Genomic DNA, 72,089 nt, shown 5'->3' with positions numbered 1-72,089 from the left:
CTTCTAATGTGGCTCTGGCTAATTTTTCTTTTGTCTCCTGCAACGGCTTCCATTTGTTCTTTCATACAGTCTATGCTTCACTGCTGCTTTCCTGTTCTTCCCAAAGATGGTGAAGTGCCCATGGGCTCATAGATGGACTGTCTGTAAAGTCTGAGTTTCAGCTGGAACAGAGAGAGCCAGAGTGAAGGCTACAGCTTTGGGGTACACTGACAGAGGTCGTCTTTCTTTTTTTTCTTCCCTATGGTGTGTGTGTATATGTGTGTGTGTATGTGTGCGTGTGTGTGTGTGCAGTCAAACCCCAGGGTCACAGGTGTACAATCCCAGAATCTCCCACTAAGCTCTACCCCGGCCAAAACCCTACATGGTGAACAAAGGCAATACAGTGGGCTAACTATATGTCCAGAGAGTTGTCGGGTTAACTAGATAATTGTTTGAAAAGAGGACTATTTAGGCAGAGAAAAAAAAGAAGCAATAGTGACTAAAAACATGAAAGTGGTGGTCAAGCATGTTCACTACCACCTGAAATGAGGCTTCTTGAACTTTCTGAACCTATAGCTCACCTGAGGTTCTTCCTCATGTGGAGACCTCAGTTCTGGGTCTATGGGGAGCGGCCACCCAGAGAGGAAATGTCACTCTTGCAAAGCCCACTGGCATCCCTTCAATCTGCCCTCCAGAGAACAGGTTCAAATAGTCCCAAATAGGGTTATATGCAACAGAGAGGCAGAAACAACTCTTACATAAAAGTGGCATTCTGGTTCTTGTGTGCTTTCATAACTTCTGCAACGCTGAATTTACAGACTGCATTCTTTTTTATAAAAATATGTTATTTATTTATTTTTGTCAATGACAAAGAGAGAAAGGAACAGAAATCACTCTGGTACATGTGCTGCCAGGGATTGAACTCAGGACCTTATGGTTGAGAATCAGTGCTTTATCCACTATGCCACCTCCTGGACCACTAGTCTGCTCTCTTCATGAACCTCTCTTTTTCAGCATTTAGTCTCAACTTTGCAAGGAAAAAGACAATAAATAAAAAACATGCTGGAAATGTAATTCTGTTTGTGTGGGCTACTAATATTCTTATCTTTCTCTCTACAAAGACTATGTTTTATGGGAGTCCAAACTGATTGGGCTTTTCTGTGTTTTTGAATTTTTTCTGCTAGCTGAGGAGAAGTTTTTCAGTCAAGGTCTTTCTTCTTCAAATTCAAGGCCTTGCCCAAGCAAGCCAAGCAGAATGGCACATGAAAATCTGTGGCTGTCTATGTTCTTCCCTGCACTCATACAACATAGTAGAGTAAACCCTCCATTCATCCTCCAAACCCCTCCCCAATGCATTTATATAAGCTGTGAGGAGATCAGAAAGTAGCATCAGCTCCTAAACGTAATGCACCAAACATGCCTTTAGTCTGTTCCTAGAAACCTGTCCATGACCCAATCTTCATTCTCACATGAAATTTGGCACCAGTCAGGCAGAAATTCGAGGGACATCTACAGTGGCCTTGTCTGCTGCGCCCACTGCACCGCCTCTCAATCAAAGCATTGCACTACCTGGTTCTGGTTCTTGAAAAGTAATTCTTTCTCCTTAAGCTTTTGATAGCTCCATAGAATCTTGTCCTCTAATACTTTTTTTTTTTTCCCACACTGTAGTATACCGCACTGCTGGCCTTGGCACACTGCATGCACAGATCACATTGCTCCTAGAATGACACCATGGGTCTGTTCCTTCCTTTTGCTTTCTTACCTTCATACTTCTTCCTGTGGCCCCAAAGACTGGATTTCTCAAGAATGTGTTTGATCAAAGGATGTATGAACAGCCATCAGCAGGATGGGTTTGATAGGCTGAGCCCCTTGGTTTGCAGAAGCGGCTACAATTCTTCTTGTTGTGCAGTGTCCACATCAACTCAGAAACCTGTTCTCACAGCTGTCCCCTGGGAAAGGTGTCAGAGAGATAGCAGGATCGAGGGTCTTTTCTCAGCTTAGTGAGTGCTCAGAGTTTCTGTTTGACTAGGCCAGATTCATTGCACAGTAACAGCACTCTCCATGTTATAAAACACAGGTTCCCCCTCTCTCTGCCGTCAGAAGGTCTAGTGCTTCCAGTTTTAAGTGCCACCTGGGCATGTGAGCTTCTCTGGTGCTGGAGGGAAGCCAGTCAAGCTGTGGTGGAGTTGATGGCTAGCTAGAACTTGTCTTTTAAGTCTTGGGTTGTTACAAGATTGTTATCTAAGGCTCCTCTGGCTACTATATTTAAGGCCAGAGATATGTAAGGTTGTCGTGAGGTACACGTCAGAGACCACTCGAGGCCAGTTCAGTGACATTTGAGAGCCTTTTTGTTTTTGTAATATTTATTTAATTAATTAATGTATTCCCTTTTGTTGCCTTTGTTGTTTTTTATTCTTGGAGCTATTATTATTGCTATTATTGATGTTGTCATTACTGGGTAGGACAGAGAGAAATAGAGAGAGGAGGGGGAGAGGGGTAAGAAAGACACCTGCAGACCTGCTTCACTGCCTGTGAAGTGACTTCCCTGCATGTGGGGACCTGGGTGTTAGAACCGGGACTCTTCCACTGGTCCATGAGCTTTGTGCTATGTGCACTTAACCTGTGGTGCTACCACCCAACTCCCAGAAATTTGGGAGTCTTTATTAAGCCACTGGTGACTACACTCAACAGCTAAAAGTACTGCTCATAGTGCTGTCTGGAGCTCAGTGTAGCACAGCTATTTATAGGGGCAGGTGCAAAAGCAAGCTAGGTTACAGAAGCCCAACATGTGGTGTTTAGGGTGGTCTGTTGCTGCAGTCAGGACAACCCGTTACAGAAACAATTAACAATGAACAATTAATAATTTCAGAACACTAGTATCTACTTTTTTCTTGGCAAGTAAAGTGGTTGAATAGGTTGAGGTTAAGTCAAGATGGAGTCAGTTATGTTAAGGAAGTGGGAAGTGTGACCCTGTCACATTTCCCACTGGTTTTAGGAGATGATACCTAAAATCTTTGGCCTACCTTGAAGATTGTCTTTGCCTATTTGACTTTTGACTTGATATTTTCAGTAATTCTATATAATCTGGTTTTTAACTTGAATTCAGTTCTAGAAGTGGGTCAAAATGTTTGTCTGCTCACTGGACCTGAATAGGGCACAAGAATTCTCAGTTCAGAGCAACACCCCAGCCAGCCTGATAATTCTGAAGTAAGCCTGCTTGTCTTCTGGGAGTGAGTGTCTGGACTTGGTTTTGCAGAAGTCACAGACTACTGTCCAGTGTTTCAATGATGCTTTTTAACTTGAATTCAGTTCTAGGAATGGGCCAAAATATTGTTCACTGGATCTGAATAGGACATTAGGAGAATTCTCATTTCTGAGCAGCACCCCAGCCAGCCTGATAATTCTGAAATAAGCCTGTCTCCCAGGATTGAGTGTCTGGATTTGGTTATGCAAAAGTCACAGACTTACTATCTTTCCCGTTTTAGGCTAAATCTGACTGCTACTGGTCTCTTCTAAACTGAGGTCTGAAAAGGTACTCTTCTGCAGGGTGGGTGGGGATGACTTTGCGTTTTGGTTTCAGTTTGAACATCCTTTTTCTAGTTCTGTCACCAGATCCAGTACAGTGGTGTCAAAGTGTACTTGGCAGAGAACTTTGGAGGCTTGTGTTGTTAGACACTGATGGAACCTCTGGGGTATTGCACTCATCTAGGGAAGGAAGGAACACTGTTTGGATGACTCTTTGAAGCTTCTGTGTTTGCTATACCTGAACCCACAGTTTGAGGTTTTTGGAGACTAAGGAGAGAGGAGAGTTACACCTGGTCTATAGACCAGGACCTGGATAACTCATAGGCTCCCTGGAAGCAATGCTAGTGGAAGACTTCCTTGGTGGGTGCTCAGTGACTAAAGCCTTGAACTTACCATCCAATAAAAATTTTTCTCCTTACTCTTCCTTGATCTAGCTTTCTAGTCTTTTTTTCCAATGATGACACAAAATCCCCAGAGAGCCTGCATATTAGATGTCAGGCTCAGGAAAAAATTCCTTCTATCTCCTTCTAAGATGTGTCAGAGAAGGTGGACTCATTATGTTACATAAATGATCCCCATAGCACAAGACTTGATCCAGTATTTGGTTCATTAGAGGACTTTATGACACCGGTGTTTAAGAGACTCCATGTCACTCTGGGAAGTTCTCTCTGCACCTTTGAAAAGCACACAGTTTTATTGAGGTCCCCCTCAGCAGGAGGGTGGAGAGAGCAGGTTTTTTTTCATTATTAAAAAGTAGGCAGAAACAGACAAAGGCAATCTTTCTGGTTATTGCTATACATCTTCCTTATCTGTGGTGTGCGTAAAGAAAGGGGAGAACTAGTGTCTGGCATGCATCAGTCTAGAGACAGCTCAATTTACTCCCTAGTCATCAGTTAACCTTTAGCACTGCTGTCTGGGGCCCATTAGCTTAGCAATGTGGAGGGAAGGGAGGGGTAGCAACTATAGCCACTGTTTTAATTGCCAGGAGAGCAAGCACAAAGGAAATACAGTGTGAGGCTATGTCTCCATATCAAAGAGGTAAGGCACTTCTTCACCAGGCACATAAATTAAAATATCCACATGAGGTAAATCAGGAGAGTATGCACTCTGTGTTCTTCTATCTCCCATAATTATGGGAATAATAATTTTAGCTTAATAGCTATGTTTTATTCCTTTATATATATATATATATATATACATATATATGTATGTATATATCAAATTGTGCTGCTGAACATAGGTGTACACGCATATGCCCTTGAGGTTTAGGTGGGAAAATGTTTCACCAATGTTTTCCTCTAAGTATTTGATAGTTTCCAGTCTGACATCCAGGTCTTTGATCCATTTGGAGTGGATTTTTGTTTCTGGTGAGATAAGGTGGTTCAATTTCTTCTTCTGCATGTTACAACCCAGTTTTCCCAGCACCATTTATTGAAGAGAGTCTCCTTCTTCCATTCAATACTTTGGGCCCCCTTATCAAAGATTAGATGTCCATAGGTGTGGGGAGTTATGTATATTTTTAATATTCAAGTTATTTTATTCAGTTTTATGTCCAGGCTTTGGAAATCTGTTGTTGGGCACCTGGGTTCCTTCCAGGTTTTAGCTATTATGAATTGTGCTGCTATGAACTTAGATGTACACCCATCTTTTTGGTTGGGCATTATGGAATCCTTGGGGTATATCTCCAGGAGAGGAATTACTGGGCCATATGGAAAGTCTATGTCTATCCTTGTGAGAGTTCTCCAGACTGCTCTCCAGAGAGGCTGGACCAATTTACATTCCCACCAGCAGTGCAGAAGGGTTCCTCTGTCCCCACAGCCACCCCAACATTTGTTGCTGCTGTCCTTTTTGATGTATGCCATTCTCACAGGAGTGAGGTGGTGTCTTCATGTTGTTTTTAATTGCATTTCTCTGACAATCAGCGACCTGGAACAGTTTTTCATATGTTTGTTAGCCTTCTGCATCTCCTCTGAGGTGAATGTTTCATTCATATGCTCTGCCCATTTTTGAATGGGGTCATTTGCTTTTTTGGTACTAAGTTTGCTGAGTTCTTTGTATATTTTGGTGATTAGTCTCTTGTCTGATGTTTGGCATGTGAAGATCTCCTCCCATTCTGTGAGGGATCTCTTTGTTTGTGTGATAGTTTCTTTGGCTGTGCAGATGATTTTCAATTTGATGTAGTCCCATTGGTTTGTTTCTGCTTTAGTCTTCCTTGCAATTGGATTTGTTTCATCAAAGATGTCCTTGAGGTTTAGGTGGGAAAGTGTTTCACCAATGTTTTCCTCTAAGTATTTGATAGTTTCCTGTCTGACATCCAGGTCTTTGATCCATTTGTAGTTGAATTTTGTTTCTTGTGAAATAAGGTGTTTCAGTTTCATTCTTCTGCATGTTATAACCCAGTTTTCCCAGCACCACTTATTGAAGGGAGCCTCCTTCTTCCATTTAATACTTTAGACCCCCTTATCAAAGATTAGATAACCATAGGTGTGGGGGTTCAGATCTGGGTTTTCAATTCTGTTCCACTGCTCTGTGTGCCTATTTTTCTTCCAGTACCAGGCTCCTTTGATGATGATGGCCTTATAATATATTTTGATCTGGGAGTGTTATGCCTCCATTTCTATTTCATTTCCTCAAGATGGTTTTGGCAATTCTAGGTGTTTTCTGGTTCCAGATAAATGAATGTATTTTTGTTCTATTTTCTTAAAGAAGCTTGGTGGAACTTTAATGGGTTTCGCATTAAGTTTGTGTATGGCTCTGGGGAGAATATTCATTTTGATTATATTAATTCTTCCAATCCATGAGCATGGGATGTCTTTCCATTTCTTGGTATCAGTTTCTATTTCCTTAAAGAAATAGAGTGACTCATAGTTTTCAGTATACAAGTCTTTCACTTCTTTGGTCAGCTTTACTCCTAGGTATTTTGTTAATTTTGTTTCAACAGTGAATGGGAGTGATTTCTGGATGTCTTCTTCTTCAGGTTTAGTGTTTGCATAGAGAAATACCACAATTTTTTGTACACTGATTTTATAACCTGACACCTTGCTATATTGCCTAATAACTTCCAGTAGTTTTCTGATGGATTCTTTAGGTTTTTCTATGCATACTATCATATCGTCTGCAAATAGTGAGAGCTTGACTTCTTCCCTTCCTATCTGTGTTCCTTTAATTTCTTTCTCTACCCTGATTGCTATGGCAAGAACTTCCAATACTATGTTGAAGAGTAATGGTGACAGTGCACAGGCGTGTCTAGTCCCTGATATGAGGGGAAATACTTTCACCTTCTTTCCATTGAGTATAATGTTGGCTGTAGGTGTGCTATATATGGATTCCACTATCTTAAGGAATTTCCCATCTATTCCCATTTTTTGTAGAGTTTTGAGCATGAATGGGTGTTGGATTTTGTCAAAGGCTTTCTCTGCATCTATTGAGATAATCATGTGGTTTTTGGCTTTGCTTTTATTGATGTGGTGAATGAGATTGATAGACTTACTGATGTTGAACCAGCCTTGCATTCCTGGGATGAATCCCACTTGTTCATGATGAACAATTTTTTTGATGTGCTGCTGTATCCGGTTGGCCACGATCTTGTTTAATATTTTGGCATCTATGTTCATCAGAGATATTGGTCTGTAGTTTGCTTTTTTTGTTGTTTCCCTATCTGCTTTTAGTATCTGGGTGATGTTGGCTTCTTAGAAGGTGGAAGGGAGTATTCCTGTTTCTTCAATCTTATGGAAATATTAAAAACTATGGGTACTAACTGTTTCCTGAAAGTTTTGTAGAATTCGTTTGTGAAGCCATCTGGTACAGGACTTTTGTGGTTGGGAAGATTCTTAATAATGGTTTCAATTTATTTGTCTGTGATTAATGCATTTAGGTTTTGTAGTTCTTCTTGATTCAGTTATGGGAGGGCATATGTTTCTAGGAATGCTTCCATTTCTTCCAGATTCTCTAGCTTGGTGGCGTATAGTTCTTCATAGATGTTTCACATGATTTTCTGGATTTCTGTGGTGGCAGTTGTGATATCTCCTTTATAGTTTACAATTCTATTAATTTGTGTCTTCTCTGTTTTTTTTTTTTTTTGAAGAGTCTGGCTAGGGGGTTGTCAATTTTGTTTAATCTTTCAAAGAACCGACATTTGACTTCATTGATCTTTTGTATGGTTCTCTTATTTTCGATGTTTATTTATGCTCTAATTTTAGTGATTTCTGTACTTCTGGTTGCTTTAGGGTTCCTTTGTTACTCTTCCTCTAAGTCCTTGAGGTGTGCAGTATGGTCATTCATTTGAGCTTTTTACTGTTGTTTAATATGTGATTTTATGGCTGTAAGTTTCCCTCTCAATACTGCTTTAGCTGTGTCCCAAATATTTTGATAGGTTGTATCTTCATTTTCATTTGTTTCCAGGAACATTTGAATTTCCTGCTTGACTGACTCTCTGACCCAGTGGTTCTTAAGGAATATGTTGTTTAGTTTCCAAGTTCTTTGACTTTTAATAGTTTTCTGTTTGTTGTTAAATGTTAGTTTTACTCCACTGTGGTGTGAGAAGATACTTTGGATGATTTCAATGCTCTTGAATTTATTGATGCTATCTTTGTGGCCTAACATGTGCTCTATCCTTGAGTATGTGATATATGGATTTGAAAAGAATGTGTATTCCAGTTTTTTGGGGTGAAGGACTCTGAAAATGTCCAAGAGGTCTAGTATGTCAATCTCTTCATTTAATTATCTTCTATCTTCGTTGATTCTCTGCTTTGTTGATCTACGTTTGAGAGTCGGATATCAAAGTCTCCCACTATTATTGTATTACTATTGATGTATTTTTGAACTTCTTTCAGTAGGTGCTTGATGTATTTAGATGGTCCCTCATTGGGTACATAGATGTTAACAATTGTTAAGTCTTCTTGGCTGATTGATCCTCTAATAATTATGTAATGTCCTTGTCTATCTTTTATTACTTTATTTAATTTAAAATCTATTGTGTCTGAGATGAGAATTGTTGTTCCTGCCTTATTTTGTGGTCACTTACCCTGTATGATAGTTTTCCATCCTTTCACTTTAAGTCTGTGTTTATCTTGTAGTGTCAGATAGGATTCTTGCAAGCAGCATATGATTGGGTTATGTTTTCTGATCCATCTCCCCACTCTGTGCCTTTTGATGGGTGAGTTTAAGCCATTGACATTTATTGATATTATGTATTTATTGTATTGTAGTGCCATTGTTCAACAATTTTTGTTTGCTCTGATATATTGCAAGTATTATAGTGATGTTCTTGTTAGGTCTTTTAGAACCTCTTTCAGGACCAGTTGGTAATGGTTGCCTCCTTTAGCTGTTGTTTGTCTGAGAAGGTTTTGATGACTCCATCTAGTTTGAATGAAAGTCTAGCAGGATACATTATCCTTGGTTAAAACCCTTTTTCATTCAGGGCTCCATAGATATCTTGCCATTCTCTTCTGGCTTTTAGAGTCTAAGTGGAGAAGACTGCTGATAGTCTTATGGGTTTTCCCCTGTATGTGACTTTTTGTTTCTCTCTTGCAGCCTTTAGGATTTATTCTTTATCCTTACTTCTTCTCATTGTGACTATGATTTGTCTTGATGTCTTCAGGTCTGGGTTGATTCTTTTTGGAACTCTCTGGGCCTCTTGAATCTTGATGTTCTTTCTGTTGTTCAGGTCTGAGAAGTTTTCTTCTATAATTTTCTCTAGAATTTTTCCTTCCCCTTCCTGTCTTTCTTCCTCTGTCAGGCCAGTTATACAAATGTTATTTCTTTTATGATCATCCCATATGTCTCTGTTGTTGTTTTCAGTGTCTCTCAATCTCTTTTTGAGCTCTTTCACATCTTTATTAGTTCTCTCTAACTCATGCTGTGTCTGAGTAATTCTGTTTTCTGTTTATGTTAGTTTGCTTTCCCTTCCATCAACTTCTTTCCTCAGTTCAGCTATTTCAGCTTTCAGTTCTCTACTACTACTACTAGCGTTTGCCCTTCTTCCATAGCCAGTCAACAGCATCAGGTTGAGCCTGATGTAAAGTTTTGAGACCTCCTTTGAATCTGGAGAGGTGGCAGTCATTGACTATGTGGGTCATTGTCTGTAGCCACAGGGGCAGTTTGGGTCGTCTCTGGCTCCCCAGCGATGGAACCTAGTGGCGCACTGGCCATGGCCTTTTCGATAGCGATTGAGGAGAGCCCAGTCATAACGTGCTAGGTCAAAGCCAGGTTGACGCTTGCAGGGGTCTGTGATGAGGTGTTTGTTCTTTACCTAAGCTGAATACCAGCTCTGTTTACAAGAGACTGGAACAGAGAAGTTCAGTGTAGGCATAGGGGACCAGATTGGGTGACGAGACATCAAGCGTTGAACAGGGTGGGTGAAGATATCTGTGTATATTGGCAGGTCCGGTCGAGCGTAGATGTGGGAAATGAACTTAGATGATGCCGCATCCCGATGAATATCTGGTGGGGCGATGTTGCTAAGAACTGGCAGCCATAGAAATGGGGTGGAACGGATGGTTCCAGAAATTATCCTCATGGAGGAATATAATTTGGAATCGACCAAGTGCACATGGGGGCTATGGAACCATACTGGGGCACAGTATTCTGCAGTGGAATAGCATAATGCCAGAGATGATTATCGTAGTGTGGAAGCACTCATGCCCCATGAGGAGCTGGCCAGACTTGCAATGATGTTATTCCTCGTGCCCACCTTTGCTGCAGTTTTTATGAGATGTTTGTGAAATGACAGAGTGCGATCGAGAGTAACGCCAAGATAGACTGGCTGGGCTTCATGCCGGATTCTTGTATCGCCAAGCTGCACATTAAGCTCACGCGAGGCCGAGGCATGGTGTAGATGGAAAACAGATGATACTGCTTTTGCAGTGCTAGGGATTAGTCGCCATTTTTTACAGTAATCACATATCAGAGACATGTCTTTCGTGAGTGTTTCCTTGAGGATGTCGAACTTGGATGACTGAGTTGCACAGCAGATGTCATCGGCGTAGATGAACTTCCTTGAAGAAGTTTCTGGGAGGTCATTGATGTAAATATTAAATAGATACATGCAGAGAGAGTCCACCCTGTTTCAGATTTCTTCCCCAAAATAATTCCCAAATGTGTATCAGTGAATTCGCTAAGTTGAAGGAGGAAGGAAGAAAGGATGACAAGAATGAGAAAAAGAAGAAAAGAGAGAGAGAGAGAAAAAAAGTTAAGAAAAAGAACAGTAATATAAGAACAGTTAAAGGAGAGTCATATATTTATTCATTTATTATTATTTAATTAGTTATATGGCGGGGGAGGGAGAAAATGGGTAGGGGTGGTAAGAAGAGTCAAACAAGTTATTTTAGCAGTGAATAAGTCACCTAGTCCCTAGCAATGGAAAATACACTAAGAGTTAATTCTGGTCAACCTGAAGGAGTGGGGGAAAGGGATATGTGTTTATCTTGTATTGATCATAAAATAGAACAGATTAAAAAACCCTGTCCTGTCTTCAGCTTGTATGGCTCCAGATTTCCTCAGGCCCCCTGAGCAGAGGCAGCTAATTGGCTACTTAGAAAGAAAAAAGGCCGAAGGTTTCAGAAGGAATAAAATTAGAATGAATTACATCCCCTTGTGGTTCAGGAATCTTGGTAAAGAAAGAAGCTCAGCAGGGGAGCTTGCTAGGAGCAGATCTGTGGGCCCAAGGGACTGGTTATGGGGGGAGGGGGGAACGAGGTGCTCTTCGGGAATAATAATTAAAAAAAACAATTTTCCCTTTCTTTTTACTCTATTTTCTAACCCAAATTGAGTTATAGTCACCTCCTTGGTGTCAAAGCTAGGGCCTCTTATTGACTGTCCTACTAAAGGCAAAAAATCCTGCTGTTTCCAAGTAGATGTAGTCAGAGCTCAAGCCACTAGCAACTTCTGGAATCTCCCACTGTTTCAGTTTCATTAGCTGTGTTGGGCCTGTTCATATTATCTAGTTCCTCTTTATTTAATTATGGAAGTTCCTACATATCTATGAAATTATCCATTTCTTCAATGTTCTCTAGCTTGGTGGCTTATAGTTGTTCATAGAAGCCTCATTTCCATTAACAGCAGGAATAATCTTAAACATTATTATTATTATATTATTATTATAGGTATATATTATTTGAAAAGTTACCTCTGTTTGGGGCATCCCAGTCTTGCCTTATAAGTTTCCTGGGTCTGGGGTAGTCTAAATCTACCCTTGAAACTTCCCTTGGTCTGGAGTAGTCTAAATTTTCCCTTGAAATGACCATCTGTGTTCTGACTGTCTCTCTGTTCTGACCTTCTGTGTGAATAAATATTTTTCCCTGGAGCTAAGTTCTAATAGCCTTTGTTCTTAACCCATTCTTGGATGGGTCTAATTAGATCATAAACCAAGTTTTTTTAATGAAATCTTCTGGGAGTTGGTCGGTAGCACAGTGGGTTAAGCTCACATGGCACAAAGCACAAGGACCGGACTATGGATCCCAGTTTGAGCCCCAGCTCCCCACATGCAGGAGAGTAACTTCCCAGGCACTGAAGCAGGTCTTCAGGTGTCTATCTTTCTCTCCGCTTCTCTGTCTTCCCCTCCTCTCTTCATTTCTCTGTGTCGTATCCAACAACGATGACAAGACAAATAACTACAACAATAAAACAAGAGCAACAAAAGGGAATAAATAAATAAATAAATATGAAAAAAGAAGTCTTCTGCTGTAAAGTAAACATACACCATGCTGGCTCTCTTATGGTTAACCTTTGCATATATGAATGTTCACTGAATTTTAGGTAATGAAGGTTTACTTACTTCTACCCATATACCCTAACATTAGCTATTTAACTGCACAACTTCTACATTCATCATGTATGCCTATAAGTGGAAGCAAGGGTATGTGAGTGAGGGTACGCAATAGGGCCTCTTTATATTTAGATGGAGATCACAGTCTGTCACTCATGCTACATGCCACACATGATTCTGGTTTTTGGTCTAAGTACAGCTGATAGAGAAGCTGTAATGGTGACAAATAGCTCTTTTTCTGAAAGCCTCCCAGTAGGTACAGCAGCTTTTGCTCTTAGGCCATTTTTAGTCTTGTTACACTCACTGCTATAATTGTTGTCACAATGTACTTCCCCCAGAGATCTCCTTTTATTGTTCCCAGGTATTATTTGTGCATATCCAATATAACCAATAGGTCTTTAAATTATCAATGTAAGAAAAAATAGCTTCAGTTTAGTCTTAGGACTCCGTGCTTTGTGGTTAACTCTAGTCTGCTGGGGCTGTGTCATACAGCAGGCCTGACTTTGCCCCCATCATTGTCCTCAGGTAATACTTGTGTATTTTCAATATTGCCAATAAGTGTTTAAATTATCAATGTAAGCAAAAAAGTTTCAATTTAGGACTCCCTGCTTTGTGGTTAGCCCTAGCCTGCTGGCGCTGTGCCATACAGCAGGCCTGACATTTCATCTGTCACTCTCCTCTTTTAATTTCTCTCTGACCTATCCAAAACAACAACAGCAATGGCAACAATAACAACAAGAAAAAGGGCAACAAAATGGGAAAAGAATGGCTTCTAGGAGCAGTGGATTCCTAGTGCAGGTACAGAGCCCCAGAGATAACCCTGGAGGCAAAAAAAAATGATTAGAGACAGAGAACTTGAGAGGGGATTAGGACAATAGATAGGGAAAGAGTCAGAGAGACACCTGCAGCACTGTTTAACCACTTGTGAAGTGTTTCCCATGCAGGTTAGGCCAGTGGCTTATACCCTGGTCCATGTGCATTGTAGCTTGTGCACTCCACAAGGCTTTTCATGACCTAGACTCATCTTCAACCCTATCTCTACCTTTATATCTCTAAAAGAGAGGCAGAGTGAAAGAGACCACAGCACCAAATCTTCATTTAGTGCTATGGGGACTGGGCTCCAAGCTGGGTTCTGCACATGGCAAAGCAACACACTTTCCAAGTGAGATATTTCATTTCATTGGTGCCCCCCTATATATTATATGAAAAAGCTACTCCATTAGCATTAAAATAATATGCAAGACAATGCCATCTTTATAGATTTGCTTTTCGCTTTTAATGAGCAGAATCAGAAATGTATAAATTTTCATTTTTGTTCAGTAGCAACAATTAACAACAGATGGAAGCATGTCAGTTGTTGGTTAGATCAGAAATTGAATACAAAGAGCAATGAGCATTCCAGACTGATAATGAAAATGATCATATAAGCAAAACACTTGTGAAAACTCAGATGATCTTTCTTTTTTTATCTATAAACTTACCAGAATGTTTTCATTAGTGATTTAATATTGGTTTACAAAATTAGAAGGTAACTGGGGTTACCTTTCCCATCAGCATAACTCTGTATCCCTATTCCCTCTACTGGAAACTGCGATATTTCTCCAAAAACACAGATAGAGGTTGACTGTTCTTTCTATAATTCTCTATATTTATATATATTTGTGCCCCCCATTTATGCTCTCTTCCTTTCCAAGGCACACCTACTACTTCTGAATGGTTTTATTTTCCCTTGCCCAGTGGGTCCTGGTGGAATTGGAATTCAGAGTCCTCTGTTCATCTTTCCCTCTGGGAGGCAGACAATCTCTTAAATAATTTTCTGTCAAACTGTAAAATTGAATAGTACATATCTGAAGGGTAAAGAGAAGAATATTTTATGATAAAACCTTGGATCTGTGATAAGGGATGTTTGTTGGTATTCCTCTATCTCTCATGGCCATGTTCCAAAGTTGAGGGGACTCAGTGTGTAAATGGAAATTTGGAACATATGTTCTCAAAGAGCATTGGAAGGATATGTATAGAGGTATATTGCTCATTCTAAGCTATGCTTTTAACTCTAAAACTGATGGTGTTAGAGGCCAGGTGGTTGTGTATCTGTTAGTGCATATGTGTGACCATGCAAGAGAACCCAGGTTCAAGAACCGAATTCTCTACTTCAAGGGGGAAGCTTCACTAGTGGTGGAGCAGTGCTGCAGGTGTCTTAGTCTTTCTCTCTATCTCTGTCTCTCACCCCCTATCAAATAAATAGAAGGGAGAAGTGGCCACTGGCAATAGTGCATTCATCATGCAGGCATGGAGTTCTAGTGATAACACTGATGGCAAAAAAAAAAATTCTGACAGTTTTGTAAATTTTGGATCACTGATGGAACTGCAGGTGTTTTTCTCCCTTCTTCTCCCCCTTTATCCTTTGATTCTTTTTTAATTTTTAATTATAAAAAGGAAACATTGACAGAAACCATGGGATAAAAGGAGTACAGATGCACACAGTTCCCACCAACAGAACTCTGTGTCCCATCCCTTCCCCTGATAGCTTTCCTATTCTTTATCCCATAATGACCCAGCGTCATTATTTGGTGCAGAAGGTTGAAGGTCTGGCTTCTTTAATTGCTTCCCCACTGAACATGGGCATTGACAGGTCAATCCATACTCCCAACTGGTCTTTCTCTTTCCCTAGTGGGGTGGGGTTCTGGGGAAAGGAGGGCTCCAGTGTGTATTGGTGGGGTCGTCTGTCCAGGGAAGTCCGGTTGGCATGGTGGTAGCATCTGGAACCTGGTGCCTGAAAGAAGATCTAACATATAAAGCCAAATAAATTGTTAACTAATCATGAACCTAAAGGCTGGAATAGTACAGATGAATATTTGAGGGTCTTAGTTTTGTAGATAGTAGCCCTATTTTAGTTATATTTCAAAGGGTCTATGACTATACTCCTGGTTTTTTAATTTTTCTTTATTTATTTATTTGTTTTTTGTTTTTCTGAGCCTGACATCTGACATGCAGGTGGGCCCATGTTATTGTCTGGGGAGATGTAGTCATGGCTATAAAAAGGACCAGAAAGCTGGATGAGGGATGAAAGTACTCCCAAATATGAGAAACTTTATAAATATTATTAACTGTAAACCCCATCGATTTGATCTGATGTGGGTCTCATATTCGGATTAGGATCCTATGTGATCTCAGCATCCCTGTAGATCTAAGCTCACATCTGTGGTCATGAGTAGGAACATTCCAAGCTACCCCAGTTTCAGGAACCATCTTCCTCATGTGGAGCATGGAGTATGATGTCTAGTCTCCCTTCAGAGGATGGAACATTCTCTGCTGTTGCTGATCCACACTGAAAAAATGGTTGTCTAGAATGATCTCATGGATTTGTGCAGACACTGAGCACCTTGGTGACACTGAAGTAAAAAATAAAATGTACGACACAGTCTGAAGTGAAACATGTTCGGGTGGCAATCGTTGTGTTGATTAGATTGTGATCGGCAGATGCAATATTATTTGATATGGATTGGGAGAGGCATACGGGAGAGTGGGCCCTATCGAAGGGTTCCAGGACTGGGGGAAGTAGATGCTCATAGTGGAGATGTGAGGTTCCTGCTGTCTTAGGGTTCAAAAAGACAATGGATAGTTAATGTTATCATCACATTATTTGGTAATTGGGTTAACTTTGAAAAGTCCTTTTGTAAGGGTTTGCTGTACAGTACCCAGTATCTTGTATACAGCTGTGCTATTGGTTGCTTCTGATCTACTTGGTCTAGGCTTTTGAGAGAGTCTGCATATCAAATACACAGCCTATATATTAAAAAGATTCAGTCTGTGTTTTAAAAAACTTCAAGACATACAATTAATTTCCCCCTCTCATATTAACTAGTGATTTATATGACTACATTTTACTAGGAGTATACCTAAACACCATTCCCACCGTCAAAAGACTGTGCCCCATCCCTCCCACCCACTGCCACCCCCCACTGTCCCAGGAAGCTGAATGTATACCCCTCACCACAGGGTTTTTACTTTGGTGCCCTACTTACAATTTGGTCAGGTCCTGCTTTTAGTTTTCCTTTCAGATCTTCTTACTCAACTTCTGTTGATGAATGGGATCATCCCATACTCATCTTTATCTTTCTGACTTAGCTCACTTAACATAATTCCTTCTCGCTCTGTCCAAGATGGGTCAGAGAAGGTGGGTTCATTGTTCTTGATAGTTGCATAGTATTCCATTGTGTATATATATAACACAGCTTTCTCAGCCACTCATCTGTTGTTGGGCACCTGGGTTGCTTCCAGGTTTTAGCTATTATGAATTGTGCTGCTATGAACATAGGAATACACACCTTTTTTTGGTTGGGTGTTATGGTGTCTTTGGGGTATAACCCCAGGAGAGGAATTACTGGATCAAATGATAGGTCCATATCTAGCCTTGTGAGTGTTTTCCAGACTACTCTCCACAGAGGTTGGACCAATTTACATTCCCACCAGCAATGTAAAAGGGTTCCTCTGTCCCCACAACCTCTCCAGCATTTGTTGCTGCTGTCCTTTTTGATGTATGCCATTCTTACAGGCGTGAGGTGGTATCTCAGTGTTGTCTTAATTTGCATTTCTCTGACAATCAGTGACCTAGAGCAGTTTTTCATATGTTTGTTAACCTTTTGGATCTCCTCTGAGGTGAATGTTCTGTTCATATCCTCTGCCCATTTTTGGATGGGGTCATTTGCTTTTTTGGTGCTAAGTTTGCTGAGCTCTTTATATATTTTGGTGATTAGTTTCTTGTCTGATGTATGGCATGTGAAGATCTTCTCCCATTCTGTGAAGAGCTGAAAGGGAAACTAAAAGCAGGATCTGACTAAATTGAAAGTAGGGCACCAAAGTAAAAACCCTGTGGTGAGGAGTAGACATGCAGCTTCCTGGGCCAGTGAGGGGTGGGGGTGGGTGGGTGGGATAGGACACAGTCTTTTGGTGGTGGGAATGGTGTCTATGTACACTCCTAGTAAAGTGTAGTCACATAAATCACTAGTTAATTAATGAGAGGGGAAAATAATTGTATGTCTCGAAGTTTTAAAAACACAGACTGAGTCTTTTTAAGACAGGCTGTGTATTTGATATGCGGACTCTCTCAAAAGCCTCGACCAAGTGGTTCAGAGGCAACCAGTTGCACAGCTATTTACAAGATACTGGATACTATACAGCAAACCCTAACAAAAGGACTTTTCAAGGTTAACCCAATTACAAAAGAATGTGATGATAACCTTAACTATCCATTGTCTTTTGAACCCTAAGACAACAGGAACCTCACATCTCCACTATACAGCATGTATTGCTCCCAGTCCTAGAACCTTAGGATAGGGCCCACTTTCCCGCATGCCTCTCCCAATCCATATCAAATAATATTGCATCAGCCAATCGCAACCTAATCAAGGCAACAATTGCCACCTCAACATGCTTCAGCTCAGACTGTGTCAGAGACTTCACGTGTGGAATGACAACCCTTCATCTTCATTACTCAGGTGAGAACTTTCCTTTCATAGCTTTCTCTAATTCCATCCCAGGTGGATCTCTTTATGACAAAGTCCCAAAACCTACATATACACAAGGTTCTGTGAGAGAGAGCATATGTTGACACGTACCCATGAACAAGTGGAAATATATACCTGAAAGCAGAAGTACACTGGAGTTTGCAGTGACTACCCCCCCAACACTTCCTCTCCACTATTCCCACCTTTGGGTCCATGATTGCTCAACAATTTGTTTGACTTTGTATGTTAACTCTCTTCAGCCACCAGGTTCCAGATGCCATCAGGATGCCGGCCAGTCTTCCCTGGACTGAAGACCCCACCAATGTGTCCTGGAGCTCAGCTTCCCCAGAGACCCACCCTACTAGGGAAAGAGAGAGGCAGATTGGGAGTATGCACCGACCAGTGAATGTCCATGCTCAGTGGGGAAGCAATTACAGAAGCCAGACCTTCCACCTTCTGCAATCCACAATGACCCTGGGTCCATGCTCCCAGAGGGATAGAGAATGGGAAAGCTATTAGGGGAGGGGATGGGCTATGGAGATTGGGTGGTGGGAATTGTGTGGAGTTGTACCCCTCCTACCCTATGGTTTTGTTAATTTAACCTTTCTTACATAAAAAATAAATTTTAAAAAAGGATTGTTTCCCAGGACTGCTAATATGATTTATACATAAGTGCTTATAACTATACAGCATAGCACATGTTGTGTAATATTACAATTATAACAAGTACCTATGATGTCATTGCAGTTTTCCTAATAATCAAAATTATGATATGCTACCTTTACTGGGTGGTTAGATGTATAGATGAATTACTAGGAAGATTAGACATGGAAAATCATATTCACAGCTGGGGGGACAGCATAGTGGATCTGCAAAAGACTTTATTATTTATTTTTATTTTTTAACTTATATTTATACAAAGAAAACACTGACAAAAAACATACTAAGAGGGATACAACTTTGCACAGTTCTCACCACCAGAACTCCATATCCCATCCCCTCCCTTGAAAGCTTTCCTATTCTTTATCCCTCCGGGAGTATGGACCCAAAGTCATTATGTGGTACAGAAGGTTGAAGGTCTGGCTTCTGTAATTGCTTCCCTACCGAACATGGGCATTGATAGGTCAATCCATACTCCCAATTGGTCTTTCTCTTTCCCTAGTGGGATGGGGTTCTGGGGAAGCAGGGCTCCAGTGTGTATTGGTGGGGTCGTCTGTCCAGGAAGTCCGGTTGGCATAGTGGTAGCATCTGGAACCTGGTGCCTGAAAGAAGAGCTAACATATAAAGCCAAACAAATTGTTGACTAGTCATGAACCCAAAGGCTGAAATAGTGCAGATGAAGAGTTGGGGTGTTTCCATTTTGTATATAGTTAGTAGGTCTATTTTAGTTATATTCGAAAGTGTCCATGAGTGTACTCATGCTTTTTTTTTTTTTCCTGAGCCTGACATCTGATATGCGGGTACACCCAAGTTATTGTCTTGGGAGATGTTGTCATGGCTGGAAAAAAGGACCAGAAAGATGACCATTCTCTACCATTGTTGTTCCATGTTGAAGGCAATGTCTTATGGGGGCCTGAAAAGGGGTCTATTGTGTTGTTCGTGATAAAGATAACCGGTAACAATGGAGAGAGGGATTTATTTGAGGTCTAGGCCCATCATGTCTGTTTGGGAATATGAGAATTCCCAGACTAGGACCCAACTGATTGGGTGGCCTGATGACTAAAGAGTCATTGTTAATGTATGCCAGTCTCTTGCCCTTATTCGGTGCAAAAGACATTCATTTTTGTTTTCTCTGTTGTCTTTTTTTTTTTTTTTTGCATCCAGGTTTATTGCTGGGGCTCAATTCCTGCACTATGAATCCACTGCTCCTGGAGGCCATTTTTTCCCTTTTGTTGCCCTTGTTGTTTATCATTCTTTGTTGTTACTATTATTGTTGTTGTCATTGTTGGGTAGGACAGAGAGTACTGGAGAGAGATGGGGAAGACAGAGAGGGTTAGAGAAAGGTAGACACCTGCAGACCTGCTTCGCCACCTTTGAAGCAACTCCCCTGCAGGTGGAGAGCCTGGGGCTCGAACAGGGTTCCTTACCCGGGTCTTTGCACTTTGTGCCACATGCACTTAACCCGCTGCACTACTGTCCGGCCACCAGACTTTCATTTTTGAGGGTCTGAAGTCCCAGGTTTGGTTATGAGCACGACCATAAGCCAGAGCTGAGCAGTACTCTAATCTTTCTGTGTCTGTATTTTTCTCTCTTTTTTAAGAAATTATTTATTTGTTCCCTGTTGCCCTTGTTTTTTTTTGTTGTTGTTGTTGTTGTAGTTATTCTTCTTTTCGTCATTGTTGGATAGGACAGAGAGAAATGGAGAGAGGAGGGGAATACAGAGAGGGGGAAAGAAAGATAGACACCTGTAGACCTGCTTCAGTGTCTGAAGTGACTCCCCTGCAGGTGGGGAGCCTGGAGCTCAAACTGGGATGCTTATGCTGGTCCTTGCGCATTGTGTCACATGTGCTTAACCCCCTGCGCTCCTGTATTTTTCTCTCTTATTAAAATAAAATATTTTTAAAAGAAGTGATATTATGAACATTCCCCATTACCTAACATTACAAAACCTTTTCTTCATCATCTTAGTTCAGGAGAAAGCTAAAATCTCAGCTATGCAAGTACAGCTGTGACTATGGTATGCAATATATCGGCAACTTAAGTATATGGTACAAAACTTTTTTTGTGTGTGAGAGGGATAGGAGGGAGAGAGAGAGAACCAGCTATCACTTTGGTACATGTGCTGTCAGGGACCAAACTCAAGGCCTAATGCTTGAGAGGCCACCACTTTATCCATTATGCCACGTCCCAGAACTGGCACAGAACATTTTGACTAATAACAAGTTATGACTACTCACAAGGTAAATAATTAGTTAGAATTATAATTACAGGGGCTTTGCTGTGGTGCACCTGGTTGAGTCCACATGTTACAGTGTGCAAGGACATATATTCAAGCCCCTGCTTTCCACCTGAAGGGATAAAGTTCACAAGTGGTGAAGCTGTTCTACAGGTGTCTCCTCTTCTCTCCCTCTTCCCTCTCCACTTCTCTTAGTCTCTATTGAATAATGATAAATAAAGTTTTTTACAAGTATTTTAAACTATTGAGAATATAGTAAGGGCCAGTATGCTGTAGCCTTGGGTGATGTACACTTGATTTGTTCAATAGTTATTGATCCTTGTGAAAGTTGTGAAGAGATCAGAGCACTGCCTAGTTCTGGCATATGGTGGTCTTGGAGTGAAGCTGAACCTCAGGGGTTTCAGTCACACAAGCTTGGTATGCCTCTTGCAGGGCTACCTCCCTGGCCCTGGCTACTGTTTGGGTAAATAAATTTCATAGGTACACAAGCAGTGTCTGGCTGTCACTGCAGAGCTGAGTAGTGAAGCAAAGAGCCAAATAATAAATATTGAGTGGAAGGCATTGCTTTTGTTTGATCACATGCTATACTTTTTTTTTTCTTTTTGCCTCCAAGGTCATTGCTGGGACTTAATTCCTGCATTACAAATCCAAATCCATTGCTCTTGGTGGCCATCTTTGTTCCATTGTTGTTGCTCTTGTTATTGTTGTTGTTTTGGATAGGACAGAAAAATTGAGAGGGGGAGAGGAAGACACCTGCAGACCTCCTTTGCTGCTTGTGAAGCAACCCTCCCTGCAGGTGGGAGCCTGGGGCTTGAATTGGGATTCTTGAGCCGGTGCACTTTGCACTATGTGCACTTAACCCTGTGTGCCATCACCTCTCCTCACCCCCGTGTAGTTTTTTGATGAAAAGGCTTGTTAAATCTAATGGTATAAAGAGAAATGAGAACTTCTGTGTCAGAAACTTTTATCAGTTCTTGAGAACCCCCATGCGTTGAATTGTAACCCTTTTATTTTTTGAAAACAGTGACTTCTTAACTGACACTTATTAGGTTGATGAAAATGTTTACACTTGTGGGTGGACATATGATTGCAATACCAGCCATCTTCTGCTGGCTGTGGCTGGATCTAGAGGCATAGTTAGGATTATTAATCCCATAACAATGCAGTGCATAAAGGTAGGTTTCTGGTTCAGTTGTAGTGCAGTAGTACTCCCTCCCTCTCTCCTTCCCTGCTTGTCCCCCTTACCCTCTCAGTGCACCCCTGAGTACTACCTCAGAAGTATTTCTCCTCATTCGGGATGGCTATCATAGCACTGAAGCTTCCTTCAGTACTATGAGGGTCAGGCTCAAACTGGGGCCAAGTGCATGGCCACGTGAGCATACTATGAAAGTAAGTTATGTTTGCCTGTCCTAAAATATTTTTAAAACCTACAGGTATATTTTTTCTGCTCATGAAAGTTTGAGCTCATAGCTTTAAATTTACATGAGATATAAATATTTAAAGTTACAGTATAATCTCATTTTTGTTCTTTACACAGCTGATGTCCAAGTTTTTTAAAATATATATATTTATTTATGTTTCCCTGTTATTTCCATTGTTGTTTATTGTTGTTATTATTGCTGTGGGCGCGAGGAATAACATCATTGCAAGACTGGCCAGCTCCTCATGGGGCGCGAGCGCTTCCACACTATGATCATCATCTCTGGCATTATGCTATTCCACTGCAGAATACTGTGCCCCAGTATGGTTCCTTAGCCCCCATGTCCACTTGGTCGATTCCAAATTATATTCCTCCATGAGGATAATTTCTGGAACCATCCGTTCCACCCCGGTTCCATGGCTGCCAGTCCTTAGCAACATCGCCCCGCCAGATATTCATCGGGATGCGGCATCATCTAAGTTCATTTCCCACGTCTACGCTCAACCGGACCTGCCAATATACACGGATATCTTCGCCCACCCTGTCCAACGCTTGACGTCTCATCACCCAATCTGGTCCCCTATGCCTACACTGAACTTCTCTGTTCCAGTCTCTTGGAAACTGAGTTGGCAGTCAGCTGAGGTAAAGAACAAACACCTCATCACAGACCCCTGCAAGCGTCAACCCGGCTTTGACCTAGCACGTTATGATTGGGCCCTCCTTAATCGCTATTGAACAGGCCATGGCCGGTGCGCCGCTATGTTCCATCGCTGGGGGGCCAGAGATGACCCGAACTGCCCCTGCGGCTCCAGACAGACTATGACCCACATAGTCAACGACTGCCACCTCTCCAGATTCAAAGGAGGTCTCAAAACTTTACATCAGGCTCAACCTGATGCTCTTGACTGGCTACGGAAGGGCAAACGCTAGAAGAAGAAGATTATTGCTGTTGTCATTGTTGTTGGATAGGATAGAGAGAAATCAAGAGAGGAGGAGAAGACAGAAAGGGGGAGAGAAAGATAAACACCTACAGACCTGCCTCACCACTTGTGAAGCAACTCCGCTTCAGGTGGGGAGCCATGTGCTCTATAGGAGATCCTTATGCTGGTCCTTGGACATGTACTTAATCCGCTGCACTACCGCGTGACTCCCAAAGTCCAAACTTTTCAAGTTACTATATAAAAGTCAGTATCTAAAAGTAAGTATTTTTTACCTTTTTTTTTTTTTTTTGTCTGTGCTAGACAGACACTCTGGTGGCAATATTTGGTGGTATGGAAGAGCGCAGAGATGAAGTTCTCACTGCTGTAAGTTGAGAGCTGCAGGGCAATGACCTTCAGGTGTATGTATCTGGGCATGACCCTTGTGGGCCTCTTCCCTTAGAAGGAAGAATATGATTTGTCTCATGAAATCTGCCAGCTTCACTGACTTATGACATAGAGGTTTTTAATCTTACAGTTGAAGACCTGAAGGAAGTTCCTTGGTGTTTGAGCCATATTCATTTTTTTTTTTTTTTTTTACTAGAGAACTGCTCTACTCTGCCTTATGGTGGTACCAGGATTGAACCTGGGTTTTTAGAGCCTCAGGCATGAGAGTATCTTTGCATAACCATTATGTTGTTTACCCCAACCCTTGATCCATATTCTTTCATATTCTTTTTTAAATTTCTTTATTAGGAGATTAATGTTTTACATATCACAGAAAATACAATAGTTTGTACATGCATAACATTTCCCAGTTTTCCACATATCAATACAACCCCCACTAGGTCCTCTGTCATCCTTTTCCAGGACCTGCACTCTCCCTCCACCCCCAATCCAGAGTCTTTTAATTTGCTGTAATATACCAACTCCAGGTTCTACTTGTGTCTTCTCTTCTGATCTTGTTTTTCAACTTCTGTCTGAAATCCCATATTCATCCTTCTGTTTCTGATTTATTTCACTTAACATGATTTCTTCAAGCTCCATCCAAGATAAGCTGAAAATGGTGAAATCACTGTGTTTAATAGCTCAGTAGTATTCCATTGTGTATATAGACCACAACTTGCTCATTCACTCATCTGTTGTTGGACACCTGAGTTGCTTCCAGGTTTTGGCTACTACAAATTGTGCTGCTATGTAGATAGGTATACACAAATCTTTTTGGAAGGGTGTGTTGGGTTCCTTAGGATATATCCCCAGGAGAGGAATTGCAGGATCATAGGGCAGGCCCATTTCTAGCCTTCTGAGAGTTCTCCAGAATGCTCTCCCCAGAGGTTGGACCAATCTACGCTCCCAACAGCAGTGCAGGAAGGTTCCTTTGACCCCACAACCTATGCAGGATTGGTTGCTGCTACCTTTTCTGATGTATGACATTCTCACAGGAGTGAAGTGGTATCTGATGTTTGTCTTTATTTCCATTTCTCTGACAATCAAAGACTTGGAGGATTTTTTCACGTTTCGTGGCCTTTTGGGTCTCTTCTGTGGAGAATTTTCCGCCTATGTCTTCTCCCCGTTTTTGGATGGGGTCATTTGTTTTCTTGTTGTTGAGTTTGGCAAGCTCTTTATATATTTTGATTATTAAACTATTGTTATAGTGATTCAATTTCATTCTTCTGCATGTTTTACCCCATTTTTTCCAACACCATTTGTTGAAGAGACTCTGCTTTCTCTATTTAATAGTCTGGGCACCTTTGTCACAGATTAGATGTCCATATGTGGGGGCTTACTTCTGAGATCTCACTTCTATTCCACTGGTCAGTGTGTCTATTCATGTTCCAGTACCAAGCAGTTTTGATGACTTGACCCCATTATACAATTTTTAGATCTGAGAGTGTGATGCCTCCAGTTCTGTTCTTTCTGCTCAAGATTGTTTTGGCAATTCTGGGTGTTTTCTGGTTTCAGATAAACATTTGTAGCATTGGTTCTATTTTCCTAAAAAATGTGGTTGGGATCTTGATGGAGATATCATTAAATTTGTAGATGGCTCTGGGTCGGTTATTCATGTCAATGATATTAATTCTTCCTTGATAGTCTTTTTTAATGATATTTATTGGGTTTTCAGAAAAGTTATGATACATGTTTCATAGAAAAATACTCCATTATTTTTCCTACAACCAAAGCCATAATATAGGTTTGTGTGTTTAGGTACTGCACCTGGTATGTGAATGATTCCACCCTTCTGAACTGCTTTTTAAAAGTTATTATTAATCGTTAGTTACAAGATTATGAGATATACACTTTATAGTTCGATACCATCTCCACCCTTCCTCCTCCCAAAGATAATCACTGTAGTTTTCATAATTCTTAACAGTTTCCTTTCTTCTGTTTTGTTTGGATTCCCCCACCACCACTTTGGCAAATTCATGTAAATCAGATCTCTAAATTCCACAGCACAGATCTGTAGACACCGCAGCACCAGAGCTACTTTTTCCATAGTACCCACCATATATTGCTGGGATTCAGATTGGGGCATTGCCCTACGTGATGAACTCTCTCTTGATCCCACATAACATAATTTTAAATACTGAGTGTGTCCTACCTATCTACTGTAGCACTGCTCAACTATGGCTTATAGTCCTGGGGCCTTAGAGACTCAGGCATTAAATTTTATGCAGAACCATTTTACAGTCTCCCCTTCCCCTGGGTTAATTCCTCTTCACTGAAATAGGTACACTTCTTTATACTTGGGTGTTGTGAGTCATTTGATGTCACAGTACCTCCCAGAATGGGTGGCTTCAAGTTTGTTGGCAAGTGGCCTGACAGAGGTAGTCATGAGCAGAACTTCCCCCCCTTCAACTTAACTTCTTTCTTCTGCCGTTTCTCCTGGTATGGGGTTTTTCTCTCTCTCTCTTCCCTCCTTGGAGCTTCATGTGACCCAGGCATAATTCCAAGATGGATATAGTGTACCCACTCCACACTTACAATCGCTCAGTGAAGTGAGCACTTGATTTTATTAATACCAAATAATTGTTGTTTATAGCCTCTTGTAGTTTGTGTATTCATTATGTAAATAAACAAACAAATGTGGCTATTTCATTCTTCCTTATTTAGTTTTATTTTTTTAATTTTTATTTATAAAAAGGAAACACTGACAAAAACCATACAATAAGAGGGGTGCAACTTTGCACAGTTCCCACCACTTGAACTCTGTATCCCATCCCCTCCCTTGATAGCTTCCTATTATTTATCCCTCTGTGAGTATGGGCCCAGCATCATGGGGTGCAGAAGGTGAAAGGTCTGGCTTCTATAATTGCTTCCTTGCTGAAGATGGGCATTGGAAGGTGGATCCATACTCCCATGCTGTCTCTCTCCTTCCCTAGTGCGGCGGGGTTCTGGGGAAGTGGGGCTTCAGGACACATTGATGGGGTCATCTGTCCAGGAGGTCTCATTGACTAATCATGAACCTAAAGGTTGTAATAGTGCAGATGAAATGTTGGGGGGGTCTCCGTTTTGTAGATAGCTAGTAGGCCTATTTTAGTTATATTCCAAAGGGCCCATGACTATACTAGTTTTTTATTTTTATTTTTTTGATCCTGACATCTGATATGAAGGTGGATCTAAATTAATGTCTGGGGAGATGATGTCATGGCTTGAAAAAGACCAGAAAGCTGAAAATCAGGGAAGAGAATAGCTACCAAATATGGGAAAGGTTATAAATAATGTTGACAGTAAACCTCATCAATCTGATGTGATCCTGGTCCCATATTCAGCTTAGGAGCCTATGTGACCTCTGCATCTCTTTAGATCTGACCTCACATTCTGTGGTCATGAGTAGGAACGTTCCAAGCTACCCCAGTTTCAGGACCCATCTTCCTCAGGTGTGGCATAGAGTATGTTGTCCAGCCTCCCTTCAGAACATTCTCTACCATTGTTGATCCACATTGAGGACAAGGTCCTTTGGGGGCCCAAAGAGGGGTCTATTGTGTTGTTCCTCATAGAGATGACCATTAACAATGGAAAGAGGGTTATATTTGAGATCTAGGCCCATCATGTCTGTTTGGGAATCTCAGGACTCCCTGACTAGGGCCTCAGCTGACGGGATGGCCTGATAGTGACTAAAGAGTCATTATTAGAGTATAATAGTCTCTAGCCTTTTTTAAATATTTATTTATTTATTTTCCCTATTGTTGCCCTAGTTTTTCATTGTTGTTGTAGTTATTATTGTCGTCATCATTGCTGGATAGGACCGAGAGAAATGGAAAGAGGAGTGGAAGACAGAGAGGGGGAGAGAAAGATAGACACCTGCAGACCTGCTTCAGTGCCTGTGAAGCGACTCCCCTGGAGCCAGGGGCTCTCTAACCGGGATCCTTATGGCAGTCCTTGCTCTGTGTCTTGCCTTTATTCAGTTTTTGGAGTCCTTACTTTGATAAGGTTAGCTTTGGAGTGACTGAGGGAAGTATAATAGGAAGTAGGTGAGGAGGGTATCTAACTCTAACTAGACACTATTTCATTAGGAACTTTATGGTGTCTCTTTAGGTCTTTATACTAACTTGCTGCATATACTGACTCACTACAGACTATTGTGCCCTTTTGCTTTCAGGCATATAGTCTGCCCTAATTTATGAATACATGTGAATATAGGCCCTGTCTCATGAGACCAGAGCACTGCTCAGCTCTGGCTTATGGTGATGTTGAGAATTGAACCTGGGACCTTTGGTGCCTCAGGCCAGAAAGACTTTTTGCACAACTATTATGCCATCTCCCAAACCCAATACCTCTGTCTTTTACTGTAGTAACCTCTACATCCTTTCCATACTTAGAAAAAAGCTGTTCTTAATAGATGAGTCATGGGTGACTAAGTAAAGGGGTGAGTTGGATGCGTACACTGTACTTGAGTTCAGCCCACTACTCTCTGTTCTTCAGAAGTTCATGAGTGTTCATCTCAATTGAATCTCAGTTTAGGAGTTGGACAGTAACACTGTGGGTTAAGCACACATGGCACAAAATGCAAGGACTGGTGTAAAGATCCCAGTTTGAGCCCCCCCCCCCGCTCCCCACCTGCAGGGGGGGGTGCTTCACAAGTGATGAAGTGGGTCTGCAGGTGTCTATCTTTCTCTTCCTCTCTCTGTGTTCCCCTCCTCTCTTTCTCTCTGTCCTACCTAACAACAACAACATCAATAACAACAATAAGAAGAACTACAACACTAAAAGAAGGGCAACAAAAGGGAATAAATAAATAAATAAATATTTTAAAAGAGAATCTCTGTTTGCCTCACTTCAGGCAACTTCCATGGCACGAACTTAGTAGTGGAAATCAGGTGCCAGAGCACGGAAGATATCTACAACAGCAGGACTTCTTCGTGGAGCCCTATTAGTTTCTTCAGCCGGAGGAACAGAGCTGCAGGTTTCTCTCCACCTCTCTATTTCCTCCTCCCCTCTCAATGTCTGTCTATCCAATAATACTAACTAATTGCCGGATTAGCTTTGCGGGCGGGAGACAGAGATGACCAGGGACTCATGGCTCAGCTGAGAACACAGTTGAGTCTTTATTCAAGAGTGGGGATGCAGTTCAAAAAACTAATCTCTTCTAATCACAACACGATTCTGTCCTGCATCTCTCTTCTCTGGCGGAAGAGTCAGGAACAAAGGAAGTACATAGGATAGGGGACGTGGAGAAGGGAAGAGGGGGAACCAGGGAGGACTAAACTTAATATCCCAGAGGCAGGGGGGGAAGTGAGGGCCAAACCAATATCCAGGAGGCAGGGGGATGCCCAGCTAACAGTGGACACACAAACAGAACTCATCACAAGCAACACAAAGTGAAACCAATGTGATGATAAAAACAGAAGGTTTCACAAGCAGAATCTAGAAGCATACCAACAAATAATAATATTTAAATTTTTTTAAATGAGAGATACACACCTACAGACCTACTTCACCACTTGTGAAGTATTCTCCTGTGGGGGTTGGGGTGGGCACTCAGACCTTAGGAGGGAGTCCTTGTACTTTTTACTAGTATGCTTAACTGGGTGTGCCAATGTCTGTCTTTCTCCCTCTCTATCTCTTCCTCCCTTCAATTTCTATCTGCTATGTCAAATAAGTTAAAAGAAAAACAGGGAGGGAAGAAGGAAGGAATGTGAAAAAATAGCCTCCAGGAGTGGTGGCTTTGCCATGTAGACACCTAGCCCCAGTGATAACCCTGGTGGCAGTAAACATAAAATAAGAAGTGCAGATTTCTGCCTCCCTTAAGTTTTATCAAAACATTCAAGGACATAACTGGGTAACTGGAGCATACAGATGGACTCTGTAAAATAAACAGATTAATTGAAAAGGGTTTATCATATTCCATGGTGGCAAGGCAGTTTATCCAAAGCGTTCATTAACTGTGCACGTAAAGCACTCACAGAGGGGTTTTTTTTTTTTTGCTTTTAAATCTAATACATCTATAGAACAGTATATTAGATAATTTAGTGTGAATTTTAGAAAAAAATGTAAAAGTGAAAGTAAACTAGTGGTTTTTTTTTATTTAAGAAAGGATTAATCAACAAAACCATATGGTAGGAGGGGTACAACTCCACACAATTCCCACCATCCAATCTCCATATCCCATCCCCTTCCCTGACAGCTTTCCCATTCTCTATCCCTCTGGGAGCATAGACCCAGGGTCATTGTGGGTTGGAGAAGGTAGAAGGTCTGGGTTCTCTAATTGCTTCCCCGCTGAACATGGGCGTTAACTGGTCAGTCCACACTCCCAGTCTGCCTCTCTCTTTCCCTAGTAGGGTGTGTCTCTGGGGAAGCTGAGCCCCAGGACACATTGGTGGGGTCTTCAATCCAGGGAAGCCTGGCCAGCATCCTGATAGCATCCGGAACCTGGTGACTGAAAAGAGAGTTAACATATGAAGCCAAACAAATTGTTGAGCAATCATTGACCCAAAGGTTGGAATAGTGGAGAGGAAGTGTTAGGGTGTTACTCACTGCAAACTCTAGTGTGCTTCTGCTTTCAGCTAAAACTAGTGTGTTTTAACAAGAGTTATTTAAAAAATATTTATTGTAGAGAGAAGAGAGCACCAGAGTATGGTCACTCTGGCACACGCTGTTGCTGGAGGTCAACCTTGGGGACACTGTGCTTCTGAGCCCAGATTTTTATCTATTGTGCCACCTCCCAGGTTACAACAAATTACACTGGAAAAATATTTGATTTGGGGGCCATGCAGTGGTGCACCTTGGTTAAGTGCTCACATTACAGTGCTCAAGGCACCAGGTTCAGAGCCCCTCGTCCCAACCTGCAGGAGGAAAGTTTCACGAGTTATGACACAGGTTGCAGGTGTCTCTGTTTCATTCCCTCTTTTTTTTTCTTTTTTTGCCCCCAAGATTATTGCTGGGGCTCAGTGCCCACACTATAAATCCACTATTCCTGGAGGCTATTTTTTCCCCTTTGTTGCCCTTGTTGTTTATCATTGTCATTTTTATTATTATTGTTGCTGTCATTGTTGTTGGATTTGACAGAGAGAAATCAAGAAAGGAGGGGAAGAAAGGGGAGAAGAAAGGGGAGAAAAAGATGGACACCTGCAGATCTGCTTCACCGATTGTGAAGCAACTCCCCTGCAGATGGGTGTCGGGGGCTGCAAACCAGGATTATTATGTGCTTTGCACCATGTGCACTTAACTCACTGCACTACTACGAACACCCCTCTTTCCCTCTTTATCCCCACCTTCCCTTTCAATTTCTCTGTCTGAATACAATAATATATAAATAAAAGGTTGAAAAGGATTTATAAAATTATTTAATTGATTTCTTAATACAAGGTAATGGTGTGGTGGGGAGATCCAGAGCATCCTATTGTTTCTGAGTGACGTTTCAGTGTCTCAGCAGATTATGTTCAAAATACAAATAGTAGAGCTGTCTTCACAAACTCTTGAGTTCAGTTTAGCTACCACATTGCCATCATCATCATCATCATTTCCATGACCAAGAGCTTTCACTGACTTTACCCTGTTCTGGAAGTTCACCATATACTCTTAGGGTTGCAGCTTCCTCTCCACTGTGCATATGGCATCAGCTTTGTTACCCCAGTGGTCTGGAACACCAACCAGTGTAACATGTGAGGTGTTTCTCCAGATCCTCTGATATGACATCTCTTTATACCATCAAAATGCATTGCTTCTAATCATACACTTCTTAACAAGTAATTTCCTACGCACACTCTTGACTGTCCTCTGCAATCATCAGTTCTCTCTCTTACTTCTTTGCCTCTTTGTTTTTATTCTTGTGCATGGGATTGGCAGTCACCTCACAGTCTGCCTACATCCTTCCTGATTATGGCAGTGAAACCGCCAATGCTTTCAGAGATGACTACAAGTCTCTTCATCTTTTTTTCTTTTCTGAGACTTTAAATAAAATTTAAGTATTCATAATAATCTTAAGATGACTAACCAGTTGCCCAGATGAAGTGAATTTCCTGGAGTTACAAATGCAATGAGCTTTTGGGTGGGAAAAGATGAAAGTAGTGAAGTAGCAGGGCCCATATTGAAGAACCATGCATTCTCAGACAGAATTTGTAATTTTCTTTTCCTATAAACCACTTGAAGTCTCTGAACACCAAAGGGCCTAGAACTGAAGGTGATTTTGTCTGGCAGAGACAAAATTATGATTTCCAAAGTAAATACCCCATACAATGTATTGCTTTTTTGTTATCAAATTCTGTTGCTAATCTGACTTCTTATCCTCAAGTGTGGATACTGAATCAGCTTAAATGAATCTATGTCACTGTCTCTTGGTAGATGGGTTACCCTGTTTCATGAACTGTCAGTTCTAAAATGACAAAGGGAAAACCAACTTTTTTTTCTTGTTTATAAAATGACAACGGGAAAATCAATTTTTTTCTTGTAGTTATTTTTGTTGTTATTGATGTTGTCATTGTTACATAGGACAGAGAGAAATGAATAGAGGTGGGGAAGACAGACAGGGAGAGAAAGACATCTGCAGACCTGCTTCACTGACTGTGAAGCCACTCCCCTGCAGGTGGGGAACCTGGGGCTTGAATCTGGATCCTAACAGGGTCCATGTGCTTAGCGCCACATGTGTTTAACCCTCTGCGCTACTGCCCGACTCCTGCTACTTTGTTTTTATATTTAATAATGAGTTTTGCAAACATTTCTTTATTTTTATTGTTGTTGTTATTGATGCCGTTGTTGTTGGATAGGACAGAGAGAAATGGAGAGAGGAGGAGAAGATAGAGAGGGGAAGAGAAAGATAAACACCTGCAGATCTGCTTCACCGCTTGTGAAACGACTGCCCTGCTGGTCGGGAGCCAGGGGCTCGAACCGGGATCCTAACACTGGTCCTTGAGCTTTGCGCCAGTGCGCTTAAGCCACTGCACTACCACCCGACCCCCGTAACATTACTTTTTTCTCCTTTTTTTAAATTTATTTATTCCCTTTTGTTGCCCTTGTTGTTTTATTGTTGTAGTTATTATTGTTGTTGCCGTCGTTGTTGGATAGGACAGAGAGAAATGGAGAGAGGAGGGGAAGACAGAGAGGAGGAGAGAAAGATAGACACCTGCAGACCTGCTTCACCACCTGTGAAGCGACTCCCCTGCAGGTGGGGAGCCAGGGTTCGAACCGGGATCCTTACGCCGGTCCTTGTGCTTTGCGCCACCTGCGCTTAACCCGCTGCGCTACAGCCCGACTCCCTCTCCTTTGTTTTTTTAAGTCTTGTGAAATGCCATTGTGGCCTGGTAACCTGGCATGATGGAAGATGATATAGATAACATTAAACCCAATGAATCTAAATAAATTAAATAATAATTAAATACAGTGTGACTATCCTGCGTGATTTGTTTATAGTCGGTATGACATTTGATACATGAGGTTTTATGGATTTCTGAAAAAAGGTAGCAAAATTTACATATGAAATTACAAAATTATGATTATTGTTTTCTGCACATCTTTTGTTGTTTCATGTAAGAACTTACTCAGTGCTTTGCGTGTTTCTCTTATTTTTTTTCCACCTTAGATGCTATTCTACCTTTGTGACTTCACTCACCATCTGTACTGCTATTATGAATGAATTGATAGCTGCCAGTGGTGGCAGTTTGGTGTATATTTTCCATAACATCTGTTACTAAGATTTAATATTGGAGGCTAGGGTATTAATTCATCTGTGTAGCATTACCAGAAAAACTTGAAAGAATCAGTATATAAGGCAAAGACAAAAATAGCAGTCATCTGAAATTCTTAAAACATTTGATATTAGGATGAAAGTATTGAAAGAGTTTTCTATAGCTTTGGCTATACTGTTAAAGCAGAAGAAACAATTAGCTGGTGCAAGTTGTAAAGTCATTGCCAAATGATTTGCATAATACCTTAATTTTCAAAGTTCAAGTAGCATCTGTGTATATCCTGCTTTTTCCTAAGATGCATACACACCGATGGTGAAGTTTGGTTTATAAATTAAGCACAATAAGAGATTAATAGCAATAACAAAGGGATAGTTGCAATATTATTGTAATAAAAGCTGTGTTTCTCTGCCACCAAATAGCATGTAATTTCTTATCAGAATTGGCCATGGGGTAACAAATTACTGGAAAGGAAAAGTTCAGATGAGATTTCAAGTCCATTTACAATGGTTCTCACACCCATTTACAAATCAGAAGTAAAAAACACAATAGAATGATAATATACTCATTTTCAAGAGGTGACTTTTCTAAAGTTAGAAAGGTGTCTTTGGACAACTTGACTATTCAGTGGCCTTATTTTGATAATTTGATGTTTTTAAAAATAGGTTTATACAGATGCTTGCATTGGGCAATTGGGTTGGCAGACTCTATGTTTGGGATTTAGAAGCTGAAGATCCTCACAAAACTAAGTAAGTATTTAGAAATTCATAATTTCTACCCTTTTCTCTAAAATGTTTTATCACTTTAGAGATTCTTATATCATTCCAGAGTTATTTTGATGCACCTATTTAGTTTTTACCAAAGCACTGCTCAGCTCTGGCTTATGGTGGTGCTATGGTTTGAACACTGGGGCCTGGAGCCTCAGGCATGAAAATCTTTCAGATAACCACTATGCTGTCTCCCCAGCCCTACTTTTTTGTTTTTTTAATTGCTTTTCAGGAGTATAGTGAAGGAAACTTAGTTCTCTATGTAAGTTACACAGTACATCTTAAATTTAAAATATGCTCATTTTGCACAGAAGTCTTTGTGTGAAGTCTGTTTTGTTTTGAATGCCTTCTACATGAGGTGGAAACTGTCTCATTCACAGTTTTAAGTGAGTTAGATGTAAATGAATGAAACACGATAGCATTCTGCATGAATAGTATAACCTGTTGTCATGTTTTCTCCTTAGATGTACAACATTGTCTCATCATAAATGTGGTGCTGCTATCTGTCAAACCAGCATTAGCAGAGACAGCAACATTCTCATAGCCATTTTTTGTGTCAATGGCAGTATTTGGCGATGGGACCAACTTCAAAAAAATACCTTTTCCTAATCAAAATTAGGGTTTGTTTTCTGAGTACAGGAGAACTAATGTATCTTGCTATTAAGGGCACTTAGAGCCATTAAAGTTGTCTGTCAGCATTCAATCAAGGTGAGCTGAATGTAGTGATGTTTACACTGTTCACATTCTTTGTACTGTCTCCTGCTCAGACTCTACTGCTTTTAATAAAATTTTATTTTTGTAAAATTGTGTTGCTTCATTGTGATGAAAAGAATGGTTGAAAGCAATAAATGTATGCCTTACCTTTTTGTAATGATCTTTATTTTTGTAGTTCTTTTTCCTGGAAAAGAAATGCAATGTAGTAAAGTATAAGCTCCATATAGGACATAAATTGTGATTCTGCCAGGCCAAATAAAGGTTGGATTATTTACTTCTAAACAAAACAAAACAAAAATGAGATTCTGCTGCTGCCATGTGTTGACCTTGGATAAATATCTTAGAGTTTGTTCCAGTTTCCTTATGTATGGAACAGGGATAATAAGCTTCATAGGGTTATTGTACCAATCCAGTCAGTTAACACATGTAAAGTACCTGGAATGCAGCCTACACTAAACCATAAATACATTTTTAAGTTTATTAAAAATTTTAGTTTTAAAATATTGTCAGCATGGCTGCACTACTCTGACCTGGCTTTCAAATAGACTCATCACCAAAGCTTCCTCCAATGCAGAGGGAGCTGGGCTTGAACCTAGGTTGCAGGCATGTCAGAGCATCCCAGTATTAATCTATTTTATTTATTTACTTATTTATTTTAACCAGAGAACTGATCAGCTCTGACTTTTGGTAGTATGGGTGATTGAACCTGGGACTTTGGAGCCTGAGGCATCACCATTATTATCTTTGCATAACCATTATGCTATCTCCCCCCACCCACACCACACTATTAAAGTGAGATATTTTAATGGCCTGCAAATTATATATATATATATGTATATATAATTTTATTAGTGTTCCCTGAGGAGTAAACTCTGGCTGTGAGCATACTGAGCAAACTCCCAAGCCCATTTTTTCTTTCCATTTATCTAGAGAGACACGTAGCACCATGCCACCATTCATGGAGCTCTCCCCCCACTCCTCCCATTCTCTTGTGCTCTCTGGTACTCCTGTTTCATACCTGGTTTGAACCAAGGTATGAAACCCAGGTGTTGAAGCCAGGTTTGAAAGGTCAGGTGATTACAAAATACAAAGACTGATTTTTTGACAAGTTTGTTTTAGGTTTATGGCCCTTATTTATATAACAACGACCATGATAATACATCCTCTTGCACATTTATTTTTTCCTTCTTGAAAATTGTGATTAGTAGTGGTTTACAAAATTGAATGCACCCTCCCACCTCCCAAAGAAAATCACTATAGGTGACTGTCACTCACCTATAGTGGCAGAGCTTTGCACATGCCCTGGAAGTACTGGTCCTCAGGGCGGGTCGCTAGTTGTGAGGGAGATCAGAGGTCATACGCTGGGTGGCATAACCTTTTAAAAAAAGGCCATTGTGCACCTGAGAGGTGATGTTGGACTCTCATGCAAGAAGTTTTGAGTTCAAACCTTGGCATCTCATGCCAGAGTGATGCTCTGGTTCTCTCTCTGTCTCCGTCTCCTCCTCCATAACCTCTGTCTTACTAATGAAAAAATAATTTTGGTTTTCAGAAAAAGTACAGAAATGGAGTTCATTTCCATTTAACATCCTCCAAGAATAATGCTTCTTTTAAAGTAATGATATGAAATCATGAGTATATGTTATGTGTGAGCATGTGTATTCATAGCCTCTGGTATACTGTCAGGATCTGTTGAACAATTTATACATTTTCTTTCCTTTATTTTTTAAGGTAAGATACCAGTATTTTAGTAACTTTTATGCAAGGAGACTCAGTAATACAGTGTCTGCTTTTTTTTCTTTCTTTTGCTTTATTTTAGTTTTCTTATATTTTATAGGACAGAGAAAAATTCTGAGGGGGGAAGAAAGACACCTGCTAATATTACTGCCATACTACTCCTGAAGCTTCCCCCCTCCTCCACCCCCTGCAGTTGGGGGCTGAGATCTTGAACCTGGGTCCTTGTGCATGGTCATGTGTAATCCAAGTGTGCCACCACCCTGTTCTTGATGTGTACATTTTTTAAAAGATTTTTAAAAACATTTATTCATTTTCCCTTTTTGTTGCCCTTGTTGTTTTTATTGTTGTAGTTATTATTGTTGTTGTTATTGGTGTCATCGTTTGGATAGAACAGAGAGAAATAGAGAGAGGAGTGGGAGACAGAGAGAGGGAGAGAAGTTAGACACCTGCAGACCTGCTTCACTGCTTGTGAAGCGACTCCCCTGCAGGTGGGGTGCCGGGGGCTTGAACCTGGATCCTTATACCAGTCCTTGTGCTGTGCGCCATGTACACTTAACCCGCTGCACTACCCCTGACTACCAATGTGTACATTTCTTAACCTGCACTGAAAGTGTTAGTTGTCATGGGCCAAGAAGCTCTGTTGATAGATATGCAGTTGGTAGCAGGTTCTGAATCTATTGTGACTTTCAGTTTGACTGAGAAGATTATTTGTAACACTTGGATTCTGAAAAGGAATTTTATGATGATTTTCTTTTCCAGTTAACAGTAGTTAAACTCTGGTAAAGCTCATTGTCTATGATACTCTCACAGCTCAAAGTTTGATGAAATTGCATTTTTATTTTTACATCTGCACTCACTTCTTTACTATTTCATATCTTTATTTGTTGGATAGAGACAGAAATTGAGAGGGAAGGGGGAGTTAGAGAAGAGAGGAAAGGAACATCTTCAGCACTAACATCTGCAGCAGTAGCGTCAGCAGCACTGCTTCATCACTCATGATGCTTCCCTCCCTGCAGCAGCTAGGGATCAGAGGCCTGAACCCAGGTCCTTCTGCACTGTTATATGCACTCTACTGGTGTGTCACCACCTAGTTCCTGAATTACATTTTCAGACTGAAAATAGACTGGAATAGTCAGACTGGAATAGTCTGGGAATGATGATTCAAAACTAGGATGAGGGCCCGGCGCTAGCACACCGGGTTAAGCGCACATAGTGTGAAGCACAAGGACCTGCACAATGATCCCAGTTCAGTTCCCTGCAGGGGGGGGGGGGTCATTTTGCAAGCCGTGAACCAGGTCTGCAGATGTCTGTTTTTCTCTCCTCCTCTCTAACTTCCCCTCCTCTCAATTTTTCTCTGTTCTGTCTAACAGCAGTCATAACAAGAATAACAGCAGCAACAATGGACAAAAGATGGCCACCAGGAGCAGTCAATTTGTAGTGTCAGCACTGAGCCCCAGCTATAACCCTGGAGGCAAAAATAAAAACAAGCAAACAGAAACTGGGAAGGTGTCTGCTTTGCTCTATGATCCTCTCAGATTCAAAATCTGAGAGAAAAGAGGAAAACAGCTAGAATTCTATGCACTACTACACAGGGGCCTAACAGCCCCCAGACTCTAGCAGAGCTAAGGGAGCAGAAAGTTGGTCTTTGTTCCCACAGAGCATGGTGGTATTGATTCCAAAAGTTTTTGTTGAAAGAGGATAGGGGAATAGTACCACTGTTATCCTATGGTTTTATCAGTGTTTGCTTTTATAAATAAAAAAATTCAAAAAAAAAACACAAAGCTGTCTGTCTTTCTGCTAACTGCAGAAAGATACAGGTTTTCAAAAAATATTTTAAATGGAAAAAATATTAGTTTGGAAGAGAAAAGGATAATCTATTCAACTTATTCTTCTCAAGGTATCCCCCCAAAAAATAAGTTGATAACCATTGTATAAAGGAGAGAAGAGACCTCAAAGACAGGGTGACTGCACACAGAGGGAGGGAAAATGGGGGAAAAAAAGACTACAACTTGCTCCTAGGGACAGGAGAAAATTAAAAAAGGCTGGAATTCATCAGTGTTTCATTAGTCATATCCTTCATCTTCCTCTCTTTCCTCCCCCTCATTATCATCTTCTCCTTCATCCTCATCTCCTTCTTCATATCTTCTTTTTTAAAAAAAATATTATCTATTTATTGATTGGATATAGACAGTCAGAAATCAAGAGGGAAGGGAGGGATAGAGAGGGTGAGAGACAGAGAGACAGCTGCAGTACTACTTCACCACTTGTGAAGCTTTCCCCCCTGCAGGTGGGGACTGGGGGCTCGAACCCACTTCCTTGCGCATTGTAACATGTGAGCTCAACCATGTACACCACCACCAGGCCCCCACTTCTTCATATCTTCTAATCCTTCTTCCTCCTCATCATCATCATCTTCCCCCTCACCTTATTCATCATCCATATCAGGAACCAAGTAGTATTGTAGTGGATTTGGCCAGATACCATCTTTAATGACCTCTCCTAACTCACCTGCGACTGCACCAAAATGGTTAGTAAACCAGGTGAAGAAGCTCTCTGGTTCCTCATGCTGTCTCTTTCTGTTGGTTTGATTTTGTGTTTGACTTGAACATTTGATCAAATCCTTTCCATATTTCCATTTGATTTCAGTGGATCCTTCAAAAAGAAGGATCACCACTCTCATTCAGATAAAATTCTTTGGAGAGAACTTTATTTTCAAAGTAAGGGTATTTAACAAAATAAAAGTCTATTCTGTTACCTGATTTACTATCTTCAAATTCTGTCACTTCAACTCTTGTCAAGTAATGCAGTGCCTCTTCATCCTCTTCTCCAAGCAGTGTAGACACTTGTGGGTGGTTGACAAATGTTAACCCTAAATTTGGGATATTGACCATCAATTCCAATCTCTTCTGAAAAAATGGCTGGCAAAGTTTGTTATATTTCTGTTCTACCTTCAAAATCATCACTTCCCAGAAAGCAGCTTGATAAAAAAGCAACAGGAAGCAATGGAATATATCCATGAAGTACAGAATGAAACAGACTTAACAAACAAGCCAGGAGGTTTCTAGAATTTTCTATCTCACCTTAACTCTAATCCCTGAGATTCTCAACTGAGACTCTTTGCTGACTCTCTACTATTTAAAAGAGTCAAAGTTCAGGTGTCTGCTGGGTAAGGAGGATGGCCTAGGTAGGTAAAAGTAATGCATCAAGTGAGCTGAATGTACCATGTTCCATTATATATATCCTGAGTTGTAGTTTTAAACTGAGCTATGCGGCTTAATAGAAAATAGTAGGGTCCTCAATTCTGTGGCTCATGTGACTTTGTTTAAAGTATATGGAGAAATCCAAGTTTTTTTTTTTTTTTAAGTGCTAGAGATACCTAGAAGTTGTCAGACAACTTTTTGAGGACTGGTCCTTCGATTTAGAGATTTTCTTTGTTATCTTAAGTTGCTATTTATGCAATCTTCTTTCATTCTCTCCTATCCCCCCTATTTCTCTCTCCCTCTCCCTCTCTTGCTATCTCTCCCCCTCTCTGCCAAAGACTGAATCTGACACCTCAAAGCATCAGACACAAAAAAGAATTTTTCATAACCACTTATGCTATTTCTCTGGTCCATTTTGCATTATATTAAGCACTTAGCACTGTTGGTATAGAGTAAGAATGTGTTATACGTTCCTATCTTATTTTTCTCTCTTCAGTATATCTATATGACCTCTAAAGCCTCAAAGGAAACGATTGAAAGTAAACCAACTCTCTCTCTTAATTCTGCAGTCAACTTTCTACCTAGACCTCCAGGTTAAAAACCCATCCCAGCCTCTGGAAATATTGCATTACTTATCACATTGAGCTTAATAAGTCTGTCTTTACAAAAACAAGAACCTAAAGGTAACATGCTGGTCTTTGGGGGCGGTGCACACTATACTAAATGTACTTTTAGTTGTATCTTGATTCAGGAATATTAGATATTTCCATTCATGCCTTCACATAGTGTTCCAGTGTTTGTGCTCCGTAGTGAGGACAGCAGAGATGTCCAGGGCTCACAGTCTCTCAGCAGGAAGCTAGGGCTGCATGGTCATCAGCAGTTCCAAATACACTAGAAATTTCACTTACATTGTTTAGTAACTTTTCTTTAAATGTTAATTCCACAGGCAGTGTGTGTGTGTGTGTGTGTACTGACTGCATTTTCTATGCCTGAGACAGTGCTGTCCATAATGCTCAAAAGTCAAGTTGTAAGCAAGCATGCTGGGATTGAAGTCCAGGCTTATCAGACACATAGATCCCTAACCTCTGCAATGCAGATCCCAGAAAAGAACCACTGAGCCAACTTCCATTGACTGTATTTGCCTCTAAGATGATCATTACTCTAGATGTGTAATTGTGTAGTGGTTATTTTCTTATAGCATATTACATCCACATAGTTCATCAAAGAACACCAAAACAGAACTTCAGACCTCTGAGACTACAACTTGTAGGGATCATGAGAAAGCAGGACAGGTACTGGTCTCCCCAGACAAGCAAATGATGGGGTGTCTGCCACTGAACACAAATAGTGCTGGGAGAAAAAGGGTTCTGAGTTGATGTAGACCCTGCACTTCAATCAGAATTGTGGCCACTCCTGTAACCGGAAGTCTCAGCCTATCAAACACACTGTGCTGATCGTTGTTCATACATCTTTTTATCAAACACAGTCCTGGAGTAATCCAGTCTTGGGAGAGCACAGGAAGAATTCTGAAGGTAAGAAAGAAAAAGGTAAGAGCAGACCCTTGGTGTCATTGTAGGAGCTGTGCTATGGGTGCATGCATCGTGCCAAGGCCAACAGCCTGCTGTACTGCTGAGAGGAAACATAAAAAAAAGGATCCAGAGACCAAGAGATTCTATGGAGATACCAGATAATGAAGACAAGGATGCTGTGTTCAAGAACCAGGTAGTGTTATGCTTTGATTGAGAGGTGGTGCAGTGGGGGCAGCAGACAAGACAAGGTCACTGCAGATATCCTGCGCATGTCTGCCTGGCAATGTGCCAAATCATGCATTTCATGTAAGAATGAAGTTTGAGTCATGACCTGGTTTCCAGGAACATACTAAAGGCATGTTTGGTGCACTACATTTTGGAGCTGATGCTACTTTCTGATCTCCTCACAGCTTATATAAATGCACTGGGGAGGGGTTTGGAGCATGAAGGAGGGTTTACTCTACTCTGTTGCATGAGTGCAGGGAAGAACATAGACAGTCACACATTTTCAGGTGCCATTCTGCTTGGCTTGCTTGAGCCAGACCTTAGGTTTGAAAAAGAAAGGCCTTGACTGAAATAACTCTTCTCAGCTAGGAAAAAAACAACAACAGAAAAGCCCATAATTTGGACTCCTATGAAACGTAGCCTTTGTAGAGAGAAATATTAGTAGTCCACAAAAAGAACTACATTTCCAGCATGTGTTTTATTTACTTATTTTTTATTTATTTTATTTTTCCCTGTAATGTTGGCCTACAATCAGAAAAAAAAAAAAAAAACAGTTCATGAAGAATGCAGCTAATAACCTTGGAGTCACAGATGCTATGAAGGCACACAGGAACCAGAAATGCCACTTTTTCTGTAAGAGTTGTTTCTGCCTCTCTCTTGCATACAACCCTGTCTGGGAATGTTTGAACCCATCCTCTGGAGGGCAGATTGAAGGGATGCCAGTGGGCTTTACAAGAGTGACACTTCCTCTCTGGGTGGGAGCTCATTCCATAGAATCTTGGGCCCCTGCCCACACCCCCAGAACTGAGGTCTCCACCTGAGTAAGACCCTCAGGTGAGCTATAGGTGCAGAAGGTTCAAGAAACCTCATTTCAGATGGTAGTGAACATGTCTGACCATCATTTTCATGTTTTTTATCACTATGGCTTCTTTTTTTATTTGCCTAAATCATCCTATTTTCAAACCATTATCTAATTAAACTGACAATTCTGGACATAATAGATAGTCCAGAGTATTGCCTTTGTTCAACATGCAGGGCTTTGGGCCAGGGGTAGAGCTTAGTGGAAGACTCTGTGGTTGCATGCCTGTGGCCCTGGGGTTTGATTACACACACACACACACACACACCATAGGGGAGAAAAAAAAAGAACTGTTGCCTCTGGTAAGTTTTGCTCAGAGTCACATTTGAGCAGGTGAGCTCAACATGTGGCTGCTTCATTCACACATTTAAACATTATTATTTTTTCTTTTAGATAGAGAATGCAGCCAGAGCACTGAGGCTTCCTTCAGTGTGGAGGGGCCGGGCCTGAAACCCAATTCTCCAATGACAAAGCAGCCACTGTATAAGCCAGCTATTTTACTAGCCCATCAGTTGTTTTCTTGCTCAACTCAAAGAAATGAACTGCCCCTCTTTCATCTTGGAATTCATACATCTTTGAAGACCAATCACCAATGCTGCTGTCATCTCTGCAAAAAAAAGAGATGCCAATTGTGAACTGGCCAAGAAAGAGCAACAAAGCCAGGAAGTCTTGGAGCAACTAGAACTGCTGCAACTCAAACAAGAGTGAGTTTTGGTGGATTTGCAGGGAGACTCCAGTGGGAAAGGTTCGGGCAGCACAGCTAGTGCTTCAGCACATCTCAGCCAGCCAACTGGGGTCTCCACGCAGCCCTTCATCGCCACCATGCTTAGTGTCAGGACAGCCTTGGTGGCCAGGAACAGTTGTCAGTCAGCATCATGTCCTTTGGCTTTGTGATCAGTGGTGTTAGTAGAGGAAGAAGGGGCCAGTCTGAAGCAGGTACCCCTCCCAGTGTAGTGTCATCATCAGTCTGTTGGGGGCCCAGAACCCAGGGTCAGGAGTGTGGGGTCCCAAACTGGAAACAGGGGCCAGGCCATCATGAAAAGCCTTCCCTATACTCATACCTGCCTTTCTTCTGCAGCTCACCCTGGGATGAATACATCTCTCATTTTCATTTCCTGAGGAAAGAGAGTATTTAGTTGCTCTTGGCCTGAGGCTGAGCATTTGGGTCAGGGAGCAGGTTAGGAGAACAGTGAAAGAAACTGCTGTGAGAAAGACTCCCCCAAATGGAGGTAGTTCCTTCCTCCATAAAGCTAGTCTCTCTCTCTCTTCCTCCCTTGCTCCCTGTTTCCTTCCCTCCCTTCATTCCTTCCATATTTATTACTATATTATGTGGGGCTTGGTGTCCTGATGCTCCACTATTTTGAGCAGTCCTTTCTTTGATAGAATGTATGAACTAGAGGGAAACAGAGAGCAGGAGAGGCACCTACAAAACTGTTCTACTACTTGTCAAACATCTCCATTGCGCGTGAGGACCTTGAACTCAGGTCTTTGCAAATGGCAGAATGTGTACTCTTCTAGATGAGACACCACCAGGCCCCAAGTCCTGTCATCATCAAGTGCAATGGAAGCTGCCCACTATCACCAGTGCTATTCAACATAGTGTTGGAAGTTCTTGTCATGGCAATCAGGCAGGAATAAGGAATTAAAGGCAAACATATTTGTTGTATGCTTCACATTGGTTTTGGTCTCCCCTACCCTGCCTCTGGAAGATTGTGGTTTAGCCCCTGCTAGTTTCTCGCCTCCCCTTCTCCCCGCCCCCAACCCTAAGTACTTCCTGAGTTCCTGTCTCAGCCTCCAGAGAAGGTGCAGGACAGATCTGTGTGGTGATTAGTTTAAGAGTCTCTCTCTGCCACTGGAGGAGAAAGACAAGGGAGCACATGTTTGCCCGCTCGTGAGAAAAGATTAAACTGCGTTCTCAGCTCAGCTGTGTGTCTCTGGTCGTCTCTGTTACCCACCCGTGAAGCTAGCCCGGTTAACACAACACATATTGGAAGAGAAGCAGTCAAACTCTCCCTATTTGCATAGGACATGAGAGTCTACATAGAAAAATCTAACCAGGGAGATGGGCACTAGTGAAGTGGGTTAAGCTCATGTGGCGCAAAGCACAAGCACTGGCATATAGATACTGATTCAAGCCCGTGGCTCCACACCTGCAGGGGAGACTCTTCACAGGTGGTGAAGCAAGTCTGAAGGTGTCTATCTTTCTCCCCCCCTTTTGTCTTCCTCTCCTCTCTCCATTTCTCTCTGTCCTATCCAACAACAATGCCATCAATAACAACAACAATAATAACTACAACAATAAAACAACAAAGGCTACAAAGGGGAATAAATAAATATTAACAAAAATACTAAAAAAAAAAATAAAACCTAGGTAATCCAAAAAGAAGCTTTCAGAAGTCTTCAGGCAATACAGCAAGGTGTCAGGCTACCAAATTAACATTCAAAAGTCAGTGGCATTCCTCTTTGCAAACACTAAGTTAGAAGAAGTTGAAATCCAGAAGTCAACTTCTTTTACTATAGCAATAAAAACAAAAAATATCTAGGAATACACTTAACCAAAGAAGTAAAAGACTTGTATACTGAAAATTAGGAGTCACTACTCAAGGATAATGAAAAAGACACACAAAGATGTGGAAAGATATCTCATGTTCATGGGTTGGAAGAATTAGCATCATCAAAATGAATATACTACCCAGAGCCATACATAAATTTAATGCTCTCCCCATCAAGATCTCAACCACACTTTTGGGATTGATGTTACCCTGCATGCAGGGTGGATCTTAAGGTAAAAGAAGATACATCAATAGGATGGGTGGGGATATTTTAGGCAAAACTATCATTATGTGAATAGGCCATATTGTCAGCAATGCAGGATGGAGCAGGAGGGCTGGCTTAATGCCTGACAATGGGCTGCTTTAAAAATATTTAATTCAAAAGACTTAAGAGAAAAAAAATTCATCTAGGAAAAAAAAACTACAGAATAGTGTTGAATGGATAGATTGTATTTTGTATTTCTAAACTTACTGGATAGATACGGAAATTGAGAGAAGGGGGAGACAGAGTGAGACACACATTGACTCACACATGCACCACTGGCTCACTGCTAGGGAAACTTCCCCCTCACAGGTGGAGATGGGGCTTGAACCTGGGTCTTGTGTGCTCATTGCATACACTACTGCACTGAAATTTTAAAGAGGTTAAAAATATTCTTAAAAAAAGGTTAGACATACCACGTAATGCTTGATAAGATATTTCTTCCATATCTGTTTGCAAAATAAGAAAAGACAAGGATGTCCATTTAGTCTTCCTTAGTCATTATGGAATGAAGTGACTTGTAACTACATGTAGAAGGCCTCAGGGAGCCAGGCACACTTGTTTGAGTACACACATTACAGTGTGCAAGGAGCCAGGTTCAAGTCCCTGGTCCCTGCCTACAGTGGGAAGCTTCATGAGTGGTGGAGCAGAGCTGCAGGTGTCTCTCTATTCCCCTCTCAATTTGTACCTGTTCATTAGTAAATAAATAAATAAATAAATAAATAGTAATATATGTAAATATATTTAGAGAGACAGAGAGAGAGAGAAGGATGGTACATATGATAGCAATACCAGCCTTCCTCTGCTGGCTGTGGCTGGATCTAGAGACATAATTAGTATGATTATACCATAATGCCAGGATTTTGTGGGGAGGCCTCTCTCAGGCACAGATTTCCTGGCATGTCCACCCTGTTGCGCACCAGGAGCGGGTGCTTAGGAAAATGTGAATTGAGGCAGCCTGGGTAGGGCCTTACGGGATTCTCAGTGTCCGTTGCTAGTGACATGACATAAAATGACCCAGAGACTGTGTTTAGGAATGATCCGTTTATTGAACAGCAAAGCAGGGGTTTAAGGGATCATAGGAGGAAGTAACATGTATATTCCATATATGGTAGGAAGTCAAGCGGCCTGGAGGGGGTCAGGACTTCTCTAGTGAGTGATCTAAGGAACGAGGGAATTGTTAGAGGTTGAGAAAGGTCAGGGTTTGATTAGTGACTATTGAGCAAGGGTTTATTTGGTTGGAGGAATGAGGAAATGGGGTTATCAATAACCAGAAGACAGAGACGGGTCCTGAGGGCAGAGAGAAGATGGATCAGGTATGATCAAAGGAAAGGAGTGGTTGGGAGAGGGCCTGAAGTTACTGTTTGACAGAGAGCAGAACAATGATGTATGGGTCATATACGATCAAAGAGATGAACTTCCAGTAACCCCAGAGCTAACCATCTGGTTTGGAAACGAGGAAGTGGGCTGTGTGTCAGGGGCTGCAGGGTCTTTGTGAAGCTGGGATACTGATGGGGGGGGGGGGGCAGATCCTGTTGGTTGTTTCCCTCCTTGCTTGGTCTCTAGTGGAGAGAGAGAGGCTAACAGGATGGTCGTGCCATCCAGGCACCCATCTTTCAATGGGAGGTCCCACACCAAGCTCAACCACAATCTCACAATTTCCCTACACCATAACAATGCAGTGCATAAAGTAGGTTTCTGGTTCTGTTGTAGTGCACTTTCATTCCCTCCCTCTCTTCTCTCCCCCTTCCTCCCCCTCACCCCTGTAATGCATCTCTGTGAAAGAAAGCTTCTTGTGCTGAATTTAAAGCTAGTGGAATAATGTCTGTAAAATTTCTCATTTGACTTTGTTTAAACAGCTTATTTCTACCTTCAGAAAGGTCCTTAGTAAAAATTTTCACTTTTGAATAATAAAAATTAAAGTGGAAATGCAAAGATTTTTATTTGTGAAGCACTTTCCCTCCTATCTTGCCTTATTTTTTTTAAGATTTTATTTATTTATTTATGAGAAAGATACAAGAGAGAGAGAAATAACCAGACGTCACTCTGGTACATGTGCTGCCAGGGACTGAAATCAGGACCTCATGCTTGAGAGTCAAGTGCCTTAGCCACTGTGCCACCTCCTGGACCACTCTTGCCTTATTCTGAAAGCGTAAATCACTAGTAACAGAAGAGTGATTCCATATTACAAGATACTCACATGAACTACACTGCCTTGAAGCTTTGCTAAGAATTTTTTTTAATTTTTTAAATTTTTATTTTTTTAAGAAAGGATAAATTAACAAAGCCATAGGGTAGAAGGGGTACAACTCCACACAATTCCCACCACCCAATATCCATATCCCACCCCTTCCCCTGATAGCTTTCCCATTCTCTATCCCTCTGGGAGCATGGACCCAGGGTCATTGTGGGTTGCAGAAGGTGGAAGGTCTGGCTTCTGTAATTGCTTCCCAGCTGAACATGGGCGTTCACTGGTTGGTCCATACTCCCAGTCTGCCTCTCTCTTTCCCTATTAGGGTGGGTTTCTGGGGAACCGGAGCTCCAGGACACATTGGTGGGGTCTTCAGTCCAGGGAAGCCTGGCTGGCATCCTGTTGGGATCTGGAACCTGGTGTCTGAAAAGAGTGTTAACGTACAAAGCCAAACAAATTGTTGAGCTATCATGGACACAAAGGTTGGAATAGTGGAGAGGAAGTGTTAGGGGGGTACTCACTGTAAACTCTAGTGTACTTCTGCTTTCAGGTATATATTTTACACTAGTTTATGGATACATTTGAACATATGTTCTCTCTCACAGATACTGGTGTCTATCTAGGTTTTGGGACTTGCTAAGAACTTTTGCCAATCTAAAGGTTTCATCCTGGGGCACATTGGAGTCTCTTTTCAATCTTTGTTTGTGCCTTGGCTAATCTAACCCGAACTGGAGTGGCTATAGGTAAGTCTTGTGAGTTTTTTTCCATCTAAGAATAGGGGTAACTTCAAGTCATAATCAAGACTAAGAAGTATTGTTCAAAGTGAAACTATTTTCCTAATTTCTTTCTTTTATTTTTTAATTTTTTTTTATTTTTACACCAGAGCACTGCTCAGCTCTGGCTTATGGTGTGTGAGGGCTTGAACCTGGGACTTCAGAGCCTCAGGCATGACAGTCTCTTCACGTAACCATTATGCTATCTACCTCACCCTTATTTCCCCATTCTCTTAAGACTAAGGGAAAACTTATTGATGTCTAAATGTGAAACTGGATATGTTTAATTTATTCTAGCACTATGTTGGTCATGGAAATGCTATTAATGAGCTGAAACTCCACCCAAGGGATCCAAATCTTCTCCTGTCAGTAAGTAAAGGTAAGAAAAGTAAAAGTACGTGTAGTCCTATTTATTTGGGTATGGTTTATTTATTTATTTTCTTTTTTTTATGAGAGCAAGAAGACTAGAGGACTGTAGCTTCTGTCCACAATTTTAAAATTTCTGTTGACTATAGAGGTGGTGTAGTGGGTAATGTCTTGGAGTCTTAAGTCTGAGGTTCTTCCTTCAATCCTAGTATTACCTGTGCCAGAGTGATGCTCTCTGGTTCTTCCTCTCTCTCTCTTTTATTTTAAATATTTTAATATTTATTTATTCCCTTTTGTTGTCCTTGTTTTATGTTGTAGTTATTGTTGTTATTGCTGCTGCTGTGGTTGGATAGGACAGACATTAATAGGAGAGAGATAAGGAAGACAGAGAGGGGGAGAGAAATATAGACACCTGCAGACTTGCTTCACCTCTTGTGAAGCGACTCCCCTGCAGGTGGAGAGACGGGAGCTCAAACAGGGATCCTTTTGTCAGTCCTTGGGCTTTGCACCACTTGCTTAACCTGCTGCACTACTGACCAACTCCCGCTCTCTCTCTTTTCCCTCCTATCATAAATAAGTAAGTACCTTTTTAAAATAAAGAAGAAACAAAGTTTTAAAATATTTTTTATTGGGTACAGGCAGGGAGACACCTGCAGCCCTGCTTCATTACTTGTAAAGCAAACAAACAAACACCTCATCACAGACCCCTGAAAGTGTCAACCCGGCTTTTTTTTTTTTTTTGATTGGGCCCTCCTCAATCGCTATCCAAAGGCCATGGCCGGTGCGCCACTATGTCCCATCGCTGGGGAGCCAAAGACGACCCGAACTGCCCCTGCGGCTACAGACAGACTATGACCCACATAGTCAATGACTGCCACCTCTCCAGATTCAAAGGAGGTCTCGAAACTTTACATCAGGCTCAACCTGACGCTGTTGACTGGCTACGGAAGAAGGACAAACGCTAGAAGAAGAACTTGTAAAGCTCTCCCTTTGCAGGTAGGGACCAGGGCCTTGGACCTGAGTCCTTTCTCACTATAGTGTGTGTGCCTAAGCAGCTGTGTCACTACCTGGGCCTGAATTTTTTTTTTTCTGTTCTATTTTTCCTTGTTTATATGCAGGGCCTCACATATGGTCGGCATGTGTTCTTCCATTGACTCTTAGACCCTGTGATTTCCTTTTTTTTTTCTTCTTTCTTTTTTGTCATCAAGATTGCTGCTGGTGGTTCTCACTGACAATGTGCCCCACCTTTTTCTTTTCTTTTTTTTATTAAGATGTAGTTATTTACACATGGGTAGTTGAGAAGAGAGAACTAGAGCATCATTCTGGCACATAACCTGATGCTCTTGAACCCAACACTTTTGGCACTGTGCCACCTTCTGGGCCATGGCTTTTTCTTAAAATCTATTTAATTCAATTAATTTTTTTATTTTTTGTGGGGCTGGGAGACAACTTACCTTGTAGACAGCAGTGTACATTACCATGCTTGAGGATCAGAATTTAAACCCCTGACCAGCACATGGGAACATCTGTTTGGGGGAGACTTCACAAGGGTCAAGAAATGCTGTGGTGTCTCTTCCCCTCTCCTCCCTAACCCATCCTCTTCTCTCTCTCTCTCTCTACATATATATATCTGTCCGTCTCTCTTTACCAGAAAACAGCTCAGCTCTTGTTTATGTTGGTGTGGGGGAATGAACCTGGGACTTGGAAGCATCAGGCATAAGGGATTCATTGCATAACCATTATACTGTTTGCCCCTCACTCCCCATCTCCCAGTCTCTAAAGAATAATATAATAATTCTCTGGGAGCTGTGTTATCTGAACATTGTGGAGAGACCAGACCATAAAAGTGATGGCAAGGAATTAAAATACTTCCTGTATTTTCTCATGAGAAAGAATACATAAGAGCAGAGCAGAGATTTGTCATGTATGATGCCAGGAATTGAGTCTAGGGTGTCAGGCAGGCACCTGGTATTTTGGGTTTAATATAGGAATCTTATACATCTGCATGATCCCCTTCCTTTCAACCTTCTCCCCAAGATTTTACTGTTCTGTCAAGGTTACACATTATTATGAGCAGATCCAGGTTCACACCCATAGCTTCTACCCACACTAGGGAAGTTCCCCCTGCAACTCCCCCCTGAGCAGTATTCAGCTCAGGCTTGTGGTGCTGGGAATTAAACCTGAGATTTTGGTACCTCAGGAATGAACGTCTTTTTGCATAACCATTATGCCTTCTCCTCTCTTGATTTCTTTGTGCTGTCAAATTAAAATTTTCAACAATCTTTAAAAGTTTCACTTATCTATTTAATTTTTTATGATATACCAGAGCATTGTCCAGCTGTGACCTAAAGAAATCCCAGGAATTGAACCATCAGCCTCTGGGATTTCAGGTGTATGGACTAGTGATCTAATGAACTGAGCTACCCCCTTTACTTTGTTATCATGCCTGTGGTTAGTATCCGGTGGCAAATATCAGTATAAACTTAAACCCATGAGTACCACCTCAGAAGATTTCTCCTCATTAGGGAAAGCCACTATAGCACTGAAGCTTCCTTCAGTACTATGGGGGTCAGGCTCAAACTGGGGACAAGTGCATAGCCAAGTAAACATACTATGAAAGTAAGTTATTTCTGCCTGTCCTAAAATGTTTTTAAGACCTAGAGGTATATTTTTTTCTGTTCTTGAAAGTTTGAGCTCATACCTGTAAATTTACATGAGTTACAAATGTTTAAAGTTGCAGTACAATCCTATTTTTGTTCTTTATACAGCTAATGTCCAAGCTTTTTAAAACATATTTATTTTCCCTTATTGTTTATTGTTATTATTATTATTGTTGTCATTGTTGTTGGATAGAACAGAGATCAATCAAGAGAGGAGGTGTCAGGCCTTAAAGCCAGTCCTCCTTGCTCTGCTCCCTGCTCCCTTGTTGAAACTATGGTCTATTTACATAATCATTGTGTTGCCTGAAAGATCCCCACCAATTTATACCCGCAGGGTATTGCTAATTCAGTTAAAACCATTGCAGCAGTTGCTAAGGATGCTTCCATCTTCCCAGCATACTTTTTACTCTCCCCACCTCCTTTCCTAGCAATTTCCATTTCAGGCTTGCCACTTCTGTTTTGTACCCTATAAAGCTTGCTGCTCTTCTGGTTTCACTCTCTTTCTCTTCCAAGTTCTGATCAGGAGATGGGCTGGAGTGCATAGTGGGAGGTGGCTATTTTGCTAGCTCCATGTGGCCTAAACTCACTGTGCTCACTCCTGATTCTGGGATAACCAGATCAATAAGGAATTGTATGACCACACTGCCACGAGTTCCTCGTCTCTTTCTTTGGTGAAGCTAGCCCAGCAAGGAGGGGAAGGCAGAAAAGTGGAGAGAAAGATATACACCTGCATACCCGCTTCACCACTTATGAAGCGACTCCCCTGCAGGTGGTGGTTGGGGGCTGTGTACCATCTGATCTTTATGTGCTTTGCGCCATGTGCACTTAACCCACTGCACTACTGCACGACCCCCTCTTCTCCTTTTTAGCCCCACCTCCCCTTTCAATTTCTCTGCACTCATTAATAAATAAATATAAGGTTGAAAAAGATTTATAAATTTATTTAATTGATTTCTTAATACAAGGTAGTGGTGGGGTGGGGAAATCCAGAGCATCCTATTGTTTCTGAGTGACATTTCAGTGTCTCAGCAGATTATAGTCAGAATACAAATAGTAGAGCTGTATTCACAAACTCTTGAGTTCAGTTTAGCTACCACGTTGTCTTCATCATCATCATTTCCATGACCATGGAGCTTTCACTGCCTTTACCCTGTTCTGGAAGTTCACCATATACTCTTAGGCTTGCGCCTCATCTCCACTATGCACATGACATCAGCTTTGTTACCCCAGTGGTCTCAAACACCAGCCAGTGTGACATGTGAGGTGTTTCTCCAGATCCTCTGATGTGACATTTCTTTACACCATCAAAATGCATTGCTTCTAATCATACATTTCCTATGTACACTGCTTACTGTCCTCTGCAAACATCATTTCTCACTCTTACTTCTTTGCCTCTTTGCTTTTATTCTTGTGCATGGTACTGGCAGTTAACTCACTCTCTGCCTACGTCCTTAATGATTATGGCAGTGAAACGGCCACTACTTTCAGAGATGACTACAAGTCTCTTCATATTTTTTCTTTGCTGAGACTTTAAATAAAGTTGTCAGTATTCATAATAATCTTAAGATAACTAAACAGTTGCCCAGTAAAGTGAATTTCCTGGAGTTACAAATGCAATGAGCTTTTGGGTGGGGAAAGATGAAATAGTGAAGTAGCAGGGCACATATTGAAGAACCATGCATTCTCAGACACAATTTGTAATTTTGTTTCTCTTATAAACCACTTGAAGTCTTTGGACACCAAGGGGCCTAGAACTGAAGGTGATTTTGTCTGACAGAGGCAAAATTGTGATTTACAAAATAAATACCCCATACAATGTAATGCTTTTGTATTATCAAATTCTGTTGCTAATCAGACTACTTATCCTCAAGTGTGGATACTGAAAAATTTCTTTATTGGGGACATACAATCAGCATAAATGAATGTATGTCCCCAATAAAGAAATTTTTTAAAAAGTAAATAACCATGGAGGCAAAAAAATAAAGAAAAGTTACTTACTGACTGTGTATAATTGATCATTCTTTTCATGCAGTGTTTAGTGATTTGTAAAGATGGTACAGTGTTCTTGACACTACACAAAACACAAACCGAGCATATGCTCACCAAGTAGAGTAATGGAGTAAGTCATGGAGCATTACAATGGAAGGACTTAAAATGATTCACTCCCATTTGTAATTGTGTTTATGAAACCTAAAACACCTTTTTTTCTTTTTCTTTTCTTTTACTTCTCCTCCTCCCCCTTCTCCTCCTCCTCCTCCTCCTTCTTCTTCTTCTTTCCTTCTTCCCATTAAGCTTATTGCTGGTGCTTGCTGCCTCCACAGAAAATCTATCACTCCTACCCACCATATTTTCCTTTTTTGATAAAAGATGAGACAAATAGAGAAGGAGGAGAGACACCTGCAACACTAATCCACCACTTGTGAATCTCCCCCCTACAGTTGGGGGCTAACGGCTTGAACCCCAATCTTCAAGCATGTAGTCTTTCTGTTCTATTTTTTTTAATTTCTTTATTGGGGAATTAATGTTTTACATTTGACAGTAAATACAATAGTTTGTACATACATAACATTTCCCAGTTTTCCATATAACAGTAGAACCCCACAAGGTCCTCTGTCATACTTTTTGAGCCTGTACTCTACAACTGCCCACCCCACCCCCGAGTCTTTTACTTTGGTGCAATACACCAACTCCAGTCTACAACTTGCTCATTCACTCATCTGTTCTTGGACACCTGGGTTGCTTCCATGTTTTGGCTATTAAAAATTGTGCTGCCAATAACATATGTGTACACAGATCTTTTTGGGTGGGTGTGTTGGGTTCCTTAGGATACATCCCCAGGAGAGGAACTTCAGGATCATAGGATAGGTTCATTTCTAGCCTTCTGAGAGTTCTGCATACTGTTCTCCACAGAGGTTGGACCATTCACATTCCCACTAGAAGTGCAGGAGGGTTCCTTTGACCCCACAACCTCTGTAGCATTTGTTGCTGCTACCTTTTCTGATGTATGACATTCTTATAGGAGAGAAGTGGTATCTCTTTGTTGTATTCATTTGCATTTCTCTGACAATCAAAGACTTGGAGCACTTTTTAATGTGTTTCTTGGCCTTTCGGACCTCTTCTGTGGTGAATATTCTGTCCCTGTTCACTCCCCATTTTTGAATGGGGTTATATGTTTTCTTGTGATTGAGTTTGGTAAGCTCTTTATATATTCTGGTTATTAAACTCTTCTCTAATGTTTGTCATGTAAAGAGGGCTGTCTTTCTTTGGCTATTGGTTCCTTCTTCCTCTAGCGTTTGCCCTTCTTCCATAGCTAGTTAAATGGCTTTGAAAGTGACTGGGATCCATGTGGATTCAGTCGGCTAGGAAAGTTCGTCAGTTTCCCCAATGAATGGGTACTCACGGGGTGCAGCACGGGAAGGTCTATCCAATGCACCTCATTGGTTCCTTTTGCTGTGCAGAAGCTTTTAAATCTGAAGAAGTCTGATAGGTTTTTACTTGCCTTAGTTTTCTTTTTAATTGGATTAGTTTCATTGAAGATGTCTTTAAAATCTATGCAGAAAAGAGTTCTGCCAATAGTTTCTTCTAAGTTGTGCTAGTTACTTGTCTAACATCCAAGTCCAAGTCCTTGGTCCACATGGAATTTACTTTTGTATTTGGTGAAATATAGCATTTCAGTTTCATTCTTCTGCATGTTTCAACCCATTTTTTCCAACTCCATTTATTGAAAAGACTCATTTTTTCCCCACTTAGTAGTCTGGGCACCTTTGTCAAAGGTTAGATGTCCATGATGTGGGGCCTTACTTCTGGGCTCTCAGTATACTATTCCACTGGTCTGTGTGTCTATTCATGTTCCAGTACCAAGCAGTTTTTATGACAATGGCTCTATAATACAATTTAGATCTAGGACTGTGATGCCTCCAGTTCTGTTCTTTCTTTTTTGTTTCTATTTCTTTATTGGGGAATTAATGTTTTACATTCAACAGTAAATACAATAGTTTGTACGTGCATAACATTCGCCAGTTTCCCATATAACAATACAATCCCCACTAGGCCCTCTATCATCCTTCATGGACTTGTATTGATCTTGATGGGGATAGAATTATTTTTTCTATGGCTCTGGGGGTAGTATATTCATTTTGATGATGCTAATTCTTCCAACCAATGAACATGGAATGTCTTTACACTTCTTTGTGTTTTTTCTATTTCCTTGAGTAGTGACCCATAATTTCCATTATACAAGTCTTTCACTTCTTTGGTTTGGTTTTTTTCTAGATGTTTTCTTGTTCTTTGTTGTTGTTGTTGTTGCTATAGTAAAATGAATTGATTTCTGGATTTCCTCTTCTTCTAATTTAGCGTTTGCATAGAGGAATGCCACTGACTTTTGTATGTTAATGTTGTACCCTGAAGCCTTAGTGCATTGCCTGATTATTTCCTAAAGCTTATTGCTAGATTCCTTAGGTTTTTTTGTTTATATTGTCATGCCATCTGCAAATAGGGAGACTTAGACTTCTTCTCTTCCAACCTGTCTCCCTTGAATTCCTTGATCCTGCCTGATTGCTATGTCAAGAACTTCCAACCCTATGTTGAATAATAATGGTGATAGTGGGCAGCCCTGTCTAGTACCTGATCTGAGGGGAAATGCTTCCAGTTTTTCACCATTGAGTATTATGTTGGCTGTAGGTTTGCTATATATAGACTATAGTATCTTGAGGAATTTCCCATCTATTCCCATTTTTGTACTGTTTTGATCATAAAGGGATGTTGTATTTTGTCAAAGGCTTTCTCTGCATCTATTGATATGACCATGTGGTTTTTGGTATTGCTTTTGTTGATGTGTTGGCTCACATTGATTGACTTATGTATATTAAACCAACCTTGCATGCCTGGGATAAACCCCACTTGGTCATGATGAACAATCTTTTTAATATACTGCTGTATCAGCTTGGCTAGAATTTTGTTCAATATTTTAGCATCTATGTTCATAAGAGATATTGGTCTGTGGTTACTTTTTTGGTTGTGTCCCTGTCTGCTTTTCGTATCAGAGTTATGTTGCCTTCATAGAAGCTGGCAGGCAGTATTCTAGTGTCTTCAATCTTCTGGAAGACGTTTAAAAGTAGAGGTATTAGTTCTTCTTTGAAGGTTTTGTAGAATTCATTTGCAAAACCATCTGGTCCAGAACTTTAATTTTTGGGAATACTTTTGATAACTGTTTCAATTTCATTAGCTGTGATAGACCTGTTCATGTTATCCACTTCCTCTTTACTTAGTTTTGGAAGTTGGTAGGTATCTAGGAAATCATCCATTTCTTCTAGGTTCTCTAGCTTGGTAGCATATAGTTGTTCATAGAAGCCTTTCCTGATATGTTGAATTTCTGCTGTGTCTCTTTTTTAGTGTCCAATTTATTTTGTCTTCTCCTTTTTTTGTTCTGTAAGTCTGGCTAACGGACTGTCAATTTTGTTAACTCTTTCGAAGAACCGACATTTACTTTCATTGATTTTCATTGATCTTTTGTATGGTTTTCTTATTCTCAATGTTATTTATTTCTGCCTAACGTTAGTGACTTCTGTCCTTCTGGTTGCTTTAGGGTTCCTTTGTTCTTTTTCTTCTAGGTCTTTAATATGTTCAATCAGGCTGTTTATTTGTGCTTTGTCTTGTTTCCTAATGTGTGGTTCTATAGCTATGAACTTCCCTCTAAGTACTGCCTTAGCTGTGTCCCAAATATTTGGATAGCTTGTGTCTTCATTTTCATTGAAGTCTCGAAGCACTTTGATTTCTTCCTTTATTTCCTCTTTGACACAGAAGTTGTTAAGAAGTGTACTTTTGACCTTCCACATTTTGGGACTGTTAATCTTTTGTTGATTTTTAAGTGTTAATTTAATTCCACTGGGGTCTGAGAAGATTCTGGGGATGATTTCAATGCTTTTTAATTGGCTGGTGCTTTCTTTGTGGCATAACATATGGTCTATCCTTGAGAATGACCCATGTGGATTTGAGTAAAATGGGTATTCTAGTTTCTTGGGATCAATGATTCTGAAAATGTCCAATAGTTCTAGTTTATCTATCTCTTCATTTAGCTTCCTTATGTCTTTATTGATTTTATACCTGGATAATCTGTAGTTGAGACAGTGTGATATTGAAGTCCCCTACTATGACTGTATTGCTGTTCATATATTGCTATAGCTCTTTCAGTAGATGTTTGATGTATTTAGATGGCTTCTCATTGGGTGCATAGATGTTAATAATTGTTTAGTCCTCTTGATTGACTGATTGACTGATCCTCTGAGCATTAACTAGTGTCCATTCCTATCTTTTTTAATCATATCTATTTTGAAGTATATCGTGTCAGATATGAGAATAGCTGTTCCTGCCCTTTTTTTGTGGGTCAATGACTTGTATGTTAGTTTTCCATCGTTTCACATTGAGTCTGTGTCTTGTTGAGTTAGGAGGGTTTCCTGTCGACAGCATTTTGTTGGGTTGTGTTTTCTGATCCATCTTCACACCCTGTGTCTTTCAATAGGTGAATTCAGTTCATTGAACTTTATTGGCATTTCTCAAAGATTGATGATATTTTAATGCCATTCTTGTAGAGTTTTAGAGTGTTCTGAAAAATGACCTATTTATGGTGGTCTGAATGTTTCTGGAACTTATTTCAGGGCAGGCTTGTTGATAGTTGATTCCTTCAACTGTTGCTCGTCTGAGAATGTTTTGATGCCTCCATCTAGTCTGAATGACAGTCTAGCAGGATATAGTATTCTTGGTTGAAAGCCTTTCTCATTGAGCACTCGATAGATATTTTGCCATTCTCTTCTGGCTTGTAGTGTTTCTGTGGAGAAGTCTGCTGCTAATCTTATGGGTTTTCCTCTGTAGGTGATTCTTTGTTTTTCTCTTGCAGCCTTCAGGATCCTTTCTTTATCCTTCTTCCTTTCCATTCTAAATAAGATGTCTCTTGGTGTCTTTAAGTCTGGATTAATTCTGTTTGGGATCCTCTGGGCTTCTTGAATCTTTATGTCTTTGATGTTGTCTAGACTAGAGAAGTTTTCTGCTATTATGGCCTGAGAAATGCTTTCTTCCTCTCCCTCTCTTTCTTCTTCTGGTTAGCTAATAATGTGTACTTTGTTTCTTTTGAAGTCATCCCATAGGACTCTGTTGTTGTTTTCAGCATCTCTTAATCTCTTTTTGAGAGCTCTTATTTTTTTTTTTTTTTGGAGTTGTCTCTAATTCATTCTCGATCTTGCTAATTCTGTCTTCAGCCACATTTGTTCTTTTCACTATGCCCTCTACTTTTTTCTGGAGTTCATCTATTTTGTTACCCTGTTCTGATACTTTTTTAGCTTGTTCAGCTAGTTGTGTTCTTAGCTCAGCTACTTCAGCTTTTGGCTCTCTGATAACCTTGAGATAGTTAGTGTTTTCTTCCAGAGTCTCATTTGTTGTTCCTGTATTTCAGATTACAATTCTTTCAAACTCTTTACTCACTCCTGTGATTATTTCCTTGGCTAATGTTTGGATGTTGAACTCATTATTTTGTACTTCACACTTTGGGGGGATTTTAGCTGGACTCTTGTCCTGGTTTGTTTCTCCATTATTTCTTCTTGTTGGTTTAACCATTTTATATATTATCTTATGAGTTCCCTCTGTCAATACTTTTCAAATTACTGATCACTATTTCCTGGATTGACTTGTGTCTACGTAAGGTAATTAAAGGGTTCACAGTGGTGAAAGTTAACTGTTGTTTCAGTAGTTTTTAATCCCTGAGTTGGAGCTCAGTGGTTTAAAAGACTATTTATTTTTCTTCCCTGTTGCCTATGGGAGCCTGAGGGCTTTTAAACTACAAATAGGCTTCTTAGCTTATTCACTGACTCCTGACCAAAGATAAAGCAGGGTGTGGCAGAGATACTCCAGTGATTATGCAAAGAGACTTTCACAGCCCGACAGCTTTGCCACCGAGGTATAGGTTTCCTGGTTAGATATCTGTTTCCTGGTGTCCCTCCCTGCCCCTGCTCCAGATTCTGAGTGCAGTAGCAATGAAGACTCAGAGATGCACTTGGCAAGTCTCCGGGAAGTCCTCTCCTACCTTCAGCTCTCCCTTTGTTGGTGGAACAGACTGGAGGTGGTGTTTCAACTGATCAACTGAGGGACTGTTACTAGCCACTTAGTCTTTCCCTAGGCACCTCTCTGCCACCAGCCACACGTGTTTGTACTCCCCAGTCATTTTGTGGGTTCCTATAGTCATTCTTGTCCTGTCTGGTTTCTGTCCCATGTGGTCCCCTTTAATACTCCTAGTTGATCTGGGAGAGGAGAGGAGAGGGGAGGAGAGGAGAGGAGAGGAGAGGAGAGGAGAGGAGAGGAGAGGAGAGAAATAGATCTGCTGCAGCTCCCCTATTATTCATCCCTCTGGGAATCTGGACCCTGCATCATTATGTCGTGCAAAAGGTTGAAGGTCTGGCTTCTGTAATTGCTTCCCCCCAAACATGGGCATTGACAGGTCAGTCCATACTCCTAGCCCGTCTTTCTTTTTCCCTAGTGGGATGGGGTTCTGGGGAAACAGGGCTCCAGTTTGTATTGGTGGGTCATCTGTCCAGGGAAGTTAGGTTGGCATCGTGGTAGCATTTGGAACCTGGTGACTGAAAGAAGAGCTAACATATAAAGCCAAATAAATTGTTGACTAATCATGAACCTAATGGGTGGAATAGTGCAGATGAAGACTCGAGGGTCTTAGTTTAGTAGATAGTAGCCCTATTTTAGTTATATTCCAAAGGGTCTATGACTATACTCCTGTTTTTTTATTTTTATTTATTTATTTATTTATTTATTGTTTTTCTGAGCCTGACATCTGACATGCAGGTGGGCCCAAGATGTTGTCTGGGGAGATGTTGTCATGGCTACAAAAAGGAGCAGAAAGCTGGATGTGGGAGTAAAGTACTCCCAAATATGGGAAACTGAATAAATATTGTTGACTGTAAACCCCATCGATTTGATCTGATATGGGGCCTATATTTGAATTAGGATCCTGTGTGACCTCTTCATCCCTGTAGATCTGAGCTCACATTCTGTGGTCATGAGTAGGAACGTTCCAAGTTACCCCAGTTTCAGGACCCGTCTTCCTCATGTGGAGCATAGAGGATGTTGTCTAGTCTCCCTTCAGAGGATGGAAGATTCTCTGCCATTGTTGATCCGCATTGAAAAAATTGGTTGTCTAGAAAGCTCTCATGGATTTGTGCAGGCACTGAGCACCAGTGATACCTTAGTGACAATGAATTAAGAATAAAAAGTACATGAAATACCAACCAAAACTTTTTTCTTCACAATTTTAAATGCCCTTTATTTTTCTTTTCATATATAATGTTTTATTTATTTTTTATTCTTTATTTTCACTTTCATTGCCCTTGTTTTTACATTGTTGTAGTGATTTTGTTGTGGATGTCATCAGTGTTCAATAGGACAGAGAGAAATGGAGAGGAGGGAAAGCAGAGAGGGGGAGAAAAAGGTAGGCACCTGCAGACCTGCTTCACTGCCTGTGAAGAGACTACTCCCCTGCAGGTGGGGAGCAGGGAGCTCTAACCAGGATCCTTACTTGGTTCTTCTCTTTGCTTAACCTGCTGCACTACCATCATACTTCCCATGATGACCTTTTTCATGCAGATCCACAGAGGAAGAGAGAGGTTTGGGAGTCAAGAAATCTCCTCAGGGAGGCACACAGGAAGCCGGGTTTCACCAGGAGCACAGGCACTCAAGGCAGGGGTGAGAACTCTGGGGAAACTCAATGGAGAGCCATGCTGGCAACAGAAACTCTTCTTCCTTCTAGTGAAGTTAACACTCTTTCTGGGGTCTGGTGCCTTACAAAGAATGACACATAATCTCTAGCTGACAGATATAAATATGGGTTATAAACTATGTGACAAACATGTTAAAGAGACAATAAAGGGGGAGAGGTAGGATAGATAATATAATGGTTATGCAGAGAGACTCTGATGCCTGAGCCTCCAAAGTCCCAGATACCAGAAAAAAGGAAAAGAAAAGAGAGATGTGTTGATCTACAAATGTCAAGAATGGGGACCAGGCAGTGGAGTGGCACAGTTGGTAGGGCAGACATGACAATACACAAACACTCAGTTCAGCCTAGGTCCTTGTCTTCTGCCCCCACCTGCAGGGGGAATGCATCACAAAAGGTGAAGCAGTGCTGCAGATGTCTCTTTCTCTCTGCATCTCTATCTTCTATCTCAATGTCTTTCTACCCCAACTCAATAATTTTTTTTCTTTAATGTCAAGAATGTGTTCTATAAAAGCAAGTATCCAGAGTTGTGTGCTGTGGGCTCTGTGACAGTCACCTTCATTGGTAACATTTTGTAGGATCTTCACTTCAAGATGTACTTGGAGTCTCAACTCTATGGACATGAATGAAAACTAGCAAATTAATTGTACTGCGTCAAGCTAAAAAGCTTCTACACATTGAAAAGCTATCCAAAGATAACCAGGTGACACAGTAACTAGGAGAAGATATTTGCACTTCCTACTTGTAGAAGTGACTGATTCTAAATATCTATAGGGAACTGGTACAAATTACAAGGGGAAAAAAAGCAATAAAAATATGACCCAACCCTTGGATACTACCTAAAATAGACTTTCCTAGTTTCTTTCCATATGAGGACCCCTGGTTTTATCTGTTCTATCGTTTTTTTAAATGGATTTTATTTATTTATGAGAAAGATAGGAGGAGAGAGAAAGAACCAGACATCATTCTGGAACATGTGCTGCTGGGGATAGAACTCGGGATCCCATGCTTGCGAGTGCAAAGCTTTATCTCTGCCTCACCTCCTGGACTACTATCTGTTCTCTTAATACTTTCACGTTCCTGTTCATTAAACAATTTGTCCTGCTTTATATCTTAATGCCTTTCACCCCCCACGTTGCAGATTATACAATGATGCCATCCTGCTTTCCATGGGCAGACAGAATCACTAATGTGTCCTGGAACCTCACCTCCCCAGAACCTTGCCCCATTAGGTAAAGGTAGGAACAGCCTGGGGTTATAGATTGCCTGTAAAGAATTTTGGTCCATACTCCCAGAGGGATAAAGAATAGGGAATCTTCCAACATAGGGAATGGGATGTGGCACTCTGGTGGTGGCAAGTGTGGTGTTGTCCTTCTATTATTCTGTAGTCTTGTTAATCATGATGAAATCACTAAGAAGACTTTTAAAAAAATTGTGGCCAAGGGGGGTGAGCAATGGCACAGTGGGTTAAGTGCACATGGCACGGATCACAGATCGCAGTTTGAGCCCACAGCTCCCCATCTGCAGGGGAGTCGCTTCAAAGGAGGTAATTCAGGTCTGCAGGTGTCTATCTTTCCCTCCCCTTCTTTGACTTCCCCTCCTTTACCCATTTCTCCTTGTTCTATCCAACAACAACAACATCAATAACAACAACAATAACCCCAACAATGATAAAACAACAAGGGCAACAAATGGGGAAAAAAATAACCTATAGGAGCAGTGGATTCATGGTGCAGGCACTGAGCCAGAGCAATAACTCTGGAGGAAAAAAACAAACATAAAAATGTGGCCAAATAACTGAACAGTTGTTGAAAGAAGAGGTTCATATGGCCCACAGACACCTGAAGAAATACGTAACATTAGAGAATTGCATATTGAAACTACACTGTGATTCCACTTACCTTACCACTGAGATTCCATTACCTGATGATTCAACAATTAGTAAAGAGATAAAAGACAATTACCAGATAGTTAGAGTCCTGTGGAATCTAGAGAACTGATACTCATGAATAAGAGAAAAAAAAAGGAAAAAAAAACCCATACTGTGTGAGTACAGTTGTGATTGGGTCACAGAACTTTGGTGGTGGGTGTGGTGCAGAACTATGTCCTCTAATTTCCTGTGAACCAGTATTGATCACACACAAACTAAAGTCTACACTGAGATTCCACATTAAACCTGGAGAATGACCTACATCAACAAAACAAGAGATGACAAATGTTGGGTAAAGTAGTGGAGACAAAGGGACTTTATTATACTGCTTATGGGAATGTAATCTCTTCCTTTGGAAGACTGGAGGATCCTTTAATAAAAGTGAAATTACCTGATGATCCAGTGTAGGATTAAATGTATACATCTTAGTGTAGGGAAATTGTGAGGATATGGCTGAGCATGGTGTGGGACTTCCTATTGAAAAATGGGGGTCTAGATGGCATGACCTTCCTATTAGTCTCTCTCTACCTCAGATTGAGCATGGAGGAAAACGACCACCAGGAAATGTCCCCTCTGTCAGTCTCCCTGCCTCACAAAGACTCTGAACGCAGCCCATTTCCTTGTTCCCAAACCAGATGGTTTACTTACTCAGAGGTAAATGGGAGTTCATCTTTCTTGATCACATATGACCCATATATCATTGTTTGGCTCCATCAAACAATAACTAGGAGCATTTTCCTTACTTCTCCACCCCCTCCGGTCCCTTTAATTTTACATGATCTATCTTCTCTCTGCCCTTAAGACCCTTTCTGTCTGCCAGTTATTGATAACCTTACTTTCCTCATTCCTTTGATCAGCTAAACCCCTTGCTCAACATTTGCTAGGAATGTTCTGATCTGTTCCCAACCCATTACCTCTCTTTGCCCCTGTTCTCCCAAACCATATCTGGAATGGATAACTTACTTCCTCCTATGACCCCTTATAATTCTGGATGTGCTGTTCAATAAACGGATTGTTATCAAACACAAGTCCCCGGGTCATCTCTCGTCACGGCACTAGAACCGGATGCTGAGTTAGTCCTGTAGGCTCACTCCTGCTGCCATGGAACATTCCCCTAGGCCCCTGCATCTGGTGTACAGCAGGGCAGGTAAGCCGGGAGTCTGTGCCCGAGAAGAGGCCTCCCCACAAGAAGTACAGCATCTTAGCATGCCAGGTTTGTAGCTGCCTCAGGTTTGCACATCCCATGGCCTAACAACTGCTCTGCAGGGCTGATGATGGCTAACTTTTCAAACACTAATTAGTGTCTATGGGTGCCACAGCTCCAGTGTCCAAACCCTAACCAAATCTTCATCTCACAGTACCCTCATTGGTCACATTATATAACTGACCCTTCTTCACTTGAATCACATCCTTGTGTTTTATCCACCAAAATGTAGTAAGGGGCAGGTGGCTTCCTCTGAGTGCACACATTACCATGCACGAGGACTCACGTTCAAGTCCTAGGTCCCACATGGGAGCATCTAGAGGAGCCAGGGAAGCTCCATCAGTGGTGGACAGTGCTGTAGTGTCTTTCCTTTTCTGTTTCTCCCCCCACCCCCAGACTTTATCTAACCAAGGAAAAAAGAATGGTCTCTGTAGCCAGGTGGTGATTCACCTGGCTGAGTGCACATGTTACAACCTACAAGGACCCAGATTGGAGCCCTTGGTCCCCATCTGCATAGAGAAAGCTTTGCAAGCTTTGCAAGTAGTGAAATAGTGCTGCAGGTATTTTTCTCTCTCCTTCTCTATTTCCCCATTCCCTTGTGATTTCTGACTGTCTCTATAAAGTAAATAAAGAAAAATTTTAAATAATAATAATAAAAAGAATGGACTCTGGAAATGGTGGTGTCTTGCAGGCACTGAGCCTTGGTGATAACCCTGATGGCAAAAAGGTAGTAAGGGGCTGGCAGGTGGCTTCCTCTGAGTGCACACATTACCATGCACGAGGACTCACATTCAAGTCCTAGGTCCCACATGGGAGCATCTAGAGGACCCAGGGAAGCTTCATCAGTGGTGGACAGTGCTGTAGTGTCTTCCCTTTTCTGTTTCTCCCCCCCACCCCCGGACTTTATCTAACCAAGGAAAAAAGAATGGTCTCTGGGAACAGATGGTGATTCACCTGGTTGAAAAGCCATAATCAGTTGTCACCATAGCAAAACTTAGAATACTTAATCTTTCAGGTGTTTGATGCCACTTTATCTCTCTCAGAAATTTCTCTGGCTGTCCCTGTCATATGTTTGTGCCATGCCATGAAAACCAAAGTCTATTTGAGTGCAATGCTAAGCAATTGAAGAAGTTGTCTCTGAGTGTTAATGCCATCCTCTTATCCCAGGACTTTCAGGAATCACTACACCTTTTAAATGAAGCCTGAAGTGACTGACTTAGCATTCTGGTGGGTCATCTCAGCTAGAAGTAATTTGCCTCCACATCTTCCTGGCACACCATCTTCCCACCTTTCAGAAGCTCCTTCACTTAGCTTGCAGCTGATACACTGAGTATGTGTATCAATTCAAGTCTCAGGAGAACCGAACAAGAATCATTTAAGGGGGCTTCACAGCCCACAATGTGGCACTGTGCTCTAACTCTGGACTTTAGAAGTTTGCTTCCGGGGGGGCTTGGCTGTGGAGCACCTGGTTCAGCATGCATGTTACCATGTGCTAGGACTCCAGTTCAAGCCCCCGGTCCTCACATGCAGCAGGGAAGCTTGAGCAGTAGTACAGCAGTATCTCGGGTCTGTCTTCTCTCTCTCTCCCTCTCTATATTCTCTGTCTTTATCTAATCAATAACAATTAAAATGTAAAGTAAAAAATAAAGAAGTTTGATTCCTGACTTTAAAGTGCCAGAACTCTACTTCTGTCTCTGTCTTCCTTTTCTGAAAATAAATTTTTATGGCCCTGAAGGTGGGCAATGGCTAGAACACTGGACTCCAAAGCATGAGATTCTGAGTTCAGTGTGCCAGAGTGATGTTGTGATTATTTCCCCTTCTCTCTCATGTTAATACGTGTTTTTTTTTTTTTTTTTTTGCCTCCAGAGTTATCACTGGGGCTCGGTGCCTGCACTATGAATCCGCTGCTCCTGGGAGCCATATTTCCCATTTCCCATTTTTGTTACCCTTGTTGTTATTGCTGTTATTGTTGTTGGATAGGACAAGGGAAATTAGAGAGAAGGGGAAGAAAGGGAGAGAGAGACACCTGCATACCCGCTTCACCGCATATGAAACGACCCCATCCTTCATGTGGGGAACCAGGGACTTGAACTGGGATCCTTAATGCTGGTCCTTGTGCTTCACACCATGTGAGCCTAACCCGCTGTGCTACCACCCAGCCCCCACCCTCAATAATTGTTTTTTAAAAAGTAGGAAGGTGGGTGGTGAAGTAGTAAAGTTGAGGGTCCATGTGGTGATGCACCTGTCCAAGTATGTGCATTAAAATGTACAGGAATTCAAGCACTCCAGTTCCCAACTGCAGGAGGAAAACTTCCATGGGTGGTGATGCAGAGCTGCAGGTGTCTCTGTCTGTAAACCTCTCTACCTCTAGCCAATAAAACAAGTTATTTTTATTCAGCTATTTATTTTTCAAAAATAGCTAATGGGTAGTGTGCTGCTTTGCCAAGTGTGCACCCATGTTCAAGTCTGGCCCCCAATGATTTGAAGGAAGATTTGGTGCTGTGGCTTGTCTGTCTATTTCTCTCTCTCTCTCTCTCTCTCTCTCTCTCTCTCTTTCTGCCTATATAAAAAAAATGAAGGCTACACACGGGATTTTATTTGGGCACATACACATAGTCACTTATCTTCTCTTGATTGGTGACTAGTGTCCTACCAATTACGCAACATGTGTGAATCTTAGGGCCAGGTGGTGCACCTGGCTAAGAACACACAGTACAGTGCACAAGGACCTGGGTTCAAGCCCCTGGTCCCCCCTGCAGGGGAAATGCTTCACGAGTGGTGAGGCATGGCAGCAGTTGTCTCTCTGTCTCTCCTTTCTAACTCAGTCTCCCCTCTCAATTTCTGCTGTCATCAAATATAAATCATGTTCTTAGAATTTGCATTTAGTCTTAATGAGGACAGAAGAGATTTCATCTCTAATAGAGTTAGTAGTTTAGAAGAAAGAACGTATATCATTGTATTTTAATATAGAAAGTCATAACATTTTTGGAAACTCAAAACACAGGTTGCTTAAATTCATTGCTTAGTTTTTGTTGGTGGTGGTGTTTTTGTTCTTACTGTTATTGTTTTACAAAGTGATTCAGAACATACTGGTTTTATTGACAATGTTGTACTTTACTTACTAGGTAAAACAAAGCAAGAAGTTTCTGGGTTTTGAAAGGTATGTCTCATTTTGAAGTCCTACAAATATACTACCATTGATTTAGTTTTGATAACTCATCTCTAAGATGTTATCTACTTATAATAATCAATGAGTTGAAAGAGTGAGAAAGGAAAATCAATGCACCAAAGATGTTTCTCAACATATATATTCTTATCACCTGATCAGCTGAAACAAATGCAGTTGAAACAAATTTAGAAGAGATCTTTTTGCTTTTTTTGTTTTCTTTACGTATTTATTTATTTAATCAGAGCCCTGCTCAGCTCTAGTTTATGGTGGTATGGGGGACCGAACCTGGGACTTCGAAGCCTCAGGCATGAGAGTCTCTTTGCATAACTATTATGCTTAGAATAGATCTTTACTAGAATAGAAGACCTGACTATGAAGAACACCAAACTAAAGGGTAGTTATAAGAGTTACTTCCTGATGGGTGGTTTGAAAGCAAGTTCTGCCCCATATATGAGATAGTTTAATTAAATGTATTTTCTTTGTACTATATACACTCATTTAATATGCAAGGATTAATATAATGCAGAAGTTCATTAAGCTATATTATTTGATGTTCATTAATAAATACATGCTACAGAAAATATATTTATTGATCCTGGAAATATTTTAACATGAAAGAATGACAAGAAATTTAAGTTAAAATAGCTAATATTGAAGAGAATTTTTATTTATTTATTTTTCACCAGAGCACTACTCAGCTCTGGTTTATGGTGGTGTGGAGAATGAACCTGGGACTTTGGAGCCTCTGTCTTGAGAGTCTGTTTGCATAACCATTATGCTATTTACCCCACCCAAGAGATTTTTTTTAAAAAGTTTTACATTCTCCTGTAGGTAAGGACTGGGGCTTGAACTTGGGTTCCTATGCATATTAATGTGTGCATTCTACTGTATGTGCCTTTCTCCCACATCCCCCACCTTTTTTTTAAATATATATTTATTAACGAGAGAAAGATCACTTTTCTGGGTAATTGACTTCAGAACTCATGTTTGCAGGCCCTGTGCTTCCCTGCTTTACTTACCACTCCTTAAGATATTAAGTGTTCCCATTTTTTCCTTCATTATATTATTTTTTTCTTCAATAAATATGTGTTAAATGTGGAATAAATAAATTGCCTACCTCTTGCATGGTGGGTTCTCTCTCTGCCCCATCATCTCGCCTCTTGTCTCTTAGCAACCAACCAAGTGCCTGGTAAAAGCTAATATATGCTCAGTAGACATGGGTTAGCTTTCTGGCAGGTTTTGAATAATACAAAAGTGAGGGCATTGTAAAGGTCTTCTCTTTCAGATACATTCCCAGGATGTCCTTATTCAGAGTGTGAGTCTTTGGGTTGTGTGGCTTGAGGGATCTGAATGAAAAAGTGACTGTCATGTGGGTTTTGCAATGCAAGTCCGAGCTTGCAGAAAAGCATATGTGCATTGAGGCAGCTTAGAAAACTCTGACCCAGTTCATTTCTGTCTGTTTGCTTAAATCCCTATACTCTCCCTGCACTTCACTCTGTATGTTTCTTACGTTGGCCAACTCTTGGACTACTTGAAAAGTAACCCATACTCTTGGTGATCAGTAAATAAGAGAGAAAAATGAGCAAAAAGTTCCCTGACTCTTCTTCCTCTTCACTTAAAATGTCACATGGTCCCCAAACAACCACAGCCAACACTTTTGTGTATCTGTCCTCAAAGATTGATACAAGTTTGGAAAGTATAGTTGTGCCAGGGACCAACCTTAGCAGTTAACTTAGTACCACCTGGCATATAGGTTTGGCCCTGTGCCCACTGCACTATTCTCCTGTTTTTTTTTCAGAGCAGATTGTTGGCAGGGGAATAGCCATGGTGCCCTAGCTTTGCTGTGGACTGAAGGCTGTGTGGTCTGCACTCCGAGTAGAGTCCAGCTAGTCCCTAGTCTCTGTGGGGACAGACTGGGGAGCAGGATGGAACAGTTGTTTCTTTTTTTTTCTTCCAGAGTTATTTGCCTGCACTGAGAATCCACTGGATGCTATTTTTCCCATTTTGTTGCCCTTGTTGTTGTGCTTGTTGTAGTTGTTTTTGTTGGGAGAGCTGTTGTTGTTGTTGGATAGGACAGAGAGAAATGGAGGGAGGAGGGGAATACAGAGAGTGGGAGAGAAAGATAAACACCTGGAGACCTGCTTCCAAAACTTACAAAATGACCTCCCGCAGGTGGGGAGCCAGGGCTCGAGTCGAGATCCTTACTCTGGCCCTTGGGTTTTGGGCCATGTGCACTTAAACTGCTGCACTACCACCCAGCTCCCTAGAGCAGCTGTCTTTATCACCGATGGAGTTCTAGTTCTTGCCTTGGGCAAGGTTTACATGACTGTGTTTAACATGTGAGAATTCACAACTAGCAGTTGAAGAGTGGGAAAAACAACAGTGCAGGAAGATGGGGAACAGGTAAGGGAATGGAGGGGCAACTGGATAAAGAAGTGTCAAATGAGATGAGACAAATACTGCTTTGTAATTTAAAAATAAAGACCATTGGAGGTGATGATGCAGAGTGAAATAAGGGAGAGAAAGGCAGCTACCATTTGGTTTTGCTCATGTGTGGAATATAGAGGGTTGAAACACAAACTTAGGAAAGGAGGGGGGTGAGGGACAGAAGGGAAGGGGAAAAGAGGAGAAATGATAAATAATGAAGGAGAAAGAAGAAAGGAGAGAGATGAAGGGGGTGGGTGGGAAGAGGAACCAAATTGTCTCTAAGACTTTGTGAGGTGGGTCAGGTGGCAGTGCACATGGCCTGAAGCACAAGGACCAGTGTTAGCATCCTGGTTTTAACCCCAGGCTATTCACCTACAGGGGGTTGCTTGACAAGTGGTGAAGCAGGTCTGCAGGTGTCTTACCTTTCTCTCTTCCTCTCTGTCTTCCCCTCCTCTCTCCATTTCTCTCTTTCCTATCCAGCAACAATGATGTCAATAACAACAATAATAACCACAAGGATGATAAAACAACAAGGGCAACAAAAAGGGGGGGGCACAAAAACCTCTAGGACTGGTGGAGGCACCAATCCCCAGCAATAACACCAGAAACAAACAAACAAAAAAACAATAAAAAAAGTTTGTGAGAACTATGGTTATTTTGTGGTGGGGGTAGGGTATCACATAACTCTGGTGGTGGGTGTAATGTGCAACTATACCCTTGTAATCTTATCATCTTATCAGCCAATATCAGATCACTGATAATAGTGAAAAAAGTTCATCCCAGCTGTAAACTCATTTTTTTATTTAAGAAAATAACATTAAAAAAAAAAGTCAACCTAAACTGGAGTTGGTGTATTGCATCAAAGTAAAAGATTCTGGGGTGGGTGTGTGGTAGAGTCCTGGAAAATGATGACAGAGGACCTAGTGGGGGTTCTATTGTTATGTGTAAAACTGAGAAATGTTATGCATGTAGAAGCTATTGTATTTACTGTGGAATATAAAACATTAATCCCCAATAAGTAAATTTAAAAACATAAAAATAAAAATTAAAAGAAAATATGAAAGAGGGGGAAAAAGCCGTCAACAGAGAGAGTCAGAGTGACAGCCTGTGGAACAGATCTGGCAGCAACATTCTAGCAAAGGGGTGGGGGCTGGGGTCCAGGGGGCCCAGGTGATGACCTCTGAGCCTTTGTTGCTGGCTTGCCTGGCCGCACCCCTTCTCCAGGTTGCCCAGATTTTCTCTCTGAATCCTGAGAGTGCAGGAGGGCAGGAACCCAGCTCCTCTGTAACACTGCCCTTCTGGGAGTCTTGCCCAAAATACTGATCCCAGGGGGTGTGGAGGGGAGGCTAGGAAGAGCCTTTGCCCTTATATTAAAAAAAATAAAATAAAATTGCTCATTCAGTTATAACGTAATTTCGAGACACAGTTGGAAGTCAGACAACCCCTGTGCCTGCCTTGGTGGGTGCACCGCACCGCCCACCTCCTTTGGGAGGGTGGACATCATGCGCCCTGCGGACAAGACAGGCCTCGGCCCTTCTGCCGCCATGGGCGCCACTGCAGAAGAGTTGAACATCTGGGGACAGCACATGAATAAGAACAAGCTGCACACCCTAGCTCGGCTGAGCCGGGATGGTAAGGACAGCACCCACCCCTCTGTGTCCCTCTCCGTGGGCAGGCTGGCTGGGCTTGGGGGTGGGTAGGAGGAACCCACACTCTGACAGCCTGGGGTGCCCCAAACTCTCATATGATCTGTATACTGGCACCAAGTCTGTGTCCAATAAATGCCACTCAACACAGCCACCTCCTGGCTTCCTGGCCAGGACTAGACAGCCAGTGGTGTCCCTGATTCCTGGGGTTGTGTTGTGTTAAGAAACTGGGGTGAGGAGGGCCCAGGTTCAAGGCCCCAGTTCCCACCTCCAGAGGGTGGAGATTTTTAGGAGCAGTGGAGTAGTGCTGCAGGTAACTCTTCAGTTTCTCTTGCACTTTCTCTCTCCCCCCTCTGTTGGAAAGTAAGGCAGGGGAAACCATAAAAAGAGCTGCTTAATGTTTGGGAGATGACCAGAGCAGCATCTCCTAGAAGACTTTCTAGGCTTGTTTGAAAGAGGGTGCTGATCTCTTGGCAAAACAGATGCCTCAGGAATGGCACCACCATTACCATTAAGTCACTGGGCTCTTGCCCAGACTCTCACTAAATGATGTGAGATGAACCAGGAAGAGGCATCTCTTCTTTCCCTTCCCTGGCATCTATTCGACTTCCATATTTTTATAAGAACTTAATTCTGCTGTCAGGAACAGGAGTGCTATGGTGTTTTGGTTCACTGTCAGTCGTATTCCTCTGTGGGATGTTTAACTACTTTCCCAGCTTTCACATTTCCATTAAATTATAGTTAAAACATTTCTTACTAAACATTGGCTGATTTTTCTCCCACAAACAAATTCTGAAATGAAACATCACAGGTAATGATTTTATGGGTCTTCTTTTAAAAAAATATTTTAAAAATATTTATTTACTTATTTCCTTTTGTTGCTCCTGTACTTTTTGTTATTGTTGTTGCTATTAATGTCATAGTTATTGAATAGGACAGAGAGAAATGGAGAGAAGAGAAAGATAGATACCTGCAGCAGACCTGCT

The 72,089-nt window shown here is 41.2% G+C and overlaps 1 pseudogene; it reads right to left on the bottom strand.

The window, feature by feature from the left end:
• Positions 1-38,364: 38,364 nt before the first annotated feature.
• Positions 38,365-39,301, bottom strand: LOC132533952 (protein SET-like; annotated as a pseudogene).
• Between the last annotated feature and the right edge of the window lie 32,788 nt (positions 39,302-72,089).

Source organism: Erinaceus europaeus, chromosome 17 (assembly GCF_950295315.1).
Source record: "Erinaceus europaeus chromosome 17, mEriEur2.1, whole genome shotgun sequence".
Lineage (NCBI taxonomy): Eukaryota > Metazoa > Chordata > Mammalia > Eulipotyphla > Erinaceidae > Erinaceus > Erinaceus europaeus.
This window is presented reverse-complemented; position numbering and strand designations above follow the sequence as displayed.